At 33.5% G+C, this 60,948-nt stretch overlaps 2 protein-coding genes across 12 annotated transcripts; one reads left to right on the top strand and one right to left on the bottom strand.

The window, feature by feature from the left end:
• The first annotated feature begins 19,312 nt into the window (after window positions 1-19,312).
• LOC129291108 (uncharacterized) lies at window positions 19,313-54,826 on the top strand. 4 transcript variants are annotated; one of them, XM_054928275.1, is made up of 26 exons: window positions 19,313-19,553; window positions 22,713-22,793; window positions 24,012-24,146; window positions 26,651-26,764; window positions 27,047-27,097; window positions 27,202-27,302; window positions 28,647-28,737; window positions 29,160-29,291; window positions 31,464-31,724; window positions 31,821-31,899; window positions 32,423-32,514; window positions 32,627-32,710; window positions 34,704-34,778; window positions 34,955-35,002; window positions 35,731-35,826; window positions 39,084-39,313; window positions 45,181-48,659; window positions 48,796-48,875; window positions 49,011-49,091; window positions 50,461-50,532; window positions 50,613-50,709; window positions 50,826-50,907; window positions 51,790-51,918; window positions 52,008-52,125; window positions 53,299-53,378; window positions 53,965-54,826. In XM_054928275.1, exons 1-26 carry the CDS (start codon window positions 19,389-19,391, stop codon window positions 54,386-54,388), a joined length of 6,477 nt encoding a protein of 2,158 aa, XP_054784250.1. In that variant the 5' UTR covers window positions 19,313-19,388; the 3' UTR covers window positions 54,389-54,826. The 4 variants fall into 4 exon arrangements, with proteins under 4 accessions (XP_054784250.1, XP_054784251.1, XP_054784253.1 ...); XM_054928276.1 differs by having other exon boundaries at window positions 50,853-50,907; XM_054928278.1 differs by having other exon boundaries at window positions 19,516-19,553; window positions 24,016-24,146.
• Window positions 54,827-56,441: 1,615 nt separating this feature from the next.
• On the bottom strand, window positions 56,442-60,585 carry LOC129291737 (uncharacterized). Of its 8 annotated transcripts, none has more exons than XM_054929246.1 (5): window positions 60,467-60,585; window positions 59,843-60,123; window positions 58,378-58,445; window positions 57,459-57,861; window positions 56,442-56,830 (listed from the first exon to the last, which is right to left on the bottom strand). In XM_054929246.1, the coding sequence occupies exons 4-5, from the start codon at window positions 57,829-57,831 to the stop codon at window positions 56,619-56,621; spliced, it is 585 nt and encodes a 194-aa protein (XP_054785221.1). In that variant the 5' UTR covers window positions 57,832-57,861; window positions 58,378-58,445; window positions 59,843-60,123; window positions 60,467-60,585; the 3' UTR covers window positions 56,442-56,618. The 8 variants fall into 8 exon arrangements, with proteins under 8 accessions (XP_054785221.1, XP_054785220.1, XP_054785225.1 ...); XM_054929245.1 differs by having other exon boundaries at window positions 57,459-57,858; window positions 58,359-58,445; XM_054929250.1 differs by having other exon boundaries at window positions 58,378-58,461.
• Window positions 60,586-60,948: the final 363 nt, after the last annotated feature.

Raw genomic sequence — 60,948 nt, forward strand, 5'->3', positions numbered from 1 at the left:
GCTAAGTAATATGTTTGGTTTAACTGGTTTCTCACTGATTTTACTGGTCTTGGCCGATTCGCAACCAATTCATGGCTTGTTCGCGGAATGAGCATTTTTTTGTTATAATCGAATTGGACTTATGACCAGTTTCAAGTTCAATCGATCCAGTTTGGTTCAGTTCTAGTAATAGTGATTTATATTCCCTTCATCCCAAAATTATAATATACTTTTGAGGAAGAATCGGTGTCTTAAAATATAAGATACTTTGACAAAAATAAAATTTTAGTAATGATACTTTTTCAATATTACCCTTCACATATTTTTTCTCTCTTTGATATTCTTTTATACATGGATATTAAATGAATGACATTTTTGAAAATTTATATTTTTTCTTGAAAAAAATAAATTTCTAAAATATATTTAATGAGCTTTTTCATATGTGTGATTTTGGCTTAAAGTGACTTATAATTTGGGACAAAGATAGTATTTTATCATTTAGGAAAATTTGTCATAAAATTCCTTATTGGGAGGAAAATTGTTTAGAGGGACCAAGATCAAATTAACAACCAAATGCACATCAAGCTTATCACATTCAACCTCAAGTCTTAACACCTTGCATATCAAGCCTATTACCTTGCACACTAAACCTATGATTTTACACAACAAAGTTACATGTTAGTCTTCAAAAATTTCATGTAATTCACATGCTCATGGTTTGGACAATATGTTGTCCATGATATCATTTTCTTGTAGGTCATCACTTTCAGGATAATGGGTTGTATTTTCAAGAAATTTGCACCTTTATAATGCTCAAGGTGATAGGCTTAGGATACAATGCCCTAAGTTTGATGTGCAAAGTGATAAGCTTGATGTGTAAGATGATAAAGCATGAGGTATAATGTATACGTTTGGAGTGCAAGGTCATAGGCTGGGTGTACAAGGTCATAAGCCTTGTGTGCAAGGTGACAAGCCTGATGTACATTTAGTCCTTAAATTAATCTTAGTCCCTCAAGATAATTCCCCTCCCAATGAGGGATTTTAGGGCAATTTTTCCTATAATTTACTCCACCCTCCTAGTTTATAAGACTAAATATACTTTAAAATTTTATTTTTTAAAACAATATAAATATAATTTTTAAAATGTCAACCATTTAATATAACCTTGTTTGTAAAATATTAAATAGAGAGAGAAATATAATAAGAGAGGAAGTGTAATATTAAAATAAGCACACCAATAAAAATCTTATTTTTATTCAAACACGTTATATTTTGAAATATCAAATGATTTCAAACGTGTTTTATAATGTGGGACACATGGAGTATTAATTAATTCAATGTTCTTAATTTATCAATTTATTTTAGATTTTTCAATTCAGCCTTTTTAAAAGATTTTAATTTAAAGTTTGTTAATTTTTTCTACAAATATTAAATGAGTCACAATATATAACAACAACAACAATAAAATTTCACTCATGAATTTTATCTTTTGGATATTCAAGTACCCTAAACTTAATGTTGAGGTCATTTTTGGTCCTTGAATGGTTGTTATGTGGCTCATTTTTATCCCCAACATTAACGTACTTAACGACTGTTATATAGGTTTCACCATTTATATTTTTTAAATATTTTTTACAATGGTTATGGATCATTATTACTTTCAAACTTTTCCCTTAGTCTATGGGTACCCTAAACTCTATTTTGGGTCATATTTCTTCCTAAAATTTTTAAATTATATTTCTTATAATAAAATATTACACTTGGGACTTAATTAATGTTAATTTTTTATAAGGTTATTTTCTATAATTTATTTATAAATATTATTATTATTATTATTATTATGATGTACAAATTTTACATACAATTTATAAGTCATTCATAAATTTGTGGAAAACTAGTTTAAGCTATTAAAATTTTAAAAAAATAATTTATAATTTTGAAAGAATATTTACAAATAATAATATTTAAATTATAAAATATTAAAATATTTAATATCCTAACAATATTTATTAAATTTTATTTTTAACATAATTTCAGAGTACTCAACACTTCTGGAAAAAGAGTTCAAGGGAAAATTAGTATCAAATGACATGATCAAAGTCTTACTTATCAATGTGCGCAGTCCTGGGCACATGTTATGTTAATAGAAAATGACAAAGTTAATGAGTGACTAATGAAGGAATTTTTTGCTTCTCGAAAAAATAGTTTGAAGGAAAAATTATCTCACTTATCAGTACAGGATGCCTAGTGCTCATAAAAAAATTAAAATTCAGGGATACAAATGTACCTTAACCTTTTAATTAATCAAACTATAAGGACTTATATATTAATTTTCTCTTATAGTATTTTTTAAAGTATTTTCGAGATGTACAATGTCTCATTTTTTTTTCTTCCGGTACAACATTCTCATCATTTTTACGTTATAACAAAGTACCAAGTTAATATTTTTTTGAAATCTAAAATATTCTCATCATTTTTGTTAATATACTTTTGATCTTTTTATAGGAAAAAATAAAATAAAGTACCAAGTTTATAACGAGAAAAATTATTTGAAGATGAATGTGATTGTTTGGAACTTAATTTCGGTAATGAAGAATATGGCTCAGGAACGTTATAGGATCCGTCCGTGAAATCTTATCTTTATCGTCATGGGTACATTTAAAAAAAAAAAAAAGACCAAATTAAACTCAGTACCTCGGTTTTTTTTAAAAATGTCTAACAATTTCTTTAGCAATACATTTTTTTTAATTGAGATTTTTTCCATGAAACCAGTTTATCATAAAATGGCACATGATAACTTAATTTATATATTTAGTAGGTTAAAGTGTATCTTTGAACCTTTAACTTTATATAAAGTTTTAGCCTAATTCCTCAATTTTATAAAGTATTTTGTTCAGTTTATTATTTTTAGCACAGTTAATTTTAGATAATTATTTTTGTATTAATTATTGTTATTTTAAAATGAAACTCAATATGTGTGTATATATACATGTGCTCATATTTAAGAATATTTTGTCAATATTTAAAAGTATAAAATATGTATTTTTTGTTAATGAAATTAACAGTATTTGGGTTTAAAAAACTAAAAAAACATTTTATAAAATTAAGAGTAAAATATATAGACATCCCCTCCATTTTTCCTTGATTACAGATATCTCCATTCTATTTTAAAAACCTATACAAACCTTCCATAGAATCAATAATCACAAAACATAAACTTTCTTCTATTTTAAAAATTGCATTGCTAGTTACCCACACCGTTAGTTGACCATTAAGTTACATTTGTTATGTCAAAATATCTCTTTTTAAATATAAATGTTACCTAAAAATCATTTAAAATAGCCAAAAGAATTAATGCACATATTTTTTATTTTTTATTCATATTTTATTTTTAGTTATGTAAAATTATTTATTTATTAATTTTTTTAAAAAATAAATAAGTTGGGTAAGATAATATTTCAAACACATACGTACAAAAACTTAATGAAATAAGTATTTGATATAATAAGAAATAGATTAGTTAATATAATTTATGTTTATTTTTATGTAAATTTTATCAATTTCAAACAATATTTTAAATTATTTATTTAAATAGGATCATAATTAATTATTTAAAGTTCATTGAATTCGGAGAGAGACTATATAATTTGATTATAAGGGAAAATTAGTAATTATAAATTTTCCAACACAATTACAAGAAAAAAATAAACATTTTAAAATATTTAACAAAATATTTCTAACAGTATTAAAAATTGAACTAAAGTATATATCTTGAAAACATGAAAGAGGTCCCTGTAATTTTAATAAAATAGAAGAGAGGTCATAGTATTTTATGTTAAAATTAAGTTAGTATATAAACTACAATCTTATGTAAAGTTATAGGATTTAATTTTTATTAAATGACTACTATTTATTGTGGTAAAGAATAACTAATTGTTTTGAAAGGAACTTCTACATTATGTAGAAGTTTAATGTAGTTAAATAAAATATGATTTGAAGGATATTACTTACAATTTTTTTTTGATTGAACACTAATGCAATCCAGTTCGAGGCACGATTGGGCACTAAAAGTAAACACTTCTCTTAGTAGGTGTTTGAATCTTTATTTGTTGTATTGTGAGGGACTAGCTCTTTTCTTTAAATTCAACCCCCGTTGGTTATTACTCATTATTTACCATAACATAATTTGGCAATATTATTATATATTCTTATGAAAAAAATAAGACTGCATTTTTTTTTAAATTTTATGTTTTACATGGAAATCATATTACTATATTAGTTTTGGAATTATTGCTACTTGCTTTTCTTCATGTGCTGGGTAAGTTTCTTCAATTTTTTATACACCAAAACCAGCACATGAGGTGGATGTGGATGTATTGATGATCAGAAAAATTAAATATAAAGAAAATCCTCCTAGAGAAAATTACATATAAATCACACACAAAAAAAAAAATCAATTACTTGCAAGTCTCTCGTCCATTAATAAATATTGAAAACAACATGACAATATAAAAGTTTGACTTAAAATTAACCGAAAAAATAATTAATTTCCTTATTTAGGATCTTATTGTAATTGTTTCTTCTTTCAATAGTATTTGAAGAAGTCATTCGCGGATTTAAAGACATGGGATTGAGACAAATCTATGTGCCACAAAATAAGGATCTAAGAAATTGGAATTTATTTACTTTATGGCTTTGTTTGGATTGAAAATATAATTAAGAGGAGAGAGAATTAAATAAAAAATCATCTTTCACCATTATTTTCCCATAATTTGAAGTTAGAAGAGTGACACATGAATATCCTTTCAAGTTTACACTGTCATAACGCCAAATTCATAATTTATACGCTATAATCTTAAAAACAGTTATATCTTTTTATGTTGTACATTACGTTTTGACCTTTTTCTGAATAAAGAATAAAATTTATTTTTAAAAAATGTCTCCTTATCTGAGGATGAATTGCCAACTAAGAAAGAAACATGCAAAAAGACCATAAGAGTAGACTATATTGGCTAAAACCCCGCACTTCCCTCTATGAAGAGATACACTTGTTCTCTCTGGATAGACACACTTGTTCTCTCTAGATAGACACACAATCGGCCAACATCAGGGGTGGAACCAGCCTTAACAGTTAGGAGCAATTTTTGGAAAGTAAAAATGCATTATCAATTTAAAATTTTAACATTTATCATATTGATTTTTTTAAAAAAAATAATTGTATACTTTAAAAAATATTAGATAACAAATAATGTACAGCTATATATACTTTTTAGAAAATTTTAAAACATTTAAAATAAAATCATATAACAAACTAATACTCTCTCCAGTCCCTTATATTATAAGGTGCCTTCCAAAAATAAAAGTTGATCTAAATTATAAGATACCTATTTGGAATATCAAAAGATACTCCACTTTTACTACTATAATTTTAATAGCTTTTTGTAAATTGAACAACGCATAATTGGGTTCTCTTTAATTAATAAGAGAATGACTGAAATATTAAAATTTTTTAAAAAGTTAAAATAATCTAATTATTTTTATTAATCTACATGAAAAAATATTGAGAAGTGTATATAAAGGGTTAAAGGAAGTGTATTCCCTCTATATCACAATATAAAGTATCTTCTAAAAATTATGTTTGGTCCAAATATATAATTGTTTTCTAGAAGCTTGGACCATAGTATAAGGTATTGTTCATAAGGATTGAGGGGAATAAACATCAAAGATGTATTGATTCATGTGTGTGAGAGGGTGGGTAAAGTTCTTTTTTGCCCTTGAACTTTTTTCAAGGAGTGTTAGACACGCTATACTGATAAACGAGGCAATGTTTCCCTTGAACCATTTGTTCAAAGAGCAAAAAATTCTTTCCATTAGTTACCCATTAACTTTATTATTTTTTGCTAACGTGACATGTGCATGGGGCCTATGCATAGCGATAAGTAAAACTTTGACCCTTGTTGACTATGTGCTTTAGTGCTAATTTGTCTTTGAATACTTTTTCTAAGAACACTGGACATCTTAGAGTCTTGTTAAAATTAAATTTAACAAATATTGTTAAAATATTGGGAAAATAAAATCATCAATTTTTATAGTTTCATCAAGTTTGTTTTTAGTTCATGTAATTTTTTTTAATATTTTTAGTCACTATAATTTCAACAAGCTTGAGTGACATTTGTTACTTAGGTTCATATAGTTTTAGTATTTTCAGTCATTACTGAAAAAAGTATAGGGATTAAAAGCAAAATTCGATAAAACTATAAAGATCAATGATTGTATTTTCCCTAAAATATTTAGTATTAATTAAGAAAATAACCTTGTAAGAAAATTAATATTGATCAAGTCCCTTAAATTTTTTAGGTCATTTTCTGTAATTTTTCAATCAACTAATAGTCAAATTAACAAATATTTAGAATTGAAGTGTCATTTGTTTAACTTTTCAACTAAGATAAAAATATATTAATTATAATATATCTAGAGTGATTCATACTCATAAGGAGAAGTGATGTAACATCCTCAAATTTTAGAATTTGGAATTTGAAGTTGTAAAAGGGTAAATTGATAATTTAGAATATTTATTGAACTAATGGTGTTTTTGGACCATTAATGGGTTTATTGGATTTTTGAACAGCCTTAGAATGGACTAAGATAGAGATTGGATCAACCAAGCTCGAGAGGAAGGCTCGATTGACATGTTGGCTAGCTATGCCATGTGCTGCTGTACATGAGTGTTGTTTGCGGTGCATGGCCATTTTTTGAGTTAAATTAGATGCGAAAAATGTTTGATTTGGGAGAGGGAGAAAAGAATAAATGAGAGACGAGACTAAGAGGAGGCTTTAGGTTACTAAGGCTTCACATTTTGACTGCTTTGGAGGCAATCTAAACTAATATTACTCTTGGGTAAGCTTACTATCCTCCTTCCTCTCTATTTGATTTTTTTGAGATTTTAGGTAGGTTTAGGTATTGATTTCATCTCACATTGGGTCATAAAACAAACTTATTGTATTCATTGGGTTTATGAGGAGTTAATATGAGCTTTTAAACTTAGGTTTGATAATTTTGTGATAATTTGGAATTTTAGGTTACGGTTTGGATGAACCCTAAGCTTAAATTAGAAGTTTGAGAGCAATATGGGATGTGATTTAGTGTTATCTAGGTTTATGGATGTTAAATAGAGATAATGAAATGTGGTAAGGGTGTTGGTTAAGCTAAAGAGTAATTTCAGATAGTGTAGTTACCATAATTTAGCCTAAAAAGGGTATTTATTAGAGTTATAATTCGATGATGGATATTTAATCTTGTATATCAAATATTGATCGGACCCTTTTGAGTTAGTAGAGGCTAAGGAAGTTGATATTTGCCACGGTTACGGTAATTAAATAATCTAGTAGTTTTATTTGTGTGTTTGGATGGTTATAAGTTTACAAAAATATATTCTATTGTTTTAAATTAGTAATACTTTAGTATGAAAGTTAATTTGTGCTTTGGAAATCTATGTGAAGTGGGATATATATAGATATATATATCTATTAGAAAGATTGTTTTTATGCCAAAACCTATACATATAAATATAATTGTGAAATTAGTTACAAATTAAAAGTGCTAATGATAAATTTAGAAGTAGTTATGTTGTGATATAACTATGCTTGTTTAGATTGTATGAGCATAATCATTGTGAGTGGGTAGGAATTCATCATAGGGGAGGTGTATTTTATAAAATCCATATGGTACTTATTAGCATCCTAAAGGCCTCAGTGCTCAATTTTTCTTATTTAGAAGTCTCAGTACTATTCTTATGATAAATTGAGCATATGACACCCTAGACATTTAAAAAGGAGGAATTTATAGTCTGAGAATGGGTGAAGATGCCTTTGATCGTGCTACCTCCCATAATTGATAAGCTTGGCAGTGCAATCACGTGGGCTTATTGTAACATCCTCAATTTTAAATCCACATTAATTAAGCGTAAATAGTCTAATTAAGTGTATCTACAAGGTGTGTGGCCAAAGAGGCTTAACGGGCGTGTTTGATCTTAATTTTAGTTCTAAACACAGGTTTGAAGGAAAATTGGGTCACCCGAGAATAGAAGATGAAGAATTTTTGAAGGGAGTGATTCTGTGCCACGCGCCGTGGCATGTGGTTGGTCCACTGCGGCACATGCATGACAACATGCCTAAAAGAAGCTCTCTGTGACATGCATCGTGGCACATTGTGCGTCTGCCACAGTGCATAGTCAAAATTTTACAATATTAAGTCGTGAATCTGAAGCGAAAAAGAAGAGAAAACAAAAGAGAATGAGAGAGTGGTGAAAAAGCTAAGCTAGGGCTTGAAGAAACTGATTGTTGGGAGTAATTTGGAGCTCATGAACACCAAAGGTAAGCTTTCTTGCTTAAATCTTTCTCTCTTCTTCCATTTTCTTGATAATAGAGGTTATGGTTTGATTTTTAATGGTAATTTTCAGTTTATAGAAGTTATGGGCCCAAACCCATTGACTTAAATAGAGTCAATAGGGATAGATTAAGCTAAATAAACTTGATATTTATAATTTTATAAAGATTGATGGTTGGAGGACATTAAATGTCTAAAATTCCCATAAATTTGGTGGTTGAGAATAATGTGGCTTCATTAATGCCCATTTAAGAGCTTGATATTATAAATGAGAGTTAAAGAAATCTGAGAAGCCTTATGGGTACTTCTTTATAAGTCTGGAATAAATTTTGAGTATTAAGAAATGATGAAATATCAATGAAAAATAGCTCAAAATGGATATTGATTAAAAAGTGACTTTTTATACTTGAGTGTCCAATTTGCAAATGATGTTTCATTTTGTTGTAAAATTAATGCCAATAGCTACTAGCTTGATTAGCTACATGTAGAGATTTAAATCACTCGAATTGGATATCGAATAGCAAAAAAAGCGTGCTTCAGAAGTTGATACGTTGTGGTGCACGTTATAGCAAGGGGGATTTCCCTTCTATGCCATTCACTGCGTTAGACTGTCTGATTTGTTACTTGTTCGTTGTTTCTCCTTTGCCATGCTTCCTTACCTTCTTTTATTTGAAACTTATGTTTGAGTTCAAACACTTTTTGAAAAAGTGTTTTTGAGATCCTGATGTTTTATCTACTTTTGTATTCAACCCTTCTATTGTGGAAGCCTAACATAAGGACTTTTCTTAATCCTGATTATCACGATAGTGTATTATAGTGTGTTTTGATAATGTCAAGGCAGATATTACAAATGACACTTAAGAAATCATTTTATTCAGGTAAAGTCCTAACAAATTTTAAAATACAAAGCACAACATGTACCCAATTTTAAAATTAAGATAGCAAGTTGCAAATTCAACAAGATAATATTAATTTCGTCAGTTAATTTGGAGGTCTGTTTCCTCCATTTTTAATAAAAATTTGTAAAATATTAAAATATTAAATTTAAATGATGTAATATTTTGGAGGAAGACCATTAGTTAACCAAGAAAATTTTGAAGAAGGACCTAAAATGTTTAAGAAACTTAATCAATATTAATTTTCTAACAAGGTCATTTTTTAAATTTATTTGTAATTATTATTATTATTATTATTATTATTATTATTATTATACCAATCTTCACACACAATTTACAAATCATCTATAAATTTCTAAAAAAACTAATTTGAGATGTTAATATTTAAAAATAATTTATAATTTTAGATGAATATTTATAAATAATAATATTTAATATTTTAACAATATTTATTAAATTTTATTTAATAAGACTTCATTTAGGGCAAAATTAGTATTAAAGGACATGGTCAACCTATCATTGCACTTGAGCCCAATACACATGCTACATCAACCAAAAAAAAAAAAGTTAGAGTTAATGGGTCACTAACAAAAAAAGGTTTTTGCTCCTTGAAAAATAATTTAGGAAAAAAATTATTCTACCTATTAACACAAGGTGTCTAATGCTTCTAAAAAAAGTTCAAGATAAAATTAAACTTTAACTCAATATAATATAAGAGATTATTTTAATTAAATGGGGTGGAGTTATTTTTGGAAGAGGGGTCAAATCAATTAACTATATGGAGAGAAGAGAGTGCTCTTGAAGAGTAGCCCTGGAGGGGAGGGATAAGGAAGGAATGAAGCTTGGCGGAAATATAAGTTGTGGAAGCTTATAAGATAGTACATAACCTTTATATCTAAATATTGCTTAAGATATATTGATGTGTTATTAGCTTTCTGCAGTGATATGATTGATAAATCAAATTTTTTACATCATTTTATTTTTATTTATTCTTCATTTATGACACTTGTTTTAGGTATTTTTAACATCATTTAAATTTATTGGACTTAATTTGTAATTTTGACCATAGCTTGTCAATTTTTAATTTTTCACCTTATTTCTTTTTCTTATTTTTATTTCTCACTTGCATCATCAAGCATCATGCGTACATATATTTTAGTCTTATTTTGATTTATTAATTCTCTCCTTTGTTACTTTTATTTTTCAGCATTTAAATAAATTCTTATAAATATTTTATCATACTCATATACATATCTAAACACACATAAACTCACACCACTTTAAGATACACTTGCACAATAACACATTTTTTTGTCACATTTTAGCTTAATCGAATGTGTCCTTAATGCTTTTTTTCCCCTCACTATGCAATTTCCGAAAATTACCAATCACTTTTTTTTCTAATTGATTTTTTATTATTCTTTTTTTCTCTTTTTGGTAGGTCTTAGAGAAGACGGTCATCTTCTTCATTTTGAAATCCAATTTTCACAGCGTCTCTCTCCTCTCATTTTCAGCAACTTTCCTCTTCCATTTATCAACATCTAACTGTCCAAATTAAGATTCAACTTCACCATTGTCTTCCTTGCTCAGTCCGCATAAAAACCTAGGGAATTTTGCTTTGGTTTGTTGAAGGAAGTGTTGTTCGAATTTTTTTCCCTTGCTACCATGGCTATGCATTCCTTGGAGCTGAATGAAGATTCAATAATGCTCTCCATGTGTGCGTAGGTGTTTCCTTCCCTTGGAGATAGACACACCTATGAGCTTTTCTCTAATAAAATTTTTCTTCTCCTTTTACCTCTTTAATTCATGAATTGGCACTAAATTTGTTGAGATATTAATGTTATATATTTGAGTTTATGAATGTATGGCTAATGTGACATACTTGAGATGTTTGATATTAATTTTGGATTAATTTGTTTGCTAGATAGATTTAATTGTTACATTACTTTGTTGAATTAAATTGTTACTTGCCAATTTATATAAGTGAGACATAATTATGCTAATTATGTTTGTTGGCTAGTACTCAAAATCTCAATTGAACACATATTGTGTTATTGCTGGGGCAAGGGTTAAGAGCTGTCTAAATTAATTAATAAAACAATGGGGTAATTTTTATAACATTGGGTTGTTAATTGTTGCTAATTGGCCACTGGTAATAATAAGTAATTTAGTGTTCAACTTAGAGAACTCTAAGTATTTTTAATCTAATTAATTGGAGAGGAATTAAAATCAAAATTAGAAGTAAGGATTTGGTAGCTAAGTCATTTAAGGAAAGTCCATATCATGGATTTCACTCACTCATTTCACTCCATTCATTCTAATTTAGTTCATTAAAATAAACAGAAAAAAGAAATATTTTTATTGGTTTTTTTAGATAATTTGAAAAAATCATTATCTTGCTATTTTATTAGTATTTTTACCCATTAAATTTTAGAATATTAACTCCTTGAGAGATTTGATCTTAGTTGACCATAAACTACATTAGAGTTAACTCTGTTAATTTGAGCCTACATAATTATGGGTTATCAATGATGAGCATGTTAATTGTTGTTCATATGCTTTTATGTTTGGAAGTATGCCTTGAGTTTTTTAAGGATTTTTTCTTGCTCATAAAAACTTGAAAGGTCAATTTAAAATATTTTGGCATCAGAATTGAGGTGGAGTCAAATATTGTTGAATTTGAGATTCTCGCAAGGCTTTCTCATAACCTCAAACTAGAAGGGTGAAACACAAAAATGTAACATTAATTAGGACTCTCATATTAATTGTGCAATGGTATCAAACCCCATTTTAGATATTCTGTCTATCTCCATAGCATTACTTCGTGATGTGTAATTATTTGGCATTGATTAGGCTTCTAATACTAATTGTATGTTGATATCAAACCCCATTTTAGATATTTTGTCAATCACTATTATATTTTTTACAAGTTTACAAATATGTAACACTAATGAGAGTTTTAATATCAATTACATAGTTGTATCAGAACTCACTTTAATCATTATCCTTTTTCATTACGCTGTTATAAGAGTAGACTATAATGATTAAGACTTACTTTTTTCCTCTTAAATAGACTCAATCATCACCTCCAACATACATATACATTCGGCCAACAAAAGAAAAGGGAGAAAAAAAGAATGTTCTTTGTCGCGCCCGGATCGTGATCTCCCCGAAAAGGAAGGATCAATAAATGTAGGAGTCGTCACTAAAATTTAAAAGGATAATTTTGGAAAGCTTTTAAAAAATAAAATGGTCTTTAATAATCAAAATGGGGTTCGAGAGCCGATTGTGCATGAGGAAGGTATTAGGCACCCCACGACACTCATTTATAAGAATGGTTACACTACGTTGATCGTGTTAATTAATTGGCCTTTTAATAATATATTAGCTATCCTTGATTGCACATGAAAACAAATAAAAGAAAATAAATTATTTATTTACATGAAAGAACTTGACCTAGGATCAAAGCTTAGGGTCTACATACCCTGTGATGGGGATCAAAGTCCACGTAGTTCAAAATATTACTATTTAGGTTTTCTTTTAATTTTTATTAATTAAAAGAAAACCTAAATAGTAGATTATTTTGTGTTATATAATTATATTTATTTTCAAATAAAAAAATGACATAAGGATGTACCTTTAGATAAAAGGAAAATAGCCACTATTAAAACTTGCGATAATTTAGTATCACTCACAGTTCGTTGGTTGACATTTTAAGCACACACGATGATTTAATATCGCTTATGGCAAATCCTAAAAGAACTTTCAAAGTGAATAAATTAATTTTAAAACTTTAAATATAAAATTAGATACTTGCGATGACTTAGTGTCATTCATGGTATCTCATTTGATACTTTTTAAGAATTCATGGTAATTTAGTATTACTCATGGGATAACCTAAAATATGCTAAAATTTTTATTATTTTATTAGTTTATTAATAATGCATAAGAGAGGGAAATTTAACAAATATTGGAACCTGCGGTGATTTAGTATCACTCGCAGTCCACTAGTCGATGCTTCTATATGTACACGGTAATTTAGTATTACTCATGACAAACCTTAAAGAATCTTCAAAGTGATTTTTTTATAGAATAATTTAATTTTAAAATTTTAAATATAAAATTTAATACCTATGATGACTTAGTGTCATTCATGGTATCTTATTTGAAGTTTTTAAGTATTCATGGTGATTTAGTATCATTCATGAGATACCATAAAAATGTCAATAATATTATTATTATTACTATTGTTTTACTTATGATAACTTAATGTCATTCATGATATCTCATTTAAGGTTTTTAAGTATCCACGGTAACTTATTATCACCCATGACATAACCTAAAATGTGTCTATAAATTTTACTATTTTTTAAAATAATATACAAAGAGAATTTTTTTAATTAATAATTATGGTAATTTAATATCACTCAAGCATATCAATCAATTGAAATTCAAAATCAATAGGAAGTGTGAAAAACCAAAATCCCATAGCCAAGTAACATTAACAACGTTGATTGAGATCATCCACCAATCACACACCTTTTGGGACAAACATCATGTTACGCATAAAGGAAAAAAATTTAATGTAAATACGTTCACAACAAATAAATAAATAAATGAGGGTGCGGACAAGGAAGCACAATTTTGGATTGATATCCCTGATATAATAATCCAACTATTGTAAGGATGATTTTTGAAGATGGGATCACAAATTCTTGACCATATTCTTGTGACGTTACACAAGACGGAGAAAAAAAACAAGAAAGAGGATTACAATAGGTAGATCGCATACAAATGATCTAAATCCCCTTCCTAATCACTTAAGCATTGTAAGAGTAAAATAAAGAATAGGAAAAAAGTCTTCTACCTTTGCACCTTCAAAATATTGTTTTCACCTGACTTTCTATCCTTCTAAAATTTTTCTGTGATTTGTCGCCTCCTCTCCCAATTTTTTCTTCCCTTCCGTCTTCTCTCCCTACCTTTTTATAGGTGCTAACTAGGGTTCTCTTATTTAATAATAGGATCAAACAAAAAAGATAATTTTTATTTTGAATCTTTTTTATTATTTGAGATTTCAGATTTTTCTTAATTAATTAAAAACAAATCCTAGTCAAGGCACAATTTTCTCAAATCAGATTTCAAATATTCTAAATTTTCATTTTAAAAAAAGTCAACTTTAATGGGATCATAATTAAGGGGATTTTGAGGCAAAAAAATATTATTGTTATTATTATCACAAAAGCCCTTCTTTTTTTTATTCCTTTTATTTCTTTATTTTATTTATCATGTTTTTATTAATTTTTAATTTACACTTGAAAGCTCAGGTAAAATACATTGTTTACATTCTTTAAAAGTATTCTTAAAGTATAGGAAGAAAAGAAGGAAGTTTGGTAGAGATCAAAATTGTAAAAACTTTTAAAGTAGTTCATAAACTCTACATCTAATTGTTTCTGATATCTTATGATAAGTTACTAGTTTTTCATAATGATATGATAAACATTTTGATTGTTGCTTATATGTTCTTATACTTAAAAGTTTGCTTTGGCCATAAACATTAACATTTTTATTGAAAGGAAGATAATTATAATAATAAAGAAAAATAATAAGATAATAAATATAAAAAAGCCACTTAGTTGTTAGGTGAATTTATAGGATCCCTCTATATAGTTATCCATAAAAGAATCAGAAACAAGCAAGATAAACATTTGGAAAAAGCCTCTTGACTGATTTTAAAGCACACTGATACTTTGTTGAGTTTCTTACCGTTGTACATTCAATCAACTAATTTTGTCATCCTTAAAAATGTCTTAGAACATAGCCTAATCCAATTGCTTGATATTGATGAAGACATTTGCATGTAAACACATGCAAAATTTTTTATTCTTACAATGATCAACTCCATCTAAATGGGTTTTAAACACTGTAGTTAAGACTATTTTAATTTAGTCTTTTGTCATCATTTTCACGCATAAGTTCGAACACAACTTGGTTTTGATACATCTTATTTTGATTTTGATACACTTTTTATAAATGAAATGAAGAGATGGCATTGGAGTTGGTGATTAACTAACATTTTAAATATTTTTATTCCTTTTTTCCCTTGATTTTTGTAATGTTGCGAAGTTTGAATCAAAATACAATTTTTCTAGAGTTTTGAACCAAGTAGTCATTTCCTAGTTTCCTTATGTCTTTCCCAATTAAATTTTTGAAATTGCCAATTCATTAAAATCCTTTAAAATTCTTTTATTCTCATCTTTTTCATTTGAATTTTAGTATTTTTCTAGCATTTTTCAGATTTAAATTGGCATTTATTAAGTTATCCAATCATTTGTTTTAGTTTAATCTCCATTTATTTTACAACATATTTTATTTTAGATTTATTTTATCGCCATGTTTCATTTGCATGAACATTTTTTGAGAAGACATTAAGCAGTTTTAATAATTATTTTCAATTCACATGTTGATAAGGAGGAGAGTGTTTTACTTTCTAGGTTTTGATAATATATAAAATCTAATGTATTTCAATAGTTTTAACTTTCCATCAACTTGATGCTTAGATCCTAAGATGAGATAAGACTGGCGACATGCTAAAATTACATATGTGTCCTTAAGTTGTTAATATGCTTAAATTTGTCTTTCTTTGGGTTGAGATATATTTAAATTATTTGTTAAAAAAGCTTACTATTTTATTTCAATATATTGAAGAAAATGATTTTGATTATTGGCAAAACCTACCCTTCATAAAAGAAATAATCAAATTACATGAATTTGTAGTAACTATGCAATTTATCATAATTTTAAGAATATTGAAATATACTATAATTTTTTTATGATTTACTAATTATTAATATAAATATAAAAATTAAATTAACATTAGTTTAGTAAAGTAGAAGAGATTTAATTTTCTTTAAATAAGGTTAAAAGATTAAATTAGGTAGATAAAGAATATATGTTTTAAAAGTTATTTTTAATTGAACTCAATAAAAACTTAAATTTATTAATTGTTGCTTCGTTTTTCTTCTTTTTCTTCTTCATCACCTTTATATCCTTTTTTCCATGGGCTCTTCAAATCAGTTCCTTGATCATGATTGGTGCACTAATCACTATGTTTTTGCGAAAGTTTGTGATAGCAAAAGATTTCACCCTTCCAAGTTTCAAGCATATATTTCTCAGGTTTGGAAACTTGGAGGGGAAATTCGGATTATTCAATATTTTAACAATCACTTTCTAATCTTTTTTAGTTATTCTGATAATCTCCACTTTGTGTTACTTGGTGGTCCTTGAAAATTTAATGGTTGCTCGGTTATTTTGCAAAAAGTAGCAACCATTTATGAGGCTTCGAGATCTCTCACTCTCTTTAGTCCCAGTTTGGGTTAATATTCATGGCCTTCCTATAGAGTTTTATTATGCTTCTTTTGCTTCTCAAATAGGTGATTCCATGTACTTTTTTATCTTATGATGAAATCCTATTCTTCAAGTTGCTATGGATTAAAGATTAAAGTACTGTTGGACGTATCTAAGACTCTTAAGTTGGTGGATGTTCTCATTTTTGAGTATGGGCATCATTTAAATTTTGGTAATATGAACAATTTAATGTGTTTCAATTACCACCAGGTGGGTCACGTTCATTGATAGTGTTAGAACTTAAGAATGTGTAGATCCATATGTGTGTGATGACTTCTCCTTTTATTAGCACAAACTGATACTTTTTCCATGATTCCATGCTCCACTTTCTTAAGGCCATTTTGTGTAGTTTCTTCCAAAATTTCCTCTACTTTCATTTTCCAAAAAGGTGCGTGGGAGAGTCTCCCTTTCAGCCACCTCTTTTCCACAAATTGGATTTTAGCCCAAATGATTGGACTTGGATCAAAAATTACATTTTAATCCAAACAATTGTCAAAACTAACATATTGAAATAAGACTAAAAAAGATCATTGACGTATGGTTTCCAAGGGCTATTTATCTAGAAATATGTTCATAAGGGGTAAAAATGTCCAAAGGGGCTATTCTAGAAGTTAAAATATAAAAAAAGGACATTTTTGAAAAATTAGGTAAGCAATGTGGCCAATGTGTCACATCATGTAGCACATGATGATGTAACATTCCAAAAACTTAATTCAAAAATTTATGATATATTGAAGGTTAAGTTATTAAATTAGCAAATTAATTAAGCTAATTATATTTCTAAATCATTAATGAACTTATTAGAACATTAGACACCTTTGGAATAGGGTCATGATGGTTATGAGGCCAATCAGGCTCAAATGAGCCATCCACCACAATAAATGCCTCGAGCGTTAAACGTGAAAAACATGAAGGAAAAGAAGAAAACGGGAACATGAAGGAGCACAACTTGGGAGTTGTTAAGGTTAGCTTGGGGAGTTCTTAGGAGGTGATTTAAGTGAAGAATCAAGCTTTCCATTCTTCCTCTCCACCTCTGTTTATGTGTTTTCTATGGTATTGGATGCGTTAGAGGTGATGACTTCATCTCTCCTTGGAAAAGATCTGAACTTGTTGAGCTTGCTATTAGGAGTTAATTTAGGTTTCTATATACATAGTTAGTGATTTTATAGTTTTTTTGAGTTGAGCTCTAAGGTTTAGATAAACCCTAGCCTTGAATTTGATTATTGGAAGTAACGTAGACTATAAATTAGTATTTTTTAACCTTATGGAAGCTCAATAGAGCTAATAGAAGATTGTTAAAACTTTGATTATGGCAATGATAAAAGTTAGAAACTATGAGTAGCTAATTTGAGCTAAATAGTGTATATATTAGAGTTGAAAATTGACAAATAGTGTTTAATTATGTAGATCATATTTGCTCGAATACCATTTGAGCAAGTGGAAGCTAGAGGTGTATGTAAATTCTCTGAGTAATCCCTTTAATAATAAAAGTGTTAAGGTAACTGGACAATTTAATCCTTTTATTCACTTAGCTTGCTTGGATTGTTTTTGAGTTTTGTCAAACTTTAATACATTGCTTTGGTATGTATTTATATTTAGAGAATCATGCTTGTTGTTTTAGAAAATTATGTGAAGTGGGAATAGTTTTGGAATAAATTACATACATACATACATATTATCTTGCAAAAATGTTTTTAAGGAAATTGTTGTTATGAGTTGATCACTAAATTGTAAATTGTATGAAAAGTGTTGTGTTAATTATAAGAAATTGAGAGTATGTACAATTACTTGTATTGTATTGTTTGGCATGATCATATTATGAAAGGGTGAAAATTTACCTTAGGAAATTAGGGAAAATGACCACTGAGCCTCTGTTTCCACATTTAATTCTTTTGTGTTTGTTTGCCATGCTTTCGTTTCATTTTTTATACTTTATTTTCTCATATATTTGAGTTCAAAACGATTTTAAAGAGGGTTCATTGAGATCCTAAATTGAAAATGTTTTAAATTATTAATTGTAGTTTAACCCTGTTTTATCATGGTAAATAAAATGAGATTAATCAATTCCTAATTATCATGACAAGGTGTATGGGATCATATGTATGATAATGCCAAAACAGATATTACATATAATGTAAAAGGCCAAGCGTTGAGGCGAAGCCTTCATTTTCAGCAGCTCATGCCTTGGAGAATTTAATCCTCTCTCAATTGTGCGTCGTTACTAAAATAACATGCGTTATGACACACAAAATAACAAAATGAACAATAACAACAAATTTTAAATAGGCAGAAAAAGAAAAATTATTTTTTGAAATAAACTTTCATTTGCAAAAATAATCTTAAAAAGAAATTCAAAGCGACGAAAATATTTTTCTAAACCTAAATTCGAATTCCTATTTCACAACTTGGACAAAAAATTATAACTTCATAAAATAAAAAATATATGATATTTACATGTAAATTTGAGGGTCGGGTCAGTTTGATGGATTAACAAACCAACTTGTAGACCCAAAAGGTTGATCCAATACGCCGTTCTGACCCATGTCGCAAAATCTGGTTACGGGTTTGGTTTTGACCCGAACCGGTCCTGACGCATGCTTCAGCTCCGGTGACTCGAGCGAAGGGGCACTACGCACTACGATGTCGAAGTAAAGAGTCTCAATAGTAATCTATCGAGGATTCAGTCATCAACTCCGAAGACGGAGATAGCGGAGGCTGATAGAGATGGAAGTGGAGTTGGAACCTCGGGTGAAGCCACTGCCCTACAAGGTCAAGGCCATGTCTAGGGAATCGCCGTCGCAGAAGGCGGCGCACGTCCTCGACACTGACCTTCGCACTCACTGGTCCACCGGGACCAATACAAAAGAATGGATTTTGCTTGAACTTGACGTACGTATTTTACTCCAGGGACCTCTTTTTCCCGGTTTCATAATCACTTACTGCTTTTCTTTCTGCTTTATCTGTGGTTCAGGTGATTGCTTGTTTGGTTTTTGAGAAACCGCCAGGAAAAACTTTGATTAAAGTTGTGTTTTTTAGCTTTGATAGATCATTAACATGATTAACTGTGCCTTCTGTGTTAATTGTTTAGTTGGCGCTTTCTACCTTGTTTAACTTGTTGGAATTAAACCCAAGCGTTGCTCAGAGTTACAGAGTCTTTTGCTTTTAATGCTCAATTTTTTGGTCAGAAGCATAAATGGGTGGAATGAGTTCGCAGTTGCTGTACTTTACCCCTTTTTCTGGAGCAAGTAATTACGCACACGCTCTAACGGATGTTGTTCATTTGTGATGACAACTGTTCCCTTTATTGAAATGTCATTCACATCTCTACGAATTCAGCAGTGGTAAGCTGGATAAAGTATTGAACAAAGGTTATCTAACTGGCGCACATGACAGATAGGGCCATATGGTCTGGTTTTTAAACGCAGAGATTAGCAGTCATCTTTGAATCCTTCTATTTTTATTCACCTACAGGATTTTGGGTAGAAGGAGTGTGCACGGCTTAGAGGGAATGTTCTTTTATTTGCTGGATTGTGGATTCACAGAATTTCTTAGCACAACTCGTTATGAGCAATTTTCTTCCTAGGTCCTTTATTGATTTCTTCTTACTTGATCTAGAGCCTTAATGATGGGGAGCCTTCCAAGTTGCCTTTTGAATTTACTTGATTCCTTTTGTATGTCAAAGGCTCCTTAAGGGGCTAAACTCTTTATATCTTGGTTGCAGGATCAATGGGATTAACACATAATCTGTTCCAGGCTTGTGGGCCACATAAGGTTCTGTCTTCTGACATTTATATGTTGGATGTTAGCATTCGATTGTTCCTCACTATGAAATGGGTGGGCGGTTGTAGATCAAGGCTTTTTTTTTTTTGGGTGAAGCTTTTGGTTTGTTACTGGTGCAAAGGACAAATAAGTTGCTCTTTCACATTTATTTTTTTAAGGTTTTGGAAAGAGTAAGGAAGTGGTTTTATGGTCGTAGCTGAACTAGCTGTATAATTTTATTATGCTAAAGAGTAATAGTGGAGGATTTGTTGAAACTGTTATATTTAGTTTATGATTGATCTAAAGGTTGGGGTTTTCAATTTGCTAGTCCAGTTGGTTTTGCTTTTTGGAGACAGACTTGTGTTTTTGGCCTCATTTGAGTGTTTAAGCGATTGATTATTTGGGGTTTTTGCTTTAATTGCCTTGGAATAGTATTGTAAGTTTTATTGTGTAGCTAAGAATAGGTGAGATTGTGACAGCCATGTTAAAATAAGTGTATTGATGAATGATGACTCATTGGTGGGGCTTGAACTTTTACTCTCCTTTTACTTAATTTGTACGTAGGGAAATTTGGTGCTTGGCCAAGTAATCCAAGATCCCATTTAGATTACTTTTATTTCCTTTTTCTCTATTAATAAGATCTTTGTTTATTAACTTTTTTTTTTTTTGGCTAAACTCTCAACATTTCTCTATTTCTTTTCCTTTTTCCCTTTCCCTTTCCCTTCCCCCAATTTTTTTTTTTGGCATCCAATTTACGGGATACGGCGTGCACTCATTCCCTTCACAAAGGTTACTACATTAGGATGATCTTGTGCACTCTAGGATTTGCATTTGATTAGGGTTTGCAAAAGGTAGTTTGGAGGGAGGCTTAGAGGATGGGTTCTAAAAGGGGAGGTTATAACTGGCCTATTAATCCATTTGCAACCTGTGTAAAAATCTCAAAATATAAAAAGGCAGCTTGTTCATTACTTTTTTATTTGGGTGTACAATGAACCTGTTCTTTATATTTATTATCATTAATATTTCCTAAAATACGCATCTTTATGTTATGTACTACATGGTAGAGAGGGAGTTTATTGTTATGTGATAAATGATTGAGAGGGAGTTAGTTAAGGGGCATTAATGGGTAGTTAGCTTGCTTAGTTGATCGGGGTCAAGGCTTTGACTATAAATATATGACTTTGTTAAATTGTAATCAGGTTTTGGATTAATAACGCAACGCATTGAGTTCCTTTTCTTTGTTTCTCTCTCCTTTCTCTTTCTGATCACCACTCTACATAAGTTTACGTTACTTTTTCTTTGCATATTCTTGGTCTAGTTGTCTGTAGTAACTTTTGCTATTGATTAATGATACTCAAAAGCTTGCAAAGATAGACAAAGATGATATCAAAGATTCTTGAACCTATTATGTAGGGTAAAATTGTAAAGGGAAAATTGTTCTTAGGTCTCACGCAAGAAATCTAAATGCAAAAAAGTTCCATGGAATCATAAAATTACTCTGAAATTCCATATCCTTCACTGAAGTTGTCAATTATTGTTTGATAGTTGTTAATTATTATTGCTTAGTTGTCATTGAACAAATCTACTAACAACTATCAAGCAGTAATTGACAACTTTGATATAATTAATTGACAACATTAGTAAAGAACACAAGACTTTTGAGTAATTTTGTGATTTCATTTTTTTTTTTATTTAGATTTCTTGTGTGGGGCTTGAGATAATTTTCCCAATTGTAAACTGTCAATTGGTGGATAGACAGACTCCAAAGTCTAGGCTGAGTTGGCCTTGAATTTATTTGACTGATTGATACAAATGGCTTAATTGGTTTTGTTTCTTGGTCATGTTGTAATGGATTTGTTATTTTCTTTGGAATTGATTGTTTAGCCACCTTAAAAGGGCTTTGTATGGAGGCTTGTGACTGACATGGAATTTGAGTGAAGTGCCATCTGGTAAAGTGTTGTAGAATACCAGCTGTTAGGATGTTGATTCACCAAGGGTGGCCAATTGATGGTGAGTTGTGTAGTTTGGGATGCTTATGCCCCACTTAAATTGTTTGGGATGGTTAATGTTATTTAAGTAGGGAGGTTTCGTACATCGATAGCTAACTTTTAGATGAGGGCATCCCACTTGAGTAACCACTGAATTACAATAGGCAATTGAAGCTCAACCAGCCCCTTTGCTTGTGATATGACAGCTCACTAGTTTTTTAATATTTAATTATATTTTATTCTGAATCCTCGTGATTGTTAAATAATGCTTATATTATTATTTTTTTTTTTTTTGTCACAGGAGCCTTGCTTATTGTCACATATACGAATATATAACAAGTCTGTGCTTGAGTGGGAAATTGCAGTTGGCTTACGTTACAAGGTTAGTGGCTTAAAGTTGTCCAATAATTCATCTTTGTTGCTTTTTATCTTTTTTCTCCTGATTTTTATAATATTTAGTGCTTAACACTTAGGATCAGATGTAACCAGCAAGCTTAACACTTAAAGGATCAGATCTGGTGGTTTAATGTTCTACATCATAATTTAGATGTAATGTCTGGTTCTCTATTTTAGGAAGGTCATTTTTGATTTGTTTCTTCATTATCTGTCTATTGGAGCTTTAATGGTTCTGTCCATTATAGTGTTTTCTTGCCTTAATGTTGATTTCTTTTCCTTTTGGCATCTGTTTAGCGCTGAGCTACCCTTTTTTTATAGCTTCAGTTTGTTGTACTTAATATGCTTATGTTATTGAATTTGTAGTATTATTTACATGGCATGAGAGCCACATTGACTTGGCCCCTCGCATGCCTAACTGTTGTTGGGATGCAGATTAGAAATCACAGCTGAAATTAAAAATTTTCCATCTTGCCTGGGATTTTGATGAGCATTCTTGTATTAGATGTACATAGGGGCGATACTTTCTTGATTGGAGATGTCACAGAGTGTTGAATCACTGTGGGGAAATAGTATCCTTGGCATCTATACAAATTAGTCAGGACCCTGCTCAGTGTTTTTGCTAGAAGACTCTGTATTTAGGCATTCTTGGAGATTCTCTCCTTGCACTCTAAGTGACTCTAGGGAGCACACTAAATGTGTCTTGCATCATGATTAGTTTTTCCCTAGATGCTATCTGGATAGCTCTAGGGTTTTCCTTAGGCCTTCTTAGAGGTTTACAGCAAACTGATGATGAATAGTGTGATGGGCTTTAATTATTGGCCCAAATGCCTAATCTCACTATGGCTAGTAACTAAACAATAATGTAGTGTAACCCTTTTGGGCTTTAATTATTGGCCCAGCTTTATTGTGGCTAATAATAAAACCAATGTAATTTATTAAATCCCAAAATTAAGAAGATCATTGTTCGACATTACTATATGACTTTCTTTAGTCAATCTACTAAAACACAATTGTTTTCTTTTTTTTCCCATGAAAAGTTGAAACACCAACTGTTTCCATCAATATTTTGTATGTGAATGATGCTCTATAAAGTGAAGGGTTAGTCTTCAACTTTGTCTTGTTTGTTAATTTCTATGCTCTAAAATTATTCATTTTAGTGAATGAAAGTATCTTTATCCCTTACTAATCAATATTTGCTTGTCAGCCAGAGACTTTTCTGAAAGTTCGACCACGCTGTGAAGCACCTAGACGTGACATGATCTATCCCACAAACTACACTCCATGTCGCTATGTGAAAATATCTTGTTTGCGTGGAAATCCCATTGCCATTTTCTTTGTCAGGTCGGCTGTTAAAACTTTTTTCCTGTTGCTCTTTTTTTTTTAAATCTTTTTCCTGTTGCTCCTAGTCAATGCTTTTATGCTGTCAATATCTTTACTTATGCTATTAAAATCTTATGAAAAGAAACCTTTTGAGAAATAAATATGAGGGGAAAGCTTATATATTTAGCTTTATATACTAAGGTGCTTGTTTCCAATTAAATTAAGAATGTATCTCTTAATATTATTTATTCTATAACAAATTCTTGTTATTAATATTATTAACACATTAAAATTCACATGTATTAATTTGATTGGATAAAAGTATGTTAAGTATATAAGGTTAAGTGTATATAAGTCTTACCCTAAATATAATTATGAAAGGGGGATAAGACAGCCTCCTAAAAGAGAACAATGCATAGAAAAAGGGAAAAAAGAGAAAAGAATAAGTGAGCTTAAACAAATAACAATGTTGCTCAGTCTCTGTTCATATCAGACATAGGTAATCTGTGAAATCCTATAAGTCATTTACACTCGATGAAACACCTTTGAGTATCTCATCATTCCTTTCCAAGTCCAACACAATACACCAAATCACAGCGAAAAGTGCCTATTGCCATGGAACTTGTCCATCTTTGTCATGGCTTAGTCTTATTTACTGGATCATTAAAAAGTGATCCAAAGTTTTGGGATGCTAGACTCTCATAAAAAACTACCATATTCCAAAGTGAGGTATCAAAGTACAGTACAAGAACAAGGGCTCAATTCTTTCTTATTTAGCCTTACATATAAATGTATGTTCCAGGGAATCATCCTGTTGTGCCATGAAACCTACAAATTCTCACTTGGTATTAACTCTTTTGAGTTTGACTATTGGGAGGCCACCCATATGATTTCCTCTATAGTGCTGTTTTATAGTTTCAAATTGCTTTTACGAGATGAAATAGTGTCTTATTTGGGATACGAAACAAGAAAATTAAAATAAGACTAGCAGCAAAGGTCCAAATCTCGTATTTGAAGAGGAAGAAAGATGAATGAGTGACAATGCCTCAAATTTATGAACTTATTTGCAGAAGTGATTTCTACTGAAATGAAAATTCTGAGAAAACTTATCCTGGTGAAATGACAAAATAGGAATAGGAGGTTATAAAACAAATAGAATTGAAACAGATTTGGATGAAGCTTTACAAAAAGGAACATTTTCTCCTGAAAGTTCTTCATAAATGCTAATTCAAAGATCGTCAATTTCTCTAAGGGTTGTAAGGTTTAGAAGAGATGTAATCTTGAGTCTTGTAGCCAAGTATGCTAGAATAGCTCCCATCCTTTCCACAACAAACCAAGCTTACTCTGAGTAACCTTTAGAGTAAAACCATTCTTGTGGAAAATTTCATAGCCTTTTACCTGCCACTGCCATATTTATGGAAACTAAGTTTTGAAGATCTAGGCCTTCTTCTTTTTCATATGACAGACAAGTGGCTTTCCTCAGCTTGCTCATGCTGACAGAAGAAAATCTGTCGCAATCTTATTGAATTTCTAGACAACAGCCAGTGGGGTTCTTTAAAGAGGATGATAGTGTGTGAGATTACTAGAGAGACAAGATTAGGAGTGATGTGGCCACCTCATGGGAAGAACAACCTATCTTGATTTTAGATACCTTTTGAACAACTGGTCCTAGAAAGTAGGTTACCCTTACTCTTGGAAAGTATACTTAAGATTACCTCCAAAGTTATACATTGATATGTTTGAGGCCCTTTAAGAACTTGACAACTGTCAGAAGCAAAGAAAGATGGATGATGAAGAGAACATTCTTAAAACTGCAACCCTATCCTGCTGTAGAAAAGCAAATATGTAAATGAAGGTGAATGATGACAACTTGTTCTAAAGTTGGAGCCAATTCAATTTAACCTCTTCTGAACCAACTTGTAATCCCTTACAAGACCTGTTGGATAACCCTAAAATGCATTCTAGTGGATAGATCATCCACAGGAGCTAGAATAAAAGGTGCCCTTGTCTAACTATTTGCTTCCCTTGAAGCCAGGATTTGGGCACTATTGACAATCACTGATGCTGCTGAAGAAAGATAACCCAAAATCCACCCTCAAGTGGTATGTCTAATGTGTTACTTGAAACACGAGTTGCTCCACTGGATTAATCACCATAGACACCCCAACTGAAATTGCATGAGCTAAACACCATGAAATTTTCTTGTAACCTATCCTTATCCACCAAAAGTAAAAAGCATAAATTATTGCTTGTATATGATTTGATATATGCATTAATCCTGTACATAAAGGCATCTCCAAAAGGCACATAAAATGACTGTCGTCTTCATGGGTTTATTAATTTCTTGTGACTTTCTTTTGTGACTGAGTGTACATAAAATGACTGTCATCATTATGATTTTTTCTAATTTTTTGTGGGCTTCTTTTGGATTGAGTGTTTGTACTTAGTTAAATTATTCCAAACTTCTGTTTCGAAATATGAAATGATTCAGTGATGAGCTTTTATTTTACCTTCTGTCTGTTGCAGCTTATAGGAGCTTCTGTGTCTGGTCTGGAACCTGAGTTTCAACCAGTTGTTAATTATTTGTTACCTCATATTATATCCCACAAACAAGATCCTCATGATATGCATCTCCAGGTGGGTTACACTGTCATTCCATCACCATCCTTATATGTAATCTATTTCTTTGTTATTTTATGAAGCATGAATGCCTCAAAATGAGCCCAGCAGTGTCCTTACCTTTGTTTGACATAAGTTGGATACTTGTATTGGACACTAATGGCATTTCACATTACATATGGACATAGATTTGGTTGTGTGACCATGTTTGTGTCATGTCCTGTGGTTGTGTCAATGTTCATTCTTTATTCATTATTGTTTGTGTTTGCTTTCTGAATTCTAATGTTTCATGGTTTGTAGTTGTTGCAAGACATGACAAATCGGTTGCTTGTGTTTCTTCCACAACTAGAGGTAAAGTGAATGAATTCCTTCTTGATTTCTCTATGCAGATCTTCTTTCCACTGCTTTCCCCTTATGACACTATGCTATTTAGTATCACATTTATATAATTTCAGGCAGACCTTACAAACTTCCTTGACTCTCCAGAGTCTAGCATACGTTTTCTTGCCATGCTTGCGGGTCCTTTTTATCCTATTCTTCATGTTGTAAATGAAAGGTTAGTTTTTCCCTCTTTCTTTGATGATATGATCTTAATGGTTCTGATTTTTCTAATAATAGCAGTTCTATAAAGTCTAGACTGGTCAGCGGTCATTGAACCAGTAGACAGAGTAGCTTGTAGTTTAATGGTCTAATGATGGACAAATGCATGCTTTTCTATGAGACAAAATCCTGCTTTTTGTCCCAATTATTTTGGCTGTGTGAGTTTGTCCTATACCTTTCGTGAAAGTTTCAATTCTTTTCTATCAGCAAATCATGTCTAAAATCTAAATGATTGATGAAAAATGCGGATATATTTCTCAAGTGTCTGAATGGTTTTTATTGGGGAAACATATTACCTAAAATGAAAATGATGGCTAAAGTAACCACCTTTCCATCACCATCTCTCTATTTGCGTAAATGAAAATTTTAGGCTTTCAAGCATCCTTCTAGAATTTCTTCTCCCCAAGCAAACTAGGAAATTCAATGTCTAGTTGAGGAGAACCAGTTCTCCCATGCGTCCCATTAAAGTGCAAGCTTCTTTATCTTGATGGTATTCTGAACTGTTCATGCCTTCACGGTTTGGACTTTTGAAAAGTGAATTTATTGATGTAATATTTTATTCAAATGTATTGACGGAATTATCTACTTGTGATGCTAAAATTGCTTGTCTGTAAGGCCTTCTCACCATGATTTGGACTGGCATTACTGATTACTAATCATCTAATTGGCATTACTGATTTGGTTTGTCTTCACGAAGACAGATAATGTTTTTTCGATATAGAAGAATAATTCTGAAAGAGAGAAGTAGAGAGAGATAGGGAGAAGAACAGAGGGGAGAGATTCAAATAGTCGAGAGAAAGAGAAAGAGAACGGGAGAGACAAAGAAGAGTGACTGAATAGTGTGAAACATTATCATTAGGAAATCAAAGGTTGAATCACAGAGTTATTCATCTATTTATAGGTTTCTATCTCTCACCAACCCCCTACGGCTATTTATTATTTAATCACTACTATCACTAACTAACTAACTAACTAACACTAACAGCAACTAATATTTCCATATTACAATTTATATAACATTTATCTTCCCGTTTGCCACAATCTGTGAATCAAATGCTTGGTTCCTTGTTAGAACCATGCAAAAAACTCCTTTGACAAAACCTTCTGTTCTAAACCTACTAGACTTTTAAGCTATCAATATGTTAAGTCCATATTGGCTTTGGGCTTTGAGTACTTTTAAATAATGTAATTAGGATTGTGGATTAGGATGATGTTTGCAAATATTTATTAATTAATCCATAAAATTTCCCAATATTTGCTTTGGTAAATTGCTTTATCATGAGTACTTGTGCAATTGCAGGACAACTTCGAAATCTCCTGGCAGTATAGACTTCAATGCATCCAAAAGCAATCAATTGTCACCAACTCTAACTGTTTCCACTAACTTTGAGGTAGTTTCTACAATGCATCCAAAAGCTAGTATCAGAAGTTTATTTAACTCCCTTGTATCAAGTTTACAAATAACAAAAATTGTCATCTTCCTTAAGTTGCTTGTTATCCTTTCCCAGAGTATTGAGATGTGGCATTGTTGCTCAGAAGTGAATGTTTTTCTCTGTGTATATATATATATATTTTTTTTTATTGGAGATGGGTTATGGTTTAAATGGGTTCTGAATCATTTCTGTGGTCAATCCTGTAAATACATGCATTCGTTATGCTACATTTTGACTTCTCATAATTTCCTATCCCTGTGGCTGTGCGATGTTACTTATATTTTTTAATTCTCTTAGCTTTCCATGCACTGTTCAAGTGATGGTCTATTTCCATATCTATCTTTTCCATTCTTTTGCTTCTCCATTTTCTTTCCATGCAGCCAAGGAGATCACGAGGTGCATCACCTTTCATTTTGTCTACAAACAGTTGCATTGTTTTCCGGCCAGATGCAATTTTTGTGCTGCTAAGAAAGGCATATAAAGATTCTGATCTAGGATCAGTTTGTAAGATGGTATGTCATTGTCTCTTTTCACTTTGGAGGAAAGGAGCTCTCTCTCTCTCTCTATATATATATATATATAGTGTTTAATCCCTTGCTTCTAATGTGTTTATGATAGAGTACCAATTCGTGAGGAAAAATGGGTGATTTGGGAAGTTAGAGAAATATTAGAAATTAATATTATTTTTAATTTATTTTAGATATTTTCAATCTAAATAATATTATTAAATTAATTGTTTTCTATACTTGCCAAAAAATTTAAAGTCATGTTGTAAAAAAGGATACCAACAATGCTAGACTTACAATTTGAAGAAAGACAGACTATAGCCTCTTCTCATTATGATGCATCATCAATGTATGGGTAGAACATAGATGGATATAGCAAATATGAAATAATGGCACTTAGTAAAGATATACCCCACTGGTCAGGAACGGAGATATTTAGATAACACAGCACAGTTAATCTATGCTATAATAAAATCTTTTGTAGGAGAGCCAACAGGAATGCAAGAAAGATATTGAGAAGAATTCATGAATTTGCAATGTCCTACACTAGCAGATTTTAGATGGTATAAAAATAATTTTATTCCTAAGCTATATCAAAGACAAGATGCTAATTTAGATATTTGGAAAGAAAATTTTATAGCAGGATTACCTAAGCTATTTGTAGAAAGAGTAAAAAAATGAAATAAGAGAAAGAGGAGGAGGAACAATAAATTATAATGTTTTAACATCTTACAGATAATTAATATGTTTTAACATATTACAGATGATTAATATCATAAATATAACAGGTTTAAAGTTATGTAATGAAATAAAAATGCAAAAGAAAATACATAGTGAAACAGACAAGGAAGACTAGAGTTAAGAAATTTTTGTGAACAATATGGATTTGAAAAGATACAAGCCCCTTCTAGGAAAAATAAGAAAAGAACATATGTATACAATATCCATATAAAAGATGTATAAAATATTTCCCTAAGAAATATAACAAAATATGGAACCATTTAAGGAACTGATGTTGGTCTTGGACTTACTCTCTCCAGTCAACTTTCTAGCCAAGAGGTTTAGAGTAAAATGGTGGGATAAATACAACCAAGAATTTGCAAGCACAAAAGTAGTTCTTGGGTGGATTAAAACCACTATTAAGGCAATTCCAAAGCAAATTAAAGAACAAGTGGCTGCATCAACTGCCTTTCTAGCAGAAAAGAACAAGTTGATGACCTAGTTGGCAGCTGCCAAAACAGAAGAGCTCTTATACAAGAAGTAGCATCCCAAGCATTGCAAGTAGCTTTGGATGTAGGGTCCTCCACACAAGACATAGATGATGAGGATATATTCGACGCTGACTTTGAAGACTATCAATTGTTTGCTAGCAGGCCAAAGAGGAATGGGCTCTTTTATACAAGAAGTAGTATCCCAAGCATCGCAAGCAACTTCGGATGTTGGGTCCTTCACACAAGACATAGGCGATGAAGATATATTTGGTGTCGACTTTGAAGACTATCAACTGGTTTCCGACAGGCAAAAGTAGCAGAAGGAAAAGTCATTGACAGAATAAAGAAATGGCAAACAAAAGTGGCCGTTAGTTGAAAAGAAAGAAAAGGAAAAAGAGTCATGAGTGAAAAAAGACAAAGAAGAAGACAGAAAAATATGCTAGAAGAAGAAAAAGAAAAAGAAAGTCACGGGGTGGAATATTGCCAAAAGAAAGATAATTATGCAGCATCAAAAGCAAAAAGAAATTCAAATAGCCTCAAGAAAAGTAAACCGAGTAAAATGTTAAACAAGATTCTATATTGAAAATCAACACTATAAATAGAAAACAAAAACAAATAAACTATCTCAATAAAGAGATACATTATAAAAGAACGGAAGAACAAATGGAAAAATTCAAAATAAAAAATAGGATAAATGAAATAAGAGAAATTTGAAAAAAAATATTTGTGTTGAACATTCAAACGTTTTTTGGAATAGAAAAGGACACACAGTAGAATTACCATATAAAGAAAACTTTAATGAAAAACAAATATCGACAAAAGCTTGACCCATACAAATGAAGTATCTAAAATAAATTTAAAATAATATTTATATCTAATATTTCTCTAACTTCCCAAATCACCCATTATCCTTCATTAATTGGTACTCTGTCATTTTCTCTGACCATATCTTTGATATGTTCTTTAGGTGTCGAGAATCATGCAGAAGCTCATTGGTCCTGATTCAGTTCAAGATGCACCAAATTCTCATAGTGAAGTGACATCAGTCGTGGATGAGACATCAAACAAGGAAACATCTAGTTCTTTCACCTTTCCTGATTATTCAAACCTGTTTGGTGAAGAGTTCCAGATACCTGATCAGCAGTGGGATTACAGCTATCTTAACATATTAGATGTGGGGGCAGTGGAAGAAGGCTTGTTACATGTTCTTTATGCTTGTGCATCGCAGGTTACTTGCTGTAATTTGATATAACATACATGATCCCATTATATTTTCATAGTTTGCATTATATGATGTACACTCTTAACTATCTGCACTTTCCAGCCTGTTCTTTGCAGCAAGTTGGCAGAGAGAACTTCTGATTTTTGGGATCTACTGCCACTTGTACAAGCTCGGCTTCCAGGTTGAGTGTTCTTTATAGACCGCTGTTTGTGGTAGTCAAAGGCTTGGGTGTAATGACTTATCGAAAGGGCGTTATTGCTTTCATGCCTGTTGTGTTTTGCTCAATGATACGACCCTTTTGTTTGATATTAAGGGGGATTAGACAACATCATTATTATTTATTTATTTATTTAAAATTGATTGTTCTTATCTTTTCTTTTCTTGGCTGGCCTTTTAGGAGACTGTCTTATCCTCCTTATGTGTAATTCTCTTTCTTTCCATTGTAATTTCTTTTACTATCTCAGAGAAGGATGAATGCTATGTAAAGTCATTTGTCAATTTTTCTTTCATAATAACAACGCGTATAATAGTTGGGAACTTGGAATTCATCCTCAAACTTAGAAAATCCTGCAAGAATTTAATTTAAAGTGATTTGGGATGTGGTATTTATTAAGCATTAAGGTTGTCATGGCGATTTCCGATCACTTTTCTTACAAATGCTTGGTTGATATGTTTGACACTTGCTTTGGTGGCTTTTTTTTTAGCTTTACGCCCATGTGTGAGCAGTCCTTTTGACATCGTTGATGATACGTTTTCACCATGGATGCAACCTGTTGTGCAACATGCCTTATCTCAGGTTATATATGAACTGCTTTCATTTAGGCAGAAATGACATGGTGTTTTTTATGTTATCTTTGCAAAACTCCAAGACAGCTTCATACTACCAATTATATTTGTTGTCCTCGCAGATTGTTGCAACAGCAATGTCAGAAGCTTACCGATCACTTCTTCATGCTTGTGCTGGCTATCTGTCATCATTTTCACCATCTCACGTTAGTCAGATAACTATCATTAGTTTTCCCAGTAGGAGTTTATTCATCACCTCTCATCTAATGCTTGATTTGCAACACATTATTCTGTCGTTTCTTTAGTCAACCATGCATTTTCCTTTAATCTTCTGATATAAAGAAATTGATTGGAAGTTTGATTCATTTTCTATTGCTGTTACTTTGCTGAATGTTTAATGGCAAAATACATGTTAGGTTTTTTAACACAGGGATGGGGTTACATGAATGGTTACAAGGGAAGATAGCTGGTTGACGTCATTAGTGATTTTGGAGAGAGAAAACCCCCCATAGTTTTCTTCAAGCTCTTGCTTCTTGTTAGGCGCGTGCCTTGTGTCCTTGCATTTATGTCTCCTCTTTGATAAATATCTCATCTAAGTTCTCATGGAATTATTAGATAATATTATTTCGTTTCTTCTTTCCCTGGATCAAGATCCTATGTAGGATTTGACATGGGCTAAATGGATCAAAATGGGAGGTCTGAGTGAGGATAGAATCTAACTATTTGAGATGAAATGTTTATATATATAGTGTATTAAAGTTTTTAGATTAGCACAAAAATATCCAAGTGTCATATTTTTCATCAAACAAGTCATAAATTGCTCACAATCTCAAACATAAATAAGTTATGGGAGGATAAAGAATTGGCCAAACCATGGACTGAAAAGGGATATTTGAAGGATTTTATTCTGTTACATTATGGATATTGTCATATTGATTTTTTGAAAGCTTACAGATGATGCAGCACACGAGATTTTAAACACATTTTTTGTCTGATGTCTGAAAATGATCTTAATACGGTATATGTTGCCTGGCCTTTAGGGGTTTTGCAAGAATCAGAATAGTTTGTATAACTATGGTGATAGAAAATATGGCAAATATTACTTTAGGAGGAAATAATTTATTATTTCTTATTGCCTTTCATTAGTTTATTGGTTTTGTTGTTTTTCATTTAACTTTTGTAAGTTTCCTTATTGTGAAGGAAACCAAGCAGCAAGTGGATTCTTATTTTATTAACTCTTGTAAGTTTCCTTCTTGTGAAGGAAACTAGGCAGCAAGTGGATGTTTCCTTGTTAGGAAGGAAACCTCATATGCTTATAAATAGCATGACTTGTATTCAAGAAGGGGAATGAATGTTTGAAGCATTATGATTTTTTGAAAGCTCCCTCTCTCTCTTCAGTTCTGCATCTCTCTTCTGTTCTTCCTCTCATATTTCAGTCACTTTTCTCTCTTTTCACCTTCTCTGTTCTCACTTCCCCTCCACCTCCCACTCTCTGTTTCTGTTTCTTCTCCCTTATCCTATTCTGTTCAAATCAGTGTGAGCGTGAGTGTTTGTGTTTTACATCATATGGAATCCAATAATTAGACCATAAACAGGATACATGACTTATAAATGTTATCTTCTATTAGGGTGGCTTGCTGCATTGATGTGATTCTTTATGGTTCTTCTGTTTTAAATCTTATATATATATATATATATATTTTGAGGATATGATATCATCTTCATTTGCACCCTCTTGTTAGCTCTTCTATATATGCATATATGTATTCTCCTTTCTGTATCATAAAAGAATATATATCTTGTCCACTAGCAGGTTTAGGATGTTATTTATTCTTTTCTTATGCTGTTAGCTTAGACGAATCATTAGGAGTGCAAGTCTTGGATCTAAAATTCATATTCTTGATGGAGGAAATATTTTTATTCTTAGAAGATCCTGGAGCTTGGTGAATGAGGATTTGAAGCAATTATGTTAAATTTTCATCAACAGTTGTTGTAATTTTCTGTGTGAGGAGTGGTGTAAAGGTTGTTTCTGTTAGTACAAAGCAGTACAGTCGCATATCTCTTCCATTCTACCTATTGGTGAATAATATTTTGAGTGCAGTGACACGCTATGGGCATCTAATAATTTGGATCTCTTAATTTTACATGAAGGTACTATCTTCCTGTTTAGCAGTTGACTGTACCTTGAATTTTTTGTAGGCAAGGGCTGCATGTGTCCTGATTGATTTGTGCTCTGGTGTGCTTGCTCCCTGGATGTCACAGGTTGTTGCAAAGGTATGCTAAGGCCTTCTTCCAATTGGTTTGGGATGTTCAGAGTGGGATGTGTTGTTTTCCATGTTTTAGTTTGTTGCAGCTTTCTTCTTGTGTGTAATTATAGTGTTGATAATGATCATGATTGAAATTTTGTAATACTGTTTGTTACCTCAGCTATGGGCCTCTTTTGCATGTAGGTTGATCTTGCAGTAGAGCTTCTAGAGGATCTTTTGGGCATAATCCAGGTTGATTTACTGTGTTCTTTTATAGACCATCTATTTCATGGATAATAATCTTATTTCCTGCTTAAATTATTGGGTTTCATTGTTTGCAAGCTGTGACCGTAGTTCAGGGACAAGTCTTATTTCCTTAAGCTTGTAATGATCCTTGTTTGCATACTTTTCAGACTATTACTTTGGAACAATATTTGAACTGTCCATAGAATAATTTCTGATGTCCGTGAGTTTCTTAGAACTATATAATGTGTTAGTGTTGGGAGTTGGTGCTTGATCATTGTAGTTAGCCTTTTTATTTTTATTTTTGTTAATAAATGCTTAATATGAATGGTTGGGGAGGGGTTTGGTGTTTCATTTATGTTGGTTTATAATGATGCGAGATGAATGGGTGGATGCAACTTGATGTTTCCGTTGCAGAAACTGATCTATTCCAATAGCAGAAAGAAGTGTACTAAAGCAGTGTATGAGGACTAGTTGAAGCAAAATATGATTGTGGCTGCCATGGTGGCAGCAATAACAGCTGTTGAATGCAATCTAAAGGATGGCTGAATTTATATTTATTGGTTGTTTCTCATATCAATGCAGAATGTTCACTACATGTGAATCAATTAGGTTCTGTTCGAGAAAAATTACTCACTGATTTTGTTAGGTGTTTGAAGTTGCAATTCAATTCTATCTTTTTCTTGATGATTTCTGTGTCCAAGCTTAATTTTAAAAGGTTTTGGTATTTTTGTCAGGATGCATGCCATTCTCTTGTCCGTGCTCGTGCTGCTTTGAAGTACATTGTGCTGGCTCTGTCTGGTCATATGGATGATATAATGGGAAAATATAAGGTATTTAGCATACTTCAGACAGCCATTATTTTATTGTGATTGATATTGAAGTTTACTTTTCCCCTTGGTATGATTGATTGATTTTGAGTCCTGGAATTTAGGGGGGAAACTGTAAGATTACTGTGCATATCATATTTTCTATCCTATAAGTGTACATATTTTAATAGAAATAAAGATAAAGGTGCAAATTTAGTTATGAACTATTTTCCAAGGAGTACTGAGTATCTGATATTATAGGATGGTGCAAATAAATTATCAACTATAAAAAATGGAGCATCTAGCACTTTCTGTCAATTTGCTCCTAATGGTTGTTTGAAGAGAGAGAAGAATGCTGGTTTTGCAAACTCTCAGTCCTTCGACTCCCTCAAGCTTAATCCACAGCTGTCCCTAACCTTCCAAGTTCTTCATTCCAAGCCTTCTTTCAACGCCACTTCCTACAAACTCCTTCCAGAACTTCGTTCTTGATAATGTCAAACCTGAGTGCATTCATCCCTACCTCATCAAACCCCCTCTCCTCCCTCCCTCACTCCAAGTCATCTCAGTCCTCCACCTTTACTTCTCTATCCCAGCTTTTCACTGCTGACCTCACCTTCTCTGCTTCAGAGAAATTTGTTCAGCATGATCATTCACCATGAACATGATCATATAGTGCAGAGTGACTCTTCCTCTTTAGCTTTAATGGCATGGGGAATTACACAAACTGCTCTCTATGCTACCCATTAATTGTATGAAATCCTTCAATCTTTGCATGCCTTACCAACTGTTCACAGATAAAATCCAAATGCGATGGCTGATAATGGTAAACTCATATTTGGATGTGTTATTGAAATGTGATAGCTGTAGTAATTTTTCTGGTTCTGGGATTGCTTTGATTGCTTGGTGTCATCTTTTTTCTTTTTCTGGCGGTATTGGTTGGTTTATTTTATTTCTGGCATGTGAGGGCATTGAGATAGGGGACAGGATGAGAGAAACGTGAAGCATGGTGAAGAATTGGAATGATGAGATTGGAGAAGATGAGAGGGTGTTAGAGAGAGGATGAGATCTAGAGGGAGAAGTTACTGCCACCTATGAAATTGGATCCGGCCCCACAAAGAGAATAAACGTCCGTTTGGTCAAAATTAATGGTAGGTGCTAGGCACTCCCTTTTAAATAGTTAATGATTTATTTTGCATTACCTCATAGTATGGGATAACAGATGCTCCTTGGAAAATATTTCATGGCTAACTTTGCACTCTATTCTAGAAATAATATGTATATGTATATTTTTGGGTTAAGATGCAGTGCAGACATGTTGTCATATAAAAGGACTGGTGGTGAAGCTTGTGCTATTTTTTTTCGTCTTAATTGAAGAGTACAAAATTATGTCTCATGTTTTTTGAGAAGCAAAATTTGGCATGTGTGCATCTTCTCTTGCCTATGCTAACATTTAAGCACCCTGACTTGGAAACTTCTGACCTATCTGCTTATGACTTGGAATAATGCTTTATGGTATGCTTTGGATGTTAATATACAAATGAAAAAAACGGATCTATTAGAAAAGGAAATAAAGTAACTGTGATGGAAATCACAGTATAAAAACATAGAAATAAAAGAGAACTTTAGCTCTTTGAGGGGCAGAATCATCCCCCAAAATTCTTCAAAATTTTCCTCTTATCTAGTTATCTTTTCCTCCATCCTCACCCTTGTGTTTTATCCATTTCGTGACAGACCTCCTCAAGAACCTCCTAAATCCTAATAAAGCTTTTGCATTTTCCTCAAATACCCAAGATCCTGTCTGTTATGGTCAATTGATGGAAGCCAATATTGTATGGACTACCTATTCCCATATTAAGTAGTGTGAGTTGCTCTTTGGAGTATTTAAGTGGGTTGATTGTTCCATCTCAACAGCTGGCTTTTCAGGGAGAGCATGCGCATCAATATCAAATCGATTCAATCTTTTTAAGACTCAGTTTGGCTTTGTTCACCCAAAAAAAAAAAAAAACAAAAGAAAAGAAAAAACTTGGCTTTGGCCTAAGTGTTAAAGTTTAGTGAGAAGTATGAACCTTTTACTAAAGTTTAGTGATACTAAAAGAACGCTAATGAAAATGCACTGAGCTTCAATGAGTCAGAAGAGGTATAGATTGCTAGAGGTGTAGATAATTAGAAATTTATGCATGCAGAAGTGATAGAACCTGAGTCTGTTGCCAATCATTTACTGACTACTCCTTACATTGATCATGTATAACCGTGGATGAATCAATGAAAATGAGAGTACAAGTGTTTGGCTGAGTTAGTAATGGAAACAAGATTAAAATGACAACCAGGAATGTAGAGAAGATAGCTTAAGGGTAAGGAAGGAAAAGGTCATGCTCAACAAATACCTCGGACAACTTTATTTGTACCTTTACAAGAATAAGAGCTAGAGTGAAGATGAGGACAAATCTTAGGCATGCATTTTTTGTGGCACTGGTTTGTGTTTATGGCTTTATTTGGTGTTCCAAAATTTTTGGAAATTGAAATGAGTTTCTATGTCTCTTGTTAACGGAGATTGGTAAACTATTTTGCATCTTTTATCTCTTTCCTAGTTTTTCTTGTCATTTCCTGCTAATATCGTTTCTTCTTTTGTTGGAGAGTACAGATCAGAAATTTCAATTATACTTACATGGAAGGAGAACATACCTTCTTTTCATACATGGATCTGTTCAGGAAATAGGTTTTTTGAGTATTCCTTGGCCAAGCATTGTGTGCAATGATATAGAGGGAATAAATAGCTATAGTCCTATTCAATCCCAATAAAGTAGGAAAAGATATGAGAATTCAAAATATAGTCAAAACTGAAATATTATCCCAACAAATTTGGAACAGCTAATAAAGATTAGATATAAGATTATTAAGCTAAATGGGCCAATATGTGGGCTTTAATAGTTGCCCACAATAAATAAGGTTTGTATTCGTTGATTTATTTTTGGAAGAAAGTTGAAAACTTATATTAGCTTAAAAAACTGCATACATAAAAAAGGGGGATGCATCAAGAGCTACACGAAAGTCAAGGTCTGTGGAACAAAAAAGATCCACACAATCATCCCTAAGTTGCAATTTTATAAGTCTGACAGTGAATATCAGCAACTTAGGTACATTGCAAGTAAATGCAGTGTGACAGTTTGCTGGTAATGAAATGAGCGAACTGCTTATAAGTTAAAACTGGTGCTTTTATTTTTTTCTCAGGTAAACAGGAGGGGATATGTGTAAATAATGAAAATACTTTAATTGCCTTTCAGGAAGTTAAGCATAAGATCCTCTTTCTTGTGGAGATGCTAGAGCCTTTTCTGGATCCTGCCATAGCTGCATCAAAGAGCAGAATAGCTTTTGGAGATCTGTCTTCTGTATTTCCAGAGAAGCAGGAAAACAACTGTTTGATTGCTCTAAATATCATCCGCACTGCTGTACGAAAACCAGCTGTCTTACCTTCTTTGGAATCTGAATGGAGGCATGGATCAGTTGCTCCAAGGTAATGGTTCGTTATCTTGTGTTTGCAGAATTATAGGGCCTGTTTGGAAACTTGTTCTGGGAACAATTTTCTGTTCTCTAGAACAAAAGAACAAAAAAATCCGTTTGGTAACGTGTTTTCAAAAGTGTTTTGGAGAAGAAAAAACAAAATATTGTTCTGGAGAACAGAAAAATGAAAATAACTTTTAAGTGTTCTGTGATTATTGTTCTGGAAAACAAGAGAGAATGAGAAAAACACCTATTTTTATTTTTATTTTTTGTTCTCAGAACATGTTTTACAGAACACTAGTTCTCAAAACAATAAAATAAAAACAGTTTCAAACAGCCCCATAATATTTGCACTGATTTTTGGCGATTAAAGACTGATAATTTATTTTTATTTTTAAAAATTCTTGCGTACTCTATCATTTTCAGCATTGTTGATGAGATAATTACCTGTGTTTGGATGGAAAGCTTTCTTCTTACTAGATGGCTTGTGAGAGAATACAGTGTGTAGTCGCTTATTCTCATTCAACAAAACTGATTGATACATAAAGGGAGAGAGAGATTGATACAATCCCATAAAATCCTGTTTCAATTAAATAAAATAGGTGATAAGATACTAATATGAATCCTTAAAGATAAAGCTGACTAAGATAATGATAATAATAACCTAAAAAGCCCTTGGAAAGAGGAATAATAGGCCCAAAGGATAAAGGCCTAATTCCAACAGCTTCATCACCCTGTAAGTCCTGTTTGCATATTGTTCCCCTATATTACCTTTTCTTTTCAAGTCTCAGGTGTGGGGTACATAGGTTTCTAGGGATCATGCTGGAGATTTGTGCTTCGGGTGTAGTGTTATGGGAAGAGACCACCGTCTGGGATGAGACATATGTAGGCCTTCGGAGGGGAATTGGGTCTTGTTCATTTGGTAAAACGTAGCATTGGCTTGTGAATGGGTGTGGCATTTTCCTTGGGAACTACTGTGTTATGGAATTCAATTAGGGAATTTGCTGTTGGTGGTTAAGACCTGACACTTAACGCTGCTCATGAGTGTCTCTAAGAACTGGTTTATTGCAAGCAGTGAATGTTCATTTAAGAATGGATGATAAGTCTCATCGGATTTTGGGAGGAATTTGGGTGGTTTTTTCAATGTCTAGAAGACTTAATTTCATCGCATGCAGATATGCTTTTGTATTCCAAGGGATTGTTCTGTGACTTAGAATTCCCACTTTCATAGGAAGTTAAATGACTGGAATATTCAGGATTTGCAATCTCTTCTAGTTCCATTTAGAACCCTTTTCAGATACATGGTGTGCGCTTGGAGAAGAAAATGCATTCTCTTGTTCCTGAGTGTCAGGGTTACAGAATATATAAACAAAAGGTCAATAAAGAGGAGCCCAATAAAAATTCAAAACAGCCTCTCGTAATCAACTTGCTTGTGAAACTTCACAGTATCTTCAAAGCAAAGCTGGTCTTCACTGTTGAGATTCAGCTCTTGCCGAGGTGCCATCTTCTTAAGAAAATACTCATTCAAATCGCAAGACCCCTATTTCATCGGCCATAATTTTGTTTTGATCTTGAAAGAGCTGAGAGATGTTTTCTCCATCAGAATATGCTTCATTGACGTGTCCTATATGACATGTGCTGATGGCAGAAGCATGAAACTTTTCTTGTCAGCAGGAATCATCGCTTTAACCAACCATGAAGAGACCATGAGGCCGGTTTGGTATGTTGGAATTGGGAGTTGGGGAGTGGAATTGGAATTTTGAAAAATGTCTGTATGGTAGCCTGGATTGGAAGATTATCCAATTCCAATTTCACCAAAGTAGGTGGAAATGGTTCCATGCTACCCCCCTAAGAATTCAAATTCTTTTTTGCATACTCTATTTTTTGCATAACTCAAAGTAAGAGGAAATCCCGAAATGTATGCTCTTCGCGGATGATATAGTTCTTATAGCAGAGACAAGAGAAGAGGTTAATTGCAAACTTGAGTTATGGAGGAGGACATTGGAGTCGAAAGGTTTTCGTCTGAGTAGAAGTAAGACGGAATATTTATATTGTAAATTTGGTAAAGGACTATTCGAAAATAATTTGGAAGTGAAATTGGGAGATCAAATTATACCTCAAGTGGAAAAGTTTAGATATTTGGAGCCATTATTCAAAATGATGGCGAAATCAGTGGAGATATTTCACATAGAATTCAAGCTGGGTGGTTTAATTGGAGAAAAGCTAAAGGAGTTATTTGTGACCGTAAGGTGCCTAATAAACTTAAAGGAAAGTTTTATCGCACTGCTATCAGACCAGCAATGTTATATAGTAGTGAATGCTGGGCTCTAACGGGACAACAAGAGCATAAAGTTGGAGTAGCAGAGATGAGAATGTTACGATGGATGTGCGGACATACACGTAAAGATAAAATTCGAATTGAGCACATACGCGAAAAAGTGAGGGTGGCACCTATTGAGGAAAAAATGGTAGAAAATCGGTTAAGATGGTTTGGGCATGTACAAAGAAGACCAAGGGAGGCACCAGTGAGAAGAGTAGAACATATAACTTTGAGTCCGATTAAGAGAGGTAGAGGAAGGCCTAAGAGAACACTCTTGGAAGTTGTTGAACGCGATCTCTTAATTAATAATATTCCTAAAAGCTTGATAAATGATAGAGCACAATGGCGTCTTGCAATCCATGTAGCCGACCCCACCTAGTGGGATAAAGGCTTGTTGTTGTTGTGTTGTTGTATACTCTATTTTTAGCCCCTCCCTCTTTCATTCACAGCTGGGTACCAACCTTCTCAAGCTTCTCGCATTCTCCTTTTTGGATGACAAAGTTCTCACTCCACCGCCAATGATCTTCTGAGCCATTGCTGGTGAGCTTATTAGCAAAAATAACCTCCTTCAGAGACAACATGTGATTGTGATAGAGCTGCTGATTGCTAAGGTCTATAGGAACAAATCATGAATAAAATAATAGATGAGGGCAAAATAAAAACTTCTGGGTCAAAAGATTATTCTATGGATCGTGGCCAAAAGGGAAAAGAACTGTCATGGGAGTAGGGAGCAGGTGCAGCTAAGGGTAGGGGCAGTGATTTTGTAACCTTTTGGGTTTTAAATTCTCCAATTCAACTGAGAGAGGGGTAGTCCAATCTTTTGGTGAGCGAAGTGTGTTTGGGAGAGTATTGGCCCCTCAAAAGTTCATTGAGTTGGGGTGGAGAAAGATCATCTTTCTTCATCATTTTCTCTTTATGTTTCAGTGTTTCTTAGTGAGTGGCTTAGGTTCTTGGTTGTTGTTTCTGTGTTGTATATTTTGTTGTGAACTAGTGATCCTAGTACTCGGTAACTGTATTCAGTTTAGTGTATGAGTGTATGATGGAGATGGGGTTAGCTTGAACCATTATTCTCATTGTATTCTAATTTTATTATTCAACGATAGTGTTTTTCAGTCCCATTTGTATTGCATTTTCTGGTTTTTTCTTGTTTTAAGCTTATTAGATTAGAGGTTTCTATCATATTGCTTCCCCTTCATCAATGGAGGCAATTTCCCCTTCCATGAAGCTTGTGATTTCCGTAGATTCATGAAGCTTACGATTCTAATCTTCTAGATCTTTTAGAAATGATCTGGTGAGGACAGATCTATGATAGGGAAACTTGAGGTTTCTGGAAGAATCCTCACAAATCCAAACAATCCAGTTCATATATGCTGCAAAAATAAGCAAATGCAACTTGAAAATGAAAAATCTAGTTCAACCTCAACTTCAAGAACCACTGGTTTTAATCTTATGTGATCTCATCTTCTTTTGAATCCATAGCCTTGAATCAACAGGTGCGCTGGCAAAGACCCCATTGAAGTGAGGCTGGATGATGACACTAAGAAATTGTAAAACTGAAGCAGTTAAGACATGATTCCAATCATTGCCAGTGCTTTGTTGTGGTTGCTAGTGGCTCTATGATGGTTGCTGTTGTGAGCTGTATGGTGGCTGCCATGGTGAGGGGTGATAGTGGTGGATTGTAGAGTTGAGGTCTTTCTTTGTTTCTTTAATAAAAAGGGTATTTCGGAGTTGATGATATTAATATACATACTAAATAAAAACATATTTTCAAAACCTACTTCCACTTCTACTTCCATTTCCTTCAAAACTATTTCCACAAATCAAACAGGCCCATAGAGTTTATAGCCTTCCATAACACTAAGGTGATGGTGGAGTTTGGAACAGTAGCTTGGCATCAAGTACCCTAGCTTACCACAAGCTTCAATGGATAACTTAATGTATTGAGTCCATTCCCTGTAATTTTTGCCATTGAGTTTTTCAGGGATGATGGGAATTACTGATCCTTCGAGGTTAGAAGCCATCACATGGCTTATCCCTGGCGCAGATCAAAGCGGAGGAACCCTTGGGTCTGTGCAATGCTAAGTGGCGAGCGTCATTGGGGTTCAACTCCATTTCAGTCTCTTGACTGCGGCTCATCACTCTCCTCCAGCTTTGATACCCTGTGTGCTTGGAGAGGCAATGTATTTTTTGTATTCTTGAGTATGAGGGTTATGGAACATATGCACAAACGGGCAATAAAGAGGAGCCCAAGAAATCAAGAATACAATAAAAGACATAAAACCAGATCCTATATTAACTCCTATAACAATGACTGTTTAGAACATAATAAAAGAAAATATTCTCATATTAATATTTGAGATTTCCTCCAAGGGATATGGAACAGAGTATTACTCCCTTTGGTTCTTTTTATAAGACCCTATTAACAACTTTCATGAGATTACGGAAATTAGTTAAAAGTAGTTAAATTTTGAAAAATTTAACAACTTCCCAAAAACAAACTATTTGATTGGTATAGTTAGTTGTGGGGTGGATGGGGAGAATGGAAATGCCAAGAAACAAGGTATTTTTAAAAATGTGTCACAGATGTTTCATTAAATTTTGTTAAGGGTCTTGTATAAAGGGCCAATAAATATGGTTTTATAAATAGAGTTAGAGGGAGTATAAAGTAGACGGAAAACCTAGTGAACCTGCTGACAATCTAGTCCAAAACCTTATGTGGACTGTCCTCAAACTCAAAATAAAATGAATTTTTAATAATTATCTCCCTAGAGGGAGATGTGGGCTCATCTTCACAAATTTCAAAAAGAACTTTGGTTTTAGCATCTCTTCTAGCTTCTACTTCTTATAGATGCTTAAGCCTCCATTCTGCTAATGCGTGATTTCAGGAAGGCACAGCCCCCATTCTTATTTCTTCAGCTGTAAATTCTACAAGAATTTTAATTTGCTTGAACCTATGTGGGAATCAGTTGTTACACAAATTAATAATGCTTTTGGACTTTTTTCCCCTTAAATTATTTTACACATTTGAAACATTTGTCTTGTTTAATATTTTATTGTAGAAAACTCAACTGGTTTAACTGATGACCTAACTATTTAACCAGTGACTGAACGCCTCACTGGATTGATGGCAAGTCCAGGTCCTAAAACCATATATGAAACTTGGACATTGAAGGGGTTTTGTTTGATTAGGCTTAAAAGTTTGGAAGGGAAAAGGTGGCCAAAGCCATGTGGCAATGTACAATTTTTGTGGTTTTATGGTGTATTAAGTTAGAAGGCTTGGTGGAGTAACCTTTTTCATTTGCTGCTGCAAGAAAGGAATGGATAGTATTTTGTGACTTGTATTAAAAAAGAAAGTATTTTGTGACTTATGTTTGGAGGATATCCTATTATTCTCTTTCTTAATTCACCTCTTTTGTAGTGGAACTCCTTTTTCTTAAGGAAAAGAGGTACAAAGTAAACTGGCTAATATGTCACCCTTTCCATGGATGCATTTGGTTTAAGCATTACTTGACTGCCAGAAACTTGTCTGTTATCTTACATTGTTTTGCCGTTTTACGCAGTGTGCTCCTATCAATATTGGAACCACACATGCAATTGCCACCGGGTATTGACCTGTGCAAATCTGCATCAAAGCCAGTTGAACTTGGGACTGTATCTCTTTCACCTCTTTCCTGTGTTTTGAATCATGGAGGTCCTTTGTCCAAGTCATATAGTCAAGACGAGTCTGATGGTAAAATGGATGTTTCAGAGTCAGCAGGGAAATTGGATTCTATTGAAGATCGCAATCTACTTTTTGCTCCCCCAGAATTACAAAGTATCACATTGACAAACTATTCAAATGTTCCTAATCAAAATACCTCTAACCTCATGGGCATCAGCTTGGAATCAAAACATGCTATGAAGCATTCTACCAAACATTCTCCTAATTTTGTATTAGATGCTGGCTTTGGTGCTGAATACTTCAACCTACAGGCAGATTATTTACAACTTGTAAACTACCATGATTGTGAGCTTCGGGCTTCTGAGTTTCGACATCTGGCTTTAGATTTGCATGCTCAAAATGATGTTACTGTTGAAAGCCATGATGCTGCAATTGATGCTTTGTTGCTTGCTGCAGAATGCCATGTCAATCCTTATTTTATGTTGTCTTTTGGAGCTTCTCCAAAACTCATGGACCTTTTGAACATCAATGATAACAAAATTTCAAGGTCTGATGATATTGTGGAGCTAAAAAGAACTTTTGGAAATAGTAAAACTAATTTAGAAACCATAGCACATCTTGAAAGGAAAAGAGATAAACTGGTTCTTCAAATATTGCTTGAGGCTGCAGAAATGGACAGGAAATACCAAGCAAGACTATCAAATGGGGACGATTGTCCTTATTCTGCTGAAGGAGTAGATGATCAAGTTATCAAGCTGTCTCCCCTTGATGTACAATCTGCAGATGCAATTACCTTAGTTCGACAAAACCAAGCTCTTCTGTGCAACTTTCTTGTCCAACGTCTGCATAGAGAACAAAATTCAATGCATGAAATTCTTTTGCAGAGTCTTATCTATGTTTTACACACAGCCACCAAATTATATTGTCCTCCTGAACTTGTAATTGAAATCACATTAGGATCTGCTGAAGAATTTAACATGATGCTGATGTCTTTACATCTTCAGCTAAAAGAAGGTAGTTTGGATTTGGCACCAGAAAGACTACATGGCTTACGACGACGGTGGATACTACTTCAAAGATTGGTAGTTGCTACTAGTAGTGGAGATGAAGAGGGAGATTTTGGAACTAATATCCATGGTAAATACCGGCGTGGAAATTTGGTTCCCTCTTCAGCATGGATGCAGAGAATATCTCATTTTTCTGGTTCTGTTTATCCTTTGGTTCGTTTTCTTGGCTGGATGGCTGTATCTCATAATGCTAAACAGTACATGAGGGATCACATTTTTCTTGCATCGGACTTGTCTCAGCTGACATATTTGCTTTCAATATTTGCTGATGATCTTGCTTTTGTTGATAATGTTGTCAATCAAAAATATGAAGAGTTTATTGAAGATTCACAAGGTGAAAATGGTCCTTCAACTAAAAAGAGACTTGAAAATCATGAGGATCAATCTTTCCCTGTAATTTATCCAGAACTCTGGAAATTCTTTCCTAATATGAAAAAACAATTTCAAACATTTGGAGAAGCCATTTTAGAGGCCGTTGGGTTGCAACTAAGATCTGTTTCTTCTACTCTTGTGCCTGATGTTATTAGTTGGTTTTCAGAATTGTGTTTATGGTCATTCTCTTCTGCTTCTCCAAGTATTAAAGATGTCCTGAAAGGTTATAAAGCCAAGAATGCCAGAGCAGTAATCCTTTATATTCTTGAAGCTATTATAGCAGAGCACATGGAAGCCATGGTTCCTGAGATACCTAGAGTGGTGCAAGTGCTGGTGTCCCTCTCTGATTCTGCTTATTGTGATGTCTCATTTCTTGAATCTGTGATGCATTTGTTGAAGCCAATTATTTCATATTCATTGTCCAAGGTCTCTCATGAGGAAAGTTTATTGATCAATGACTCGTGTCATAACTTTGAGGAGTTATGCTTTAGTGTTCTTTTTGATAAGATTAAACAGAAGAATGAGAACCAACATAATTCTGAGGATAAGGGATACAACATGGCACTGTCTATTTTTATTTTGGCTTCTGTTTTTCCTGATTTATCCATTCATCGTAAAAGGGACTTTTTGCAGTCTTTATCTAATTGGGTGAAATTTTATTCTTTTGAGCCAACAACATCTTTTTATGATTATCTCAGTGCATTTCAATGCGTTATGGATAGCTGCAAATCACTACTATTGTGCTTGTTAAGAACTTTTGGTGCTATTCCTTCTCAGCTGCCTCCCTTCCCTAATGTGCATGGTGACAAACTGTTAGATGATAATCCAGTACCAACTATTGGGTTTCTTAGTGAAATCTGTCAAACGTCACATGAAAATGATGCTGAGAAAGTGGAAAGTGTTAATTTGAACACTCTTGTGGATCAATACAATTTATCTTCTGATGATTTAGAAGGAATTTCTAAAGACATAGAGGGTCTTATAACTGAGCTTAACATAGCAATTGAGCAATGCTGGAGTCTTCATCATCAGCTTACCAGAAAATTGACCATAGTGTCAGCTGAGTGTTTTGTCTTTTTGAAGTGCTTAATATCAGTTGCACAAAAATTCTATGATGATGATGATGATCAAAATTCTTCACCATCTAAATCAGCTGATCCGGTCACGCTTCATTGGAGGACTGGTCTAGAAGGCCTTGTTGAAATGACCTTGATGCTCCAGGAAACCAGTTGCTGGAAAGTTTCTAGCTTAATGCTTGATTGTTTACTTGGAGTACCTTGCAGTTTTTCCCTGGATAATGTCATAGGTGTCATATGCTCTGCAATAAAGAATGTCTCCTGTTCTGCCCCTAAAATTTCTTGGCGTTTGCAGACTGATAAATGGCTGTCTTCATTAATCACAAGAGGCATATATAACATCCGAGAAAGTGAGGTTCCTCTGATTGATCTATTTTGTAAATTGTTGGGTCATGCTGAACCTGAGCAGCGTGCAATAGCAATTAAACACTTGAGAAAAATTATTGGCCAGTTTGTGAATGGAGAAAAATCAGTGGTATCTCTTAAGGTTTGCAGTGATTTTGTTCCAATGAAGTTAGTTGCATCTGTACCTGATTTTGTTTTATCTCATCTGGTTTCAAGTACATGGGATGAGGTTGTTGTACTAGCATCATCAGAATCAACATTACAGATAAGGCTTCAAGCCATGGTACTTCTTTTTGATTACATCCCATTTGCTGAGCGCCATCAGTTGCAATCTTTTCTTTCAGCAGCCGATGGTATTTGTTGTTTGCAAAATCTACAACAGACACATGATGGTCCAATCCTACATCTTTCCTTGGCTCTTATTGCTGATGCCTGCTTGTACTTGCCAGCTGAAGATATTTCTTTGATCCCTCAAAATGTCTGGAGAAATGTTGAAGCCTTGGGCTCAATGAAACATGGTATTAAATTATCCCTATCATCATCACCAAATAAAGCATATAAATTATCCCTGTCAAAATTGTATGAAGAGGTGTGTTACTATATTGGTTAACTAAAATTATGTTCTCAAAATATGTTTTGTGTTGTGCTTTGTAGATGGCAAGCTTGAGGACTTTGGAAAGAGGGTTTGCCAAGTGTTGTGTAGATTGAGAGATGAAGGTGATGAGGCAAAAGAGGTACCTGCTGCAATGAACTTAGTCATGTGGACTTTTATCTGTCGCTCACCAACTTATTTCCTATTTTAATAGTTGATTAGCCTTCTATGGTTCATCTTATCCCATCTGATTTGCTTTATAATGCTTAAATTTAAGGTCCTGAAAGAAATGCTTTTTTCAAGCTCATCAAAGCATTATGATCCAGATTTTGCTAGCACACGTGAATCCATCCTCCAGGTAAAATGCTATTGAAAACCTATTGTCTTGTTAAAACATAAATTTGTTTGTATTGTAGTCAGTCATTTTATACATGGTGCCATGTGTGTGCTTTAGTTGAAATCGTGTATTTTTGGCCTGATACTAATACTTGGTCTGACTTATGCATCGTTCAGAGTGTATGGCTTTTGATGATATGCTAACTTATAATTTTAGCCTTTTCCAAAATTGTGGTCTGCAGATCAATTTCTGTTCTGCACGTGCAATAAGTTTGCTTGCTTTTTTCCCCCCAAATAGAATGGAAGAAACTATATATATTGAGAATGTAATTAAGTGTGAAGAAATAATGAAACTATATACATGGACAAAAAATTGAAGTGAAGAAATATTGCATTCGGGTATAAACAGAGGTTGACTTCAACTATGGACTTAAAATTGGTTCACATGATTTCTGGCGAGGTTATATGGTGAGTATAGATAGAGGTTGAATGATATACGGGTATTTTGTCTGCTGTTTAAGGATCACCATGATAGTTCATTAAAAACCAGTTGTCTTGTTAAAAAATAAATTGATTCTCATGTGGATGAAAATGTGAGAAGTCTTGGCTGAAAAGCACCCCTGTTTTGACACCAGATTGAAAACCTACGTAGCAAGGTTTTTTGCTGGCCAAGTGCAAGCTTGTTAGTGTCTACTGCAAAGTTTGAGTAAATAGTGTTGTCGTGCTGATGTCATCAAAAAGCCCTGCCCCTGCTTGGTGGCCAAGTTGAAAGAGAGGCCTATAGAATGGGGAAATGGAAATGATGATTTTGAGTTGAGATATAAGGGGTGGGGGGAGTCAATATGAAAAAAGATCTTAAGGTCAAATGTGTATTTTATTTTATCCAGCAGTCCTTTTTGTAGAAAACCTTTAAGAGGGATGGCTAGAAATTATGTCATATTGACTCTTAATTGTAACACCGTTGTGTTAAAAATAACTGGCTCTCTCTTTGATCCTAGCTACATCACTTATGTCTAAATTATTGTAACAGCATGCAGTCTAGAAATAGTAGCTCTATTCAAACGCTCTATTGGTGCTGTTTAATTTATAAAATGGTTGAGATGATAAGTAAGCCAAAATGATATTGTAAGTTTTGATTGCTAATCAAAGCCATCGGAATCCAAATGCAAAGTTCAACTATAAAAGCATTAGCTGGAATATCAGTGTAATAAACTGATACCTCTATTTTTTCTTGTAATATCATTTCAAAGTTCTTAAGTAGTTTCCTATGAGCATTTGATGATACCTGTTTTTTCACTTGCTATGGATCATTGCACTCTGTTTCATAGTGCTTATTTTGTCTACTTTCTTTTTTATCTTTAAACTGTCTACTGATCTTTGGCTTGCTACAGGTCCTTGCCAATTTAACAGCTGTTCACTCATACTTTGATTTATTCTCAAAGAAAATTGATCAAGATGACATTGTAAGAGTCGATTGCTAATCAAATACATGTATTATTTCTAAGCAGCCATGCTTGATGACAAATATTTGAACGTTTTGTAGGTGCTCGAGGAGGCTGAAATGGAACTAGACATTATACGGAAGGAATATGGACAACCAGAACCACCGGAAGAGTCCAAAGACAGAACTCAGATTCAAGGTCTAGCCACTAGCACATAAGCATTGGTGTTTAGTGAGCCTGAAATTGCATTGTTGTTATCTAGCAATTATTTTAAAATATTTGGGTTGCCTGAAAGATTTTCCTCACATATTCAGATGTTCTGCAAAATTTGAACTCTGCAGCTTCAGGGACGGAAAATTTACGGCTTCAGCAAATCAGAGACAGCATTCTTTACCTGTAAGTTCCGGTAAATTTAAGCTCCAGCAAGCAGCAACAGACATCTGATTGCAAGTGTATACCTAAGAAGGGAATAGTGATGAGTTCTCCTAGCATACTTGCTCTGGTTTTATTTATAAGGCACTTGAAGGAGGGGTTTTGTGGTCCTTTTTACTAGGCACCACATTTATTATTTATTACAATTTTTTGCCTTTACCCCTATTCAATGTTGATATAGGAAAGTAAAAACTTCTTTAAGAAGGTATTTATTGTGGACAAAGTAGGAAACTTGTTTAATTTGTAAACATAGTTAATGAGTTTTTAGATTTTCTTCAGTTGGTCTCTGTAAAAAAAAAAAAAATACTAGAAGTGACTTATAAATGGATACTAGAGTGAGTATCATATAAACTTAATTTCTTCATGCATGATTTAATTCAGTGTTTGAATGTTGGTATCTGTTGTGGAATGGAGTTTCTTGTGTATTTAAGCTAATATTTTCTGTGTAAGTTAGTTTAAATAGCAAGGCAATGTGACAGGACAGCTATGTTGAGTTATGAATTTTTTTTCCCTATTCTCTTTTTCATATCATCCGGTCTTTTTTTTTTCTTTTTTCATTTCCCGTTTTTTGGCCATGCATCTTTTGGTTGTTTAATAGCATTGTCCTGTGTTCTTATCCTTTATCCTCTATTTCTAAAAGCTTGTACCACCCTTGTAAATACTATTTAGTTGTTCCTAGTGGGTCCAGATATTTTTGGAGATTTTCTGTATTGAGGTAGGAACTTCTGTTTTTAATTTATATCCTTTTTCTTTCTTCTCTTTTTCTGAGACTTTGATCCTGAATGCTGCTTAAGTTTTATGATGAAGTGCTCAAACTGAGGAACCATGTTCTTATGTTTTTATCAGGGAAAAGTCCAAACTTAGAGAAGATATTGTAGCCCGTAGGCAAAAAAAACTTGGTCTTAGGCATGACCGCCAAAAATTTTTGGAAGAGGCGGCCTTACGGGAGGCAGAACTTCTGCAAGAACTTGACAGGTTTCAGCTTCTTATATTCTTGTGGTGGTTCTCTTGTGTTGTTTTGATTTTTTCTGCTGGCAGCTGAGTAATGTGTTAACATTCATTAGGGAGAGAGCAATGGAAATGGAAAAGGAGCTTGAGAGACAGAGATTGCTGGAACTTGAGCGTGCAAAAACCAGGGAGCTCCGTCACAATCTTGATATGGAGAAGGAGAGGCAAATGCAGGTAATAGAGCTTCCCACTTTACTTGATCTGAACTAGAGATATACAATCTCAGCCATCCTGATAGCCTAATACATCAAAAGTTTTGTTATGGCTGATAGAGATAAGAAGACCATAGTAGCTTTTGAACTTGGCAACATGAACAAATGCCTAGAATAGGAGGCTATTAATCTCGACTAGGTGTAGGACACATAGGTGCACAGAAAAGGAAACTTGTGATCAGAATGTGGGACTTCAAAAGAATAGGAAAGTGGGCAGCTTGATAGAGGGAAATGGTGGGGAAAGAGGGAACCTCCACTGCATTCCTCAAGGGGAGCACCATTGACACCACTCTCCTCTATAGGACTGATGGGGTGTTTTATTTATTTAATTAGTATTTAATATTTAATGATCATTTTCTTAGTGTTATAAACAGCTACTGCTGTAATGTATCTAAGCATTATTTCATTCCTTGTATTTGGGAGATTCTCCCAGGCTATTACTAGTTGTGAAATTCCTACATCTATCATTCTCTTGTTAATCAGTTCCCTGAGTCTGAGCTGTCTTTGATGCTCTCATTATCAGGGTTGTGTTTTTGAAAATCCATTTACATCCAGTTAGCATCTTCCCCTTTGCGAGGTCTGTGAAGAAAACCATAGAAATGATGTTCTGATTTCTTGATCTTTTATATTGGAAAAGCATACATGGATCCCGTGATTTTTTTTTTCTTCCTTTTTTTGGGTTTCAAAGGATACCTTGAAATAATGAAAAAATATAAGATACATAAATGCAGATGGTTGGGTGGAAAAGGTAATTACAGATCTGATCAGAGCCAGTTCACTGGATGATGTGGTCTGGTTTTGACATTGACATGGATTATTTTGGTTGAAACTTGAAACTAGGACCAAGAGTACCACAGGGCGATTAGATTTTAACATAGCAAAGAATTAAGATTTGGATGACCTATTCAGGGGGGCATTCTGATTTCAAGTCAAACCATAGGAGGGTAAGCTGTAAGTTATCCAAAGAAAAACAAAAATTCTTTGCACTGAAGCTCAAGCTGGCCACTGTGTGGTTCTTCCCCCACACCGCCCTCCCCAAAAAAAAGTAAATAAAATAAAATAAAACAATGCATGATTCTTTTGATTCAAAGATTTTGGAATAGTTGTAATTATTAAACCGTTTCATTTTTTTCAGAGAGAACTTCAGCGCGAACTAGAGCAAGCAGAATCAGGACAACGACCATCTCGCCGTGACTATTCTTCAACTCATAGTAGGTGAGTTTTGTCATAATAATCATTTGTATAAGAATTATTATCCCTGGAAAGACTTGTTCTGCTTGCGGAATTCTTTTCAACTTTTATTTTTATTTTTATTTTATTAAAAGGAGAACGTTTGTGATTTGGATTAATGCCATTCTTTATTTCTCCTCCTTTTTTTGAGTCTTTGGACAACTTATCTTAATGTTCCAATTTGTATGATTTGCAAACAGGACGGTTCAAATGTGTTTGTTATCAACAAACTTGTTCCTTAACAAAATGTTGCCTGAAACTTTCATCTTCCAGAAATTTAATTAGAGAGAATGCAGAATATTTAGCCAAATTGGGTCATTTTTAATGAGAATTTCTTCCATCACATCTTATTTGGGAGAGAATAATTTTACCTTTTCCCTGGGGGTTTCAGTATACGGGGTCTTTGAGGGCATTACTTAGGTATTTATAACTGACTGGGAAGCTCTAGTGCTTTTGTTTGTTTTGATCTTTCCTGTTTTCATGGGATTGAAGCAAACCAACCATGAAATCCGTCTTTTGTAAGATTTATGTGTAATAAGCTTTGTGTGATGGGATTCTCACTTTTTTGCAGTCGACCTCGGGAAAGATTCCGTGAAAGAGAAAATGGAAGATCTGGTAATGAAGGGAGCAGTAGAGGTGGCAGTGGAAGTTTGCAGCCTGACGTGCCTACCACCACTAGTTCATCCATTGCAGCTTCACCAACCATTGTTCTTTCCGGGTCTCGGCAATTTTCAGGCCAGCTGCCCACCATCCTACAGTCACGTGATCGCCAGGATGACAGCAGCAGCCTATATGAAGAAAATCTTGATGGAAGCAAGGATTCAGGAGATACTGGCAGCATCGGGGACCCCGAATTGGTCTCTGCATTTGATGGCCAATCTAGTGGTTATGGATCACAAAGACAGAGTTCTAGGGGAAGCAAGTCTAGGCAAGCCGGAGAACGCAGAGAACGGGACAATAGACGTGAAGGAAAGTGGGAAAGGAAACATTCATAGCTAGTGAATAGTGAGTTTGAGTTATAGTTCACTGATCAGCTGATACAACAGCCATGAAGGGGAGGCAAATAGAAAAAGAACCATTCAAACCTGACTTAATTCTCTTCAAGTTTTTGGTCTTCTCTCACCGACATTGGCAATGGCGGCGGGAGAAATAGGGAACCGGGCATTGTTTATTGAACTGGTTTCCTTCATACAGGCTTTCGCGCCTTCTGGGTGATATCACTGCATGACTACAAGCCCAGTTTCAGATTGATAATGGAATTTTTTGGCTTGTTCGGTTTCTGTTGTGATTTGCCCTTAAGCTTGTCCATTGTTTAGTTCTACAAGATATTTTGATCATATTGGTGTGCTGTTATATCAAAGCTTGTATGTATGTATGTATATTTAATTCATACAAAGAAAAATTACAGCTCTTGTTTGGAGAAATTCCTGGCAGCGTATCAAGAAAACATTAGTAGTGAGTGACTACTAGGCATGGTATGAAAACTCGGACCGAACCAACCGGGTCAACCCATAAACTGGCGACCCAATCTCCACCAATTTTGGGTTTGCATCTAACCTAGTCAGTAGTTGACCTGGTGTGACCCGATCAACTCAGGATTAACTCGTGTGACCCAATGGGTTTGCCAAGTGGTTGGTATTATTATTATTTTTTGCAAAACCTCCAAATGATGTTTTGGGGGCTTTTTTTTTTTTTTTTTTAGTTTTCAAATTTTGAAATTGAATGAAGAAATGAAAAATGAAATTAGAGGTAGAGTAGAGTGCATTAGTGTAGACATTCATCTCTTGTCCTAACTTAATTGGCTAATTGCTCGTCTCTATCTCTTTTCCTTTGCTCATTGTAAACTTCTGCTTGTTGTAAACCTAATCAGATGTTATAGTTCTTATCGTCGACGTCGTACAACCCAACTTGATAGCTTAGCTTGGTAGCTCGTGCTTGAGTGATGCTATAATCAATGCATCCTAGTGTTTTTTGTGAGTCTTGTCGTCTGCCATCAACATTCTTTCTCCTCATCTTCATGTTGAAGTCTCTACATTTTAGCTCATGCTCACATTCTCTCTGCATTAGGTCAGTCTCCATAGCTTGTGTCTCATCTTCTCTTGCCTCTCCCCATTGCCTTTTTTATTTTACTTTTACTAATTGTTACTTTAAGCTTGGAGATTTGAATAAAGTTAATGATAATTTTGGTGTTGGTGAATATTAGTTTTAAACTTTTTAATGATTGAAAGATTGTAATTGTAATGATAGATATTTAAAATATTGTATTTTATTATTGTTAGAATTTTAAGTGGTTGAATTTAATTGAATGTTTTTTTAATCAATGTCTTTTTATTTAAATTATATTATTTTAATCATGATCAATTTGCCACTGATTTAACTTCCAATTCAACTCTGGTTGAACCATTAATCTATAACCCAGTATCATGATCGGTTTGATTTTATGTACCTTACTAGGAACCATATTGCACTCGTCTCTTGTCTTTTGAAAAAGGCAAATTCTAAAATGTGGGAGCCCATCTTTGATGGGTCTTTTGGATGTGCTAGTGATCTTTTTGGAATTATGAATGCTATTATTCTGTTGGAAAGCTTTGGAGCTCATAATAATGGTGGCAGAAATCTTTGATTAGAATTAAAACGATAATATCTTTGAGAGCTGCTCATGTCACTGCATGAGATCATATCCCCAAGATTTACTTCCAATGAAGTTGGTGCATTTATTGGTTCAGCTGATCTGTCAATTTGGACTCATTTCTCCCACCAAAGGGAAAAAATAATTAAATCTCTGTTGAACTTAAAGTTCGTAATACAAATAATAAATCAACATTTTTTTATAAATAAATTATAATCCAAAATATTTCAGAATCGAACTTACTTTCCTTTTCAAAAAGATAGACAGTTTAGGTGAATAAATGAATGAAAAATATAAGGAATTAAATTATAAAAAACGATGCATAAATAATTTGTGGTACCAAAACTCTCAAGCCAGAAATACGCACCTTGTTTGATCTCATCCGCCCATGCTAAAGCAAACTGAATTAGACTAAACTATTAAATGGAGCAAAATAACTCATTGCAAGCCTTTAACATACATACATACATACATACATACATAGAATCAACAGAAAAGCATGTGTAGCTGATAGATAACATCAGTCAGAAGCATTCACACCAGAATTCAGACCATCTCTGCTAAGTTTAGCAATACATGTCAAGTTGGCAACTGTATTACTTCCATCTTTTCCATGGCTTGCCAAATTTCCCTAGCTTAAACTTGCCACCCTTCCAACGTTTGCCAAATTTGCCGTGCTTGAACTTTCCATGATGAAACATACCATGACCATGATGAAACATACCATGAGATAGGCGGTGAGCACCGTATGCAGCAGCCACAGCCGCAGCACCCCCAGCGAGCAATGCTCCCGTGCCATGGCCATGCACTGTATGTAAGAAAAAGTTAGTAAAAGTACCTCAGTGATTGAGGTTGTATCCTTTGACGTCATTCAATTATAAGCTCAAAAAGAAAGTAACTCAAGAAAGTGAGACTCTTCATTAGGACTCATTTCTCCATTCTACACCCATCTTATGTTCTCTTTATTTCATTTCGACTGCATTGATGGTTGAAAATCCAGATTCCTTAAGTTTTAACAATACTTTGCTTTCTCATAAACATAGCACATGATGGGGTACGGAGAAAGGATTTATTTTCTTCTCCTTTTGAGGTGACTTGGAAGAGGATAATGAAAAGTAACAAATAGAACATAATTATAATAATATCTCCATAAAGGGTCAAGGCTCATCAATATCTGAACAAGAGATGCAAGATAAGGGCTACCATTTCCCCTGTCTGTTGATAAATAAGCTAAGGCAAAAACTCAATTTCTTTCTATTTTCTCCTTACTTTCATGATTTCAAAGAAAGAATCTGAAAAAAGTCACAGAATCCCCTCTTTATACCCCACACACACACACACACACACACACACACATCTAGTAAGGACAATGGAAAATCCAAATAGCATCTCCATACACTTAAATTAATAGAACAAATTGGGATAGTTAGGCATACTTGCAGGATATGGAGCTGGTGCAGTTGGATAGCCATGTGGGGCAGGATAACTGGCTGGATATCCAGACGGATGATATCCAGCTGGTGGATATCCACTTGGAGAAGGATAACCGGCAGGTGGATACCCACTTGGAGGAGGATAACTAGCAGGTGGATACCCACTTGGAGGAGGATAACTGGCAGGTAGATAGCCACCGGATGGTGGATAGCTGGCCGGAGGATATCCTGTTGGTGGGTAGGAAGGCGGGGGGTAGCTGCCTGGAGGTGGATACCCTGCTGCTGGATAAGATCCAGATGGAGGAGGATATGGGGCTGAAGGATAACCATGTAGATGCGAAAAAAGACCTTTATCCTTGTCGTTTTCACCACTCATTGCTTCAGCTTAAAATTATATCAAATTCTGCAAAAGAATATTAGAAGAATGACAATTTAGGAACTGTTCAAATAATAGAACAAGAGTTATTGTAGTTCATGCATAATTCAATGCCCACAATTATCTGAGTTTAATATGAATGATCGACACAAGAAACAACCATCCATCAGCTATCCAGTATAGAAGAACAATACATATAAAGCATAATTTTACTGACCAAAATTCATGAACAAAAGAAATTTAGTTTCACAAGGAAAGACTGGGTAATGGATTCAAGAGGGTTGGGTAAGACAACGAAAATCAAATTTAATCTTTCAATTTACGATGTCAAAAGAATTAGGAACATGGGTAGACAAAAATAAAAGGATGGGGCCATTATATTTCTATCAACAAAATCCTATGCCTCTGTAGAGGCAAAAGTGATAGAATGATCATTTGTATTTATTAAAAAAAAAAACAGAGATTTGTTAATGAGAAAAGACAGAACAATGCAAAACAAAACAGAAAATAGAGGAAATACATCCTACCAGACTAAATTTTCAACCTGGGGGGAAAACACTGTTCAACTCCCAAGAGCTCTCCAATCCCTTTGGAGATCTCCAAGAGACACCGGCCTGCAATACCCATTAGCTGAAACTCAAAGGGAGAACATAAAAATAATCATCTAAAGATGTTTATCAATTTTAAAAAAATAAACACCAAAGCATTATGCAAAGTATGTATATGTATGTGTGTGTGTGTGAAGCTAAAGGTGGAAGCAGGTCAAGCTAGGCTTTGCTTTGGCCAAAAGGGCCTAAGCCTGCAATGTAGGTCTTAAGCTTGAGCTTGGTCTGAAGCTAGTATAAAGCTTTTTTTGAGTCAAGTCTAGTCAAAAAACCCAGTTTGGCCTGAAAGCCTGTTTCAAGGCTTGCTTTTTATGTAGGCCTTTAGATAGGCTCAAAGTTATGAGGCATCAAGGCTTTAAATAGACTTTGAGCCTATAAAAGCCTACATGCTATTTTTTTGAACTTAATTCACATTCATAATAAAATGACAAAATGCATATTATTTTACAAAACAACACAATGAAAGTACAGAATAAAATTACAGGTTCTTAATAATACAAGTTAATTTGTTTATTACACAAATACATAATTCAAGTCCAGCCAAGGAAGAGTAATACAACCAAAGAAAGGCTAAAAAATAACATGAATAAACCAACAACAAAGAAAGGCAGCACCGATACAATATGATTTCTTCTTACTAAGATGCCTCCTACAAAAAGAAAGAGTCAAATTTTTACTAATATTTAACCAATTATTAGAATGTAAGTTCAAGCACAAATGATGGACTTGCAACATTACAAATGCCTCAAACAGAGAAGAAAAAGTTCTGATCTGAGCAAATATTTTCAAACTCCGAACATTTTTTGTTGACAGCATGAAACAGAACAGAAATCCAAGCAACATTTGGGGTATTAAACACCAAGAAAAAATAGAGTTTTCTTTAGGAAAAAAATACTTCACATACAAAATAAACCGTAGCATATTCAGAATAGACCTTAAAATGCTATTGAGAGAGAATAGCTTAAAATAATAGCTATATCAATCTAACTTTCTGCATCAATACCTCAAAACAGATAACTATTTACTCAGGAAAAACATATACAAATCATTTCCACGTTATCATATATAAGGAAGCTTCATTTCTGCAAGTTCAAATCAAAACAATCTGTAGCTAGATCCTATCACATTAATCTAGAAGCATGAGATCACCGACCAACTCCCGCTAGAGATTTTGAAGATTTTCGAGGAATGATCAGCACAAATCAAGCAAATATAATTGAATAACGGTATAAAATGTTTTAAACAATCTCTCCGAAGAAGAAGCACTATAAAAGATGCAGTCACAATAGTGAAAAAGAAAGCGAGAGTAACCACTGCGGTGGGATTTTTTGGTGGAACTAGACGCAAAGGAGGTAACACTAGTTTAGTCTATGCAAACAGCGAAAGAGTGTGAGGGAGCGACAGACCTCTCCGAAGCTGAGGCACAAGGAATAATGACAGAGTGAGCTGAGCGGCCGAAACCTAGGTTGCTTTTGGGCGAAGGTTGTAAGAGAGGTAAGAAGTGAACTTTCAGAATGCTTAAATCTTAAAACCCGGAATGTTCAGTATGTCGCCTGAGATGAGTGTTGAAGGCTGATGGACGGCGATAGAACAGCCAGATTGGGTTGCGAGAACGGCAACCGCGGCTCTGATTGCGATTCATGGGAGCCGAGCGATGTAGTTTAGGGGACAGGCGAGCGAATGAAATCTAAAACAAGAAAACTATAAAACATCAAACTTGATTCTTCCATTAATTCTAAACAGAGCCAAATAAAGAATAAAATATGACCAGCAGATTTTCCTTTTCATCTTCCCAACTCTGATATTTATTTATTATAATTATTATTTTTTGGGCAAACCAACCCTGATATTTTCATTCCTGATTCAAGAAAACAAAAACGAACTTGTAACGGATCGATCAATCTTAGAACCAAAGGAAGAACATTTTAATTATTTTAGCATGATCCAGACAGACAATGCTTCATGCAATATGAGAAAAGAAACAATCAAATTCATGATAGCTTATGATGCAATAAAACATTGAAATTTACCAAGAAAAGAAGAAGAAACAAGATCAAGCCAAGATGATACCAGCAAGCATGGTTCTCCTTCCCCACCTTCTAAGCAAAAACAGAAATAGGCAAATATAATATTGATGGATAGCTTGATGCTTCCCCAATTGAAGGATAAAAAGGTGAAAGGTCCCTCTTTAAAATATTCCCATAAAAATTAACGAGGGAATGATAAATTGAATCAAATTAATTCAAGATAAGTCCTAAGACATTTTTGATTACTACCTCTAGTAATATATAAAACCATTCACACTCCATCCATAATGAGTAACCACGATGGAAGAAGTGGTTCCTAAATTCAAGGAAACCGACGATCATGAGGTTTGGGCACTAAGCCAAGATTATCTATCAATAGAGGAGCCCTCTCTCAACAATCATAATGTATCTGCTACTTTTTTTTGTTTTCTCTTTTATTATATAGTTTTAGTCTTTATTTTTCGTTGTACGGCCAACATAGCCCC

The sequence above is a fragment of the Prosopis cineraria genome, unplaced genomic scaffold, assembly GCF_029017545.1.
Source record: "Prosopis cineraria cultivar Desert tree isolate PC_DT_omini unplaced genomic scaffold, ASM2901754v1 PC13, whole genome shotgun sequence".
In the NCBI taxonomy this organism is placed as follows: Eukaryota; Viridiplantae; Streptophyta; class Magnoliopsida; order Fabales; family Fabaceae; genus Prosopis; species Prosopis cineraria.

Bases quoted from the DNA above. Each gene is read 5' to 3' on its own strand.
- LOC129291108 (XM_054928275.1), top strand. From the start codon at position 19,389: ATGGAAGTGGAGTTGGAACCTCGGGTGAAGCCACTGCCCTACAAGGTC. The intron at 35,827-39,083 runs GTATTTAGCATA...ATTGCCTTTCAG, and splicing joins ATATAATGGGAAAATATAAG to GAAGTTAAGCATAAGATCCT. The intron at 50,533-50,612 runs GTAAGAGTCGAT...AACGTTTTGTAG, and splicing joins AAATTGATCAAGATGACATT to GTGCTCGAGGAGGCTGAAAT.
- LOC129291737 (XM_054929251.1), bottom strand. From the start codon at position 57,831: ATGAGTGGTGAAAACGACAAGGATAAAGGTCTTTTTTCGCATCTACAT. The intron at 56,831-57,458 runs GTATGCCTAACT...TCTTACATACAG, and splicing joins ACCAGCTCCATATCCTGCAA to TGCATGGCCATGGCACGGGA.